This window comes from Bidens hawaiensis, unplaced genomic scaffold (genome assembly GCF_021521415.1).
Source record: "Bidens hawaiensis isolate Kalapana, Puna unplaced genomic scaffold, B.hawaiensis_p1.1 tig00030763_1, whole genome shotgun sequence".
NCBI lineage: Eukaryota > Viridiplantae > Streptophyta > Magnoliopsida > Asterales > Asteraceae > Bidens > Bidens hawaiensis.
The window spans coordinates 130,239-202,327 of NW_027495132.1; the positions used below are offsets into that span (position 1 = coordinate 130,239).

Genomic DNA, 72,089 nt, shown 5'->3' on the forward strand with positions numbered 1-72,089 from the left:
TCGAGCTGCTTTGTCGTGAAAACGACAAGTTGAAAGCAGCTCGCGCCAAGGAAGTATCTCAAGCGCGGGCTCTTCGGGAGGAGAACCAACAGTTGGCCGCAGCTACTGCGGAGAAGGAGAAGGCCTTCAAGGCCCTCGAGGTTGAGGTTCAAGCGCGACTCGAGGCCCGCTCCAAGGCTGCCCAAGCTGTTAACGAACAGCTTCGGCTGGCTAAGGAGACTGCGAGGAACGCAACCGAGAGGGCCACCAAGGCTGAAGCCGTTGCTGAGCCTTTTCGCGTGGAGAACGAGGAGCTCAAGGCCAAATTAGAGGCTCTCCAACGTGCTCATGATGCCTTGGCGATGGAAGATGCCAAGAAGCTCCAAGAGATCCTGGACCAGAGGGGCGTGCTTGACCACACCGAGCGGAAGCTTAAGGGCGTTGAAGAGGCTGCTGCAAAGGAAGTGCTACTTGCCAACCTTAACAAAAGCGAAGCCGAACGCGCCCGCACCCAAGCTCAAGCCGCCCTCCAAGAAGCTCTGGTTGCCAAGGAATGGCTTCTTCGAGAAGCGTTGTCTCAGGTATGTTTAGCTTTACGTCTTCACGCTTTCCTTTGTACATAGAAAAGGTGTTTGACACTTGTATTTTCTTTGTAGGTTGTGCATCGGGTCTTCTCAGAGACTACTTACGATGATGCCATGAGCGCAGCCCTCAACGCTTCTCATGAGGATGGGGAAAAGGCCGGCTTCCTGCTTGGTCTAGGGTTCGTTGAGAAAGGCGTCCCGCCTTCCAACTTCCCTTTGTTCGATGTGGACACCGAAGCTGCATATGACCAAGCGGTGAACCAATATGCCGCCTTCCCGCATCCGGTGGTGGAGAAGGTGAAGGAAGTCGCTGCTGCTGATGATGGACTTGCTATCCTCAAGGCTTTCCTTGAACCGCCACGCTCTACTGATGGGGCGGGTCCAAGTGGAAGTGGTCCTGAAGCTTGATTCTGAAGATCCCTTCCCGCTGCTAGGATAGACTAGATTTTGTTTTGTAGGCGGGTAGTTACCCGGCCATTCTTGTAATATATCTTTTGTGAAATACAAATCTTTTTGTGGATAAGACTGTTATTTCCTTTGGGTTCATTGCTTTATAAACCTTATATGACTTGCATACTTAGTTTAAATTAGCGATTTCCCAAGTGTTTAGAATAAGTTAACCTTGAATGTGGTTGACAGTAGGTTGAAGTTTTGCTTCCCCCTTTGTGAGTGTGCGGATAGGACCGGCACTTGCACTTGGTAGGATGGCTAAACTTTACCTATGTCTGACCTGCGCGTAGGTTTTTCCTTATCCTTTCAGAATGACTTTTAACCGTTCGACGCGCGGTTGTTAATGAGTTAGTGTTCAGCTTCCGCTACCAGGATTCATGCGGGTATACCGGCACTTTCACATAGTGGGATGGCTGAACTCTTCCCCTTTAACTGTCCTGCATGAAGGTCTTGTCATTTTCTGGGTTTATGCGGGTTTTGCCGCCTTCCCCACGCAATGACTCTTCTTGATGCGATGACTACCGGCATTAGTGTTCGAATCGACCGTTCAACGCGTGGTTGTTAATAGGTTAGTGTTCAGCTTCCTCTACCAGGATTCATGCGGATATACCGGCACTTTCACATAGTGGGATGGCTGAACCTTTCCCCTTTAACTGACCTGCGTGAAGGTTTGATGCTTTTGGGTTTGTGCGGGTTTTGCCGCCTTCCCTGCGCAACGATTCTTCACTTGATGCGGCGGATACCGGCATCTCCATGTGCAAAGTTCATAAAATATAAGTGTAAAATCATCAGCTTCAATTTGAAGGAGAATCGTTTCCATTAGAAGTGGCTCTAGGCCTTTTCTTTACAAATTTGGAATTGATCTACATACAAACTGTGTAATTGAGCTCCCATTAGGCGTGGCTTGGATGGGAGCACCATCGAGCCGACATGTATCTTGTTCGGGATCTCGTTGTTTACGCAGTATGTAGTCTCCGTTGAAGCTGCGATTTTTATTCATGCGTTTCCCCAGCTGGGGTTCACGCATCAGCCTGCTCGACGCTCACTTCGCCACAAGGTGCGCGAGTGTCCCATCCTTGACAAATGCTTCGACCAAGTCCTTTACGTCTAAGCATTCTTCAGTGTTGTGGCCTTTGGTTTTGTGAAAATCACAATACTTTCTCCGATCAGCGTTGTGGCGATGCCGGATAAACGGAGCCTTTGGCCACGGGAGCTCCTCCGTGGCGAATATCTCGGTCACACTCTTTGTGAGTGGCGTCCACCTGGAGTTCTTCTCCGGTTTCACGTTATCTCTTCCGCCCAACCGATGTTGGAAACCGGACTGGGTGTCAAAGTTTACCCTTGACTGCCAAATGCCCAGCTTCCGCTTTTTGTTTAATCGGGCGGTAAGGACGTTGTTTTCCCTCGTCTTCTGGGTGTAGAGGTTCGTGCTCTGTGGAAGATCTCTACCCAGTTGCCTCTCGGTTTCCGCAAAGCGTTTAGCTGCGGTCATGATGGCATCCCATGTGGATGGCATGCCATCTTTGCCCGTCAGGGTGCGGATGAGTTCCGGGTCGTTTGCGCCCTGGATGAAAGCGGCGCGAACGAGATCTTCGCTAACGTTGCCCAGGCTTAGCTTCTTCGAGTTGAAGCGAGTGATGAAGTCAGGCAAAGATTCTTCCTCCTCTCGGACGCACTTGAGGATTGTCCACTGCTCCTCAGTGTACTTTCTTTGCTGACTAAAGTGTTGGCTGAACTTCTGTTGGAAGTCTGCCCAATCGTAGATGTGGTGGACCGGCAGACGGTCGAACCACGCTCTAGCTGCCCCGACCAGCGTCATTTGGAACATATAACACCACGTGGGTTCCGTCCAGTTACTGACGGTCGCCCCCGCGATGAATCTGTTCAAGTGATCGTCAGGGTCAGAAATACCATCGTACGTGCCTATGTTGGACATTTGTTTGGCACTTCTTGGGGCGATTGCTTCCGCAATGTCCCTTGCGAATTTGACGTTCCCCGCCCTTGCCGCAGTTGGCGTGAATGTTTTGGAGAAGTCCCGTGGGCTGTTGCCCACGTTTATTGGACTGAATGCTTCTCCAAAACGCCTTCTCGGTTGGGAATCCGTTTCTTTACGCTTCCCTTTCGCCCTATGACGAGGGTTCGCGTCTTCCTCAGATTCCTCCGAATCATCGTCGTATTCGAATTCTTCCACTTGTTGGAGTGAACGTAAACGTTCATCCAACTCAGCTTGGAACTCTTTTTGACGTGCTTCGGCCCACGCTTTAACCTCATCGAGTGTTTGGCAGGGGAGCCTCGTCTGTTGATTTTCTAACTGGGTATCGGTGAATCCCAGTGTCTGATTATTTACTTCACTTGCCCCGGCTTGGGTGGCTGGGGTAGTGTTCGTAAAGTTTGTGTACTCGGTATTCCCCCTTATAGTCGGGGTCATAATTACCGGAGTCTCTTGGTTACTCGGTTTTGGGACCGGATTATCCTTAACCATCTTTCCAGAAATTTTGAAAAAACTGGAGAAAAATAAAGTTCTAGCTTTATGCACGGATGGCGCCAATGAAGAAACACCAGTCGAACCCCGACAGATTACGAGTAACCTGAGGGTTAGATAGATGTTTCCCACGAGGGGTTAATTCCGGAAAGATGGTTCTTCCGATAACCTGCAAAACAGACACCGTGAGCTCGTCACTAAGAAAGGGGGGGGTTCCTCCTTGTGACCACCCTCCGGCGTGAGAATCAGTCTATATTACTCTTTGAATATAAAAGTATATTATTAATACTAGAGCAGTTATCAGGTAAATTATACAAGATATTAGATGATGAAATGATAATACCATTTGATGTATTTTATAGCCGAAGGTGGGTTTCCAAGGAGGTTTAGCCGGCCTACTACTCTGCCAACTGTGGCTTACACACGTGCTCTGCTGGTAATTGGTGGATAGGCAGCGGCTGACAGTGACCAGGCGTGCTGTTCACTTTTCCTTTTCCACCAACTACAGGCTAGGCACGTGGTATGGCAGGAGTTGGTGAGCAGGCGGCGGCTATTGGTCACAGTGCTGTGGCGTGTTGTCTGCCATGCTGCTGTCAGTGAGCTGTCGTATCGTTGGTCAGATCTTTTGTCCATACCTCGTCAGGTATCACACAAAAGATCCTCCATTATTATACGGACTGGCTCATTTAGGCGGGAATTTTCCCCCTCCCGCCTTTATGCTGGAATGTTCCCGGCTTTGCTCATTCCTTCTTCAGGTGACTACTGAATTATTACGAGTCTGAGCCTTATGCGTGTAGCCATGCTGCGCGGGTGGCCAGTCCCTAATGGCGGGTATCCGCACCTGCGGGAACAGGCGGATACTTGGAAACCATAGGGAGGCATTTCCTGCGAGACCAGCTTGCGTACCGCATGTGAGGTCGTCACAACTCTGAGCGTGGTGGGTCCTGCGGGTTTGGTAGGTCGCGGCGCAGACGTCCCTATGGTGAAGTCTGCGGGTTCAACTGCGCAGACGTCCGTTTAAGGAGTCTTGCGTGTTCAACTGCGCAGACGTCTCCTTTTAAGGAAGTCTTGCGGGTCCTAACCACCTCTGCTGGGACCTACCTCTTCAGAATTCTATTTCCCGGTATTCCCTTTGGATCATGAATTGGCTTAATAAATAGGCATTAACTTTGGCTAAGAAAGAAATTGTGGCTGCAATTATTTTTGTTGTGTGGTGGACTATTTGGAAACTTCAAAATTATACGTTTTCTGGAAGAACATGTTTAAGACATAACTTTTTTTTGATGATGTTTATTTTTTGTTTTTGTGATACTCGAGTAGGAAGAAAAACTGTAAAATTTCTTAGATAGAGTGGTTGAAAAACACTCTTCTGAATTTATTTGTTTTTCGCCCGACTAGTAGCTTGCTAGTCGGTGTCTTTTATTGCAATACCGCTATTAAAAAAACCCTGCGATAGCTGTTATGTAAGTTGGATTTTAGTTGTGGAGTATTTAATATTTATACACATGTAGATAGATATCAATTAGTTTGGGAGTGACAAAAGAAAACAAGTTTAAAGTATAGAGTGATGGTGGTTAACTAGTTAGTTGAGAGTGAGAGCGGCTATCATGTGATAGTTGGGATTATTAAAACTCAATACCCTGTTCTTTTATTATATTTAACCGGGTTTTCTGGTCGTAATTATATGTATATGACATGACGATTAATGATGGTTAGTAGTTGTAGCTGCTTTTAGTGAATAATTAGATGAAGAAGGTCGATGGCGTTTTGGCGTAGTAACATACTTACATATGATGGTCAATCTCATCAAATTGATACGAGTCCAAAAAATATTAATCTACTCTTATAATAAACAAAAACCATTGTTGTATCACATGGCCCCTATTTGTTCCTTTTTTTTGCCAAGTGACATCATTATTGTTTAATTTTGAAAATCATAACTATCTAATTAAAACAACTAATAAATATTTAAATATTTCATATTAATGATATATCTATAATTTTTTAATAGCAAATAAAGTAAAAAAATAAAAATAAAAGAACACATGTAGAACTTTTGAAACTCATTTTAGTGTGTGCAAATTTATGTTATATATTTTTAGTTTATTAGTGACCGGTTCAGAAGGTGCCATGATTCGTCTTTACTCTGAGCAATACGAAAATGGTTTATCTCAGTTGATTATTTTTTACTATTAATTATATATAATAAACTTTTTTATATATATTGATAACTTTTGCTAAAGTGACATGATTTAGCACTCACGAAGAATAGCAGTGTCACACCCCGACTAGCACAATACGGAAGCATAAAACGGGAATGTAACAGACACCTCTGATATCAACACATTGTTTATAAAGAAACATTACAAACTAATTTACAATATATTACATTTCTTTGTTCTATCATTGTTTAACAGTCTAGGCGATACAAACAAAACTAGTTCGTTAATTATACACTCTTACTACTATCGCCCTTGCTTCTATTCACGTAGCATCAACCACACACTTCAGGCAAGTAACAGGTCACCAAATCATTCCAATTTAGGTACACCTGAAAAGCAGTTTAAGACGTGTCAACTACTAGAGTTGGTGAGTTTCACGAGTTTCAAGAAATCAGTAATGAGTATTCACAAGTCAACACTTGTAATCATGAAACAGGTATGTATGTATGTATGTATGTAAATGATGTATGTGATGTAATTATGCTAAGCTACAGTGAAGCCTGGACTGTTCGTGCTGCGTGCCTCCATTTCCCACGCTCAATCAACCACTGTGGCTCCCCTTCCGCCCACAACATGCCCCGGTAGCTATGTCTAACACTACATAGCCTGTTTGTTTAAATATGGTCATGTGCAAACGGCGCTATGTGACACGGCAACCAGGCCGATTCCGTTTGGGTTTGTCAAACCAATAGTACTATTCACAAGCCACCGGCTCGAAGTTAATCACTGTGATTGTGGGGACTTTCGTGTGTTAGCACTTAGATAATTCACATCATCACATGTTTCAGATAAGTATATAGATATAAGCAAACATGCTTTTCACCCCAAAAGTTCGTAAAACAGTTTAAAAATGGGGTCATGAAACTCACGGTTTTGTAGATATTCCGTACTGTATCAACTCGTGGTTTGTTCAGTCCGCTATCAGTAGTTCCTATAATCAATATTATAATAATATTAATATTTTAATATTATTATAATCTCAATACTAAACTGGGCTGTATAACTAATCTGGGTGTAGCTGGAACGCCCAGAAAGTGGCAATAGGCTTAGGTTGTGATGTTCTTCAATGTCTAATACTTAAAATCGAACTTGGCTCAGACTCCCGTTTTCCCAGCTGGGCCAAGTTGCTCGTTTACGCGTTCAGAAAACAGTTATGGAAAAATAATCTTGGGTAAATGTATTGGTTAACAAAATGATTAAGTTATAAAGAAAGATCACATATTGGGGTCCCAGATTAGCCACGGGGCCCGTTTCCGTTTATTCAGTTTGATTTGAGAAGAAACGCGCACAATCCACCCGGATTGTCCAGGTTTCTCATAGAAAAGTTCGTTTTTACTTAATTAGTCCAAAAATATGATTTTTTATCACTCTATGTGTTTTGATATTCCCGCAGATTCACTAGTCGCGGACTTGCCGGTTTTTATAAAAACTGAATTTGTTTAATATTCAGATTAGCATAATTAATTAACCGTTAATCATTAAATTATGAAAATTTAACCACTTATCAATTAAAATATTTATATTTTTATAAAAATATTTCTGGAATTTATTTACTGATTTATTAATTTATGAAAATTCATTTTATCAGCTATATTTCGCCTGAAAATCGTCCGTTTACCCCAACCAATTTTCAAAAATTCCAAAAAATTTCCTGAATACTCAACTCATGTCCCAAAACAACCTGTATCAATTCCAGAATGTAAAGAGCTCGTGCGATATTCTTTTCGGCCCAAATTCGGCTGTAAAAATTCACACGAACGAAAATAAACAAAACACCCTTAAACTTCTCCAAATGATCCCAAAATTCATATGTGATCAAAATATATTAAATCTAAGTTCCCAGAAAAATTTCATAATTTTTGAAGTATTTTAGCTATTTTTCCCAAATAAACGTCCCAATTCGGTAATAAATTCGTCAAATATTCTCGAATTGTCGAAAAATTACCAAATTTAAACAGGGACTCACTGACATGATCCTTGATGTCCCTGAAAAATTTCAAGTCCTAACAATATGCACATCACAACCTTAACCTAAATAGCCCGTAAGCGAGTGTTTCGGCATTACCTTAGCGGGTTTGGCTCGTTTTCGATCTTTTAATCAAGTTTTCAGGTTCTTGTGCTTCTAAGAAAGCTATGTACAAGTCCTATATCACAAACCAAGCAATATTTCATCAACATAACAGCCCTTAAGTTAGGGTTTCGGCTAGTGCACAAAAACGAACTTTTAAACCGTAAAAACGTCGTTTCAACCCTTTAATCCGTGTTTATGGCCAAAAAAATTATCAAAAAAGGTTCCTTACCATGTGTATTATCAAAATATGTTTATGGACCATTTTTAGGATTTTTACACGGTTAGGAATGATTTTTAGTAACCAAGACATGTTTTTATGGTATTAAACAAGTTTAAACAAGTTCAAAAGCTACTTATTTAAGCTCTTACCTTAGGGTTTTGGAAGTTTTCTGGCTGAAACAGAAGTGGTGTCCAGAGTTTTCCAAGAAATGATGTTAAAAATGGCTTGAACCTAGTTTAAATGTGAAAGAATAAACAGGGGGGGTGGCGGCTGCGATCGGACCATCATGGGCCCCCTTTGGGCCCATTTTGGCCCAAGTTTCTGATTTCTCAAGCCCAAATACGAAAAGCCCGGTCCAAATTTAGTTCGGGTTCGGTTTTTGGCGCGAAAAACTTATCGGGTGCGTTAAACAACGCGAAAACGAGTGTTTTTCGGCTAGTTTTGTGTAAAATTATAAAAACATACTATATGTTTGTAAAAATCAAAAATATTTTCACGGATCGCTTAAAACATTTCAAATAAGTGTTTGGTAAGTCTTTATCGGCTTAACGGATGATACAATGCTTGGTTTGTAACTATCTTTCGCGTTTAAATCTATAGCGGGTAGTTAAACGAGCATGTTTTCGTTTAACTTGTTTGCTATCAAACTAAGGCCATATTTCTAATATTTTAGCTTATATAGATCGTATATCACTTATAAATGCCTCCCCGAGATATCTGGGTCATAACCCGACCCGTTCGGTTAATCGTTCGTTTGTTACGCAAAAGGCGTTTATTTACTTAAACGATAAATACGAGCTGAGGTGTACCTCGTTTTGACTCAAATGTCACAAGCAGATTGATGATGGTGCATAGAAGTACACTTTCTTTCAGATCTAATAATTATGTGCATTTTTTTGTCACATGTTATCTGATAGTGAAATTAATTGTGCTTATTCATTGTCACAAACTTGCATCACCTAGAGTTTCGGGCCAAGCTGATATAGAAAATGAGTTGTTTTGATTCTTAAAATAGAGTGGTGTCATGGTGAGTTTTGTTTCCTTGATAGTATGTTTGTATCCATTAGTTTTCATAAAGCAAGACATTGTGTTGTCAGGTATAGGCAGAACACACACACATATATATATTTTTTTTGTTTCAAATCTTGCAAGTTGAAGCCATAAAATATAATTGGCTATTATAAATGATAGGAAAATGGTTTTAATTATGGGTGTTCCAAACCGATTTTATACAAAATCATTGTAAGAAGTAAGATAATGAGCAGAGTGTTCAAAGTACTAATTTGTTTCTTTTAAGTTGGTTGTTTATGATTGTGATTTATTTGTGTTCTATCTTCTATACAAGATTCTCAAAATTATTTGATATATGGGAGGAATGATGGTTTGGTTTTCAGTGGGATACTTATTTGTCGTAAATAAAATATTTCCGACAGCTTTTTACTCTGATTTCCCACCAAGTTCCACTTGAAGCAAGCCCAATTTTAGTATGACTTGGAACATTTCGGGCAAGTTCAACTTGTATTCGACTCTTTAAGTAAGCAGGTCAAATTTGCTACTTGTGTTCTCTTATAACTGACAAAGCGGATGGGCCGTGTCAATCGTCGCAACTCATGAGAACTAGTTTGGTCGATACAAGTTAGGGTCAAAATTGGCTATTTTAAAAAAAATATTACATTTGGTTCGGAACATGTTTTTTTTACACTTTTTTGTTTTTACGTTTACACACAAATATTAAACTCACTATAATAGTTTCGTTTCTTGTATGTTGGAGTTGAGTAAAATGTGTCAAGATCGTATAAAATTAAAAGTTTGGTAATATGGTATGTTTGAAGAAAAAAAATGTGATAAAATGCCTATAACTTTATTAGTATTGCACTTTCTTTACCGATATTACCAAATATGCAATTGTCCCTGCTTCTAATTTTATAACATAAGGTGTGAATTAGAAAAAAAAATGCATGAACTAAGTCACACAAGTTTATTTTTTATTGGTTACGGATGGCTAATAATTTAATATCATTAAACCCTTAATAATTTGAATCCTTTGGTAAATTTTCTTGGGATTTTTACATATATCCTCTCATTAAGCCCTCTTAATTACATATTTCCCAAATGTTAAAATCTTAATTACATATTTCCCCCTTTAACATGCAATTACCTTTTTACCCTTATTATGTGACAAAATTTGTTCATATGCCACCCATGTTATAAATATTTAACTTATTAACTATGTAAAATTTTTTTTTCAAATTTGCTAACGATTAAAAAATTGACTCCAATAATGTGTTAATAATAATAATATTATAAAGAGATTAAAAGTTTTATAAAGGTTTACAAACATTCTAGATGACTTTTAACTTGTATCATTTAAGATTTCAGTGCATCGAATAATGTTTCAGAAATAATATCCATAAACTTAAATTATTATGTCTAGACATATGTCCTTAAGCCTCGTAATAGATTCGATATATTTCTCTTAGCACGGACTCACTTTGGGTTAAATTGGGGATATATGTAATTATTGTCGTTAGAAACGTGATATATGTAAATAAGCCTTTAACTAGTTATTAAGGGTAAAATAGTAATTTTTTTAGTTAATTTTAATGAAATGGGGAAATATGTAATATATGTGGTTTAGGGAGGGGAAATATGTCGATGATTTTTAAGGATTGAGTAAATATGTAATAAGGGAACTTAGGGAGAGGATATATGTAAATGTCCCAATTTTCTTTTTAGCGATAGAAACTCTTGCAATTGTTAGTTCAATAGTAAGACATGTTGAAACTAACACAACAATATACTTAGAACCATTTTTTTTACATTTTTCAGCTCTTGTGATTTTTCAAGAGTTTTGTTATGTGTTTTGTATATGATTATTGCTACTTAAAGAATCAAAATTTTCATATAATAAGATAATAAATGAGATTTAATTTTTCAAACCCGTGTAATATACGGGTTTATAGCCTAGTTAGGTGATATATGCATTTTAAAAGTATGTTTTAAGGGTGTGTTCATTAGAGGTGCACAAACCGGTTTTTTTAAAAAAACCGGTTTAATTATTAACCGGACCGGTTTTTTTTGGCCCGGAAAAAAACCGGTTCGGTTAATAACCGGTTTTTTGCTGTCAAAACCCTAACCGGTCTAACCGGTTAGGACCGGTTTAGAAACCGGTTAGAACCGGTTAATAAACCGGTTTTTTTATTAACCGGTTTTTTTTATTAACCGGTTTTTTTTTTTTTTTTTTTTTTTAATTTCGCGGTTTCAAATACGAATATTTGTTTTTTATATTTTGTACTTAATGAAGACCATTATTTTTTCACAGTATAAACAAACCGGTAACTACAAGGCAAAACGGTAACTACAAGGCAAAACGGACTAACCGAAGCCATTCTTTGCTTTCGTTGTTAGGGTTCTTTGCTTGGAAGATGAGTATGAGTGTGTGTTGGTGAATGCGTTTTCAACAAACCAAAGATTAAAAACACATAACTTTCATTTATAGTTTTTACATTAAAAATACAAACATTAAATCGTTATCGCATATTCGTAACTCAAAAATACAAACATTAAATCATTAACACTGAAGAAATCTCTGCCAAGAACTGTTGTTCATGATTTAACTCAAAAATACAAACATTAAATCGTGAACTAGCAGATGCTCCTGTTGTTCCCAATCGCAGTTTGTTCATGATTTGCCTCCATGTTTGCTGTTTCTTTAACTAAATTAGAAAAATCCAAATCAACAAGTAAATAAGAGCACATATTAGGAAAAAGAATGCTTAGACACGATTACATGAACAACTTGCTGTTTCTTACTCATGATTTGCCTCCATGTTTGCTGTTTCTTTAACTAATTTTCTTCGCTACCCGATCCCGAGCTATTTCTTAGGTAATCGTCGTACGCGGCTTCTTCATCGGTCATTGGTTGAGTGTGTCCTTCATTGACCTCGTCTTCATACAAGCCCGCTTCATACTCCATTTCCCCCTCGAGTGAGCGTTGATGTTGTGCCCTATCTAAAGAGTCCAAGTAATCCTTGTAGCAAATCGCGTATGAAATAAACGTTTAGAGCGTTTGGAGTTGTATAATCGAGTGTGATCTAACCAATACCCAACCTAAACTATATATAGATGTTTGTGGGGGTAAAATGGTAAAAAAAAAAAAAAACGGTCCAAAAACAAAAAAAACGGGCATATAGCCGTTATAAACCGGTTTTTTTATAAACCGGTTAACCGGTTTTTCCATAACCGGTTAATAAAAAAACCGGTTTTTCCATTAACTGGTTCGTTAACCGGTTTTGGATCTAGAACTTGTAACCGAAAGACGAACCGGCGGTTTCTAAACCGGTTAAACCGGTTTTTAAAAAACCGGTTTTCGTAAAAACCGGTAAACCGGTTCCCCAACCGGTTTTTTTGGCCATCTCTAGTGTTCATCATTGAAAAATAAAATAAAATAAGAAGAAAAAATTATGTATGATTTAGGATTGACTTTTTTTACTAATAGAATATTGGCTAGTTAATAGAATAATATTGGAAGAGGGATATCTTTATTTGTAATCATGTGATTATTTAAAGAGTACATCTAGAAGCTGAAACTATCCAAATACCTTTGGCAATTCAATGGTTTTATAATTTACTAGTTAATTATTGGCACTTGCGCCTGAAATTTGGTAATCAGGATCGATAAATCCAAAAAATATTTTAGATCATAAACTCGATCATTGTAATTGTCATTAACTCGAAAATTATAATACCCAATTCTTCTTATTCTTAATGATATAACCCACAAGCTCGGGTATATGTACTAGTTTAAATTTGAAAACCCACCTAGACTAGAATACAAATACCATAATCATATTCAAATACTAATTGGTAAGAGCAAATCTAAAAAATAATTAATAAATAAATTCCTTGTTGTCCAAGTCATTTATTCCATGTAAACCAAGTCACGTACTCAACTTGATAAACAAGACACCAACTCATCATAGTCTTGATGAGTCGGCCCAACCCGCCTCATTGACTCGAGGATGGGAATTAAGTCCAAGAACACAGCCAGCATGTTAAAATCTGTAAAGCTTAAATTCGACAACCTGTATATTAGTATTCATCAAGTGAAAAAATTTACGTCAAAACATTGACACAAAAAAAAAAAAGAAAAGCTAAGTCGAATAGGCAAATTCAGAAAATCTTTAAAGATTGAAGATAAAACTAAAGAACTATAAGAAAAATGAAACGTTAAAACAGTTTCGACGTCTTGTAATTTTACATTTAAAAAGGGGAATTCTAGGGACGCTAACACCTTTTTACTAAAAAAAACCACTCAATACGCCTCGTATAGGGCTGTACGAGGCTTATAGGGCCCTGTATAGTCCTATACTGGGGCGTATAGGGCCCTGTATAGCCTCCCGTAAAACTCTATACGAGACGTATAAGAGGGTGTCTGAGTGTTCTTAGTATGACCCTTTAAAAAAACACAACTTGATTTTGAACTAAATATATATCAGCATGTAGATAATTTTAGATGGGAAAGAAACAAATAAATGTGATTGATGTATTAGGATTGACTTTTTCTTGCTAATAGAATATGGCTAAATATATAGATGAATACTACTAGAGGAATATCTTTACATGTAATCAGTGATTATTAAAAGAGGATATCTACAAGCTATATTGTTATAGCATCGTCATCTATCCAAATATTTTTAGCAGGTCAATGGTTTTATAACTAACTTGTTATCCGCAGGCTGAGGTGGTGTATTAAAGTATGTATATTCACACGGGAAAAATGTGATTATGAAACACTGTTAAAAATACGCAAGTGGAAACTATAAATCCGGATATAGCAAGAAATGTTGTCAAGAGAGCCTTCAGTATCTTATACGAGGTTCAACAAGAGCTCGGAGGTTTAACTTAGGAAGCGACATAAGGCATACATGCATGCATATATATGCAGGTATGCACGTTATGCCATATCTAATTGGTCGACAACTGGTGAACACGTTTAGAAGTGTATGTAGTCAAGAAGTTTATCAAGCACTTCAAAGCGATTTAGTGGAAAATCTCTAGCCGTATAAATAACTAGTTATACTTATGTTTTGTTTTCTATTTAGTGTTTAATTTCTTTTAGTTGTCAAATATATTTTGATCTTTAAAGAGCATATATCTAGAGCCGGCCCAACTATATACCGAGTTAAACTACTGTCTAGCTCTGGAAAGTTGGCCTAAAGTTCCTTATTTTCCTCCTCATTCTAGCCAAACTTTCATCGCTATGTTTTCTTTGATAAGTGCCTCGAATTCTTGTATATGAAGTTTTGATCGTGATTTTGGGAGTCCAGTTTGTACAAAGTGATTTTTTGTTGTATATTTTAACTTTGAAAAATATAAACATTTTAGGTTATTATTGGCGGTCTTAACCATGGATATATAAAATAACACGGTTCGTAACAATGAATTTTGAAGGACCCTTGATTTTTACTTTGTTTTCGGCTCAAAAACTGTTGAGTGGCCGATATGTGCAGTAGCTGACGAAGTCATGCTATATTGTTATATCAACTTGATTCGTGGTTTGAAAATTATGTAGGCCAACTCATTATTTTAAAATGTTTGGATATGCATGTACCTAGCAAAATGGGCTGGTTGGGTCTGGTTGGGCCGAGTAACGAGTCAAAACATGTTTGGTTAAGAATAGGTCATCTTAAAAATGGTTATTTTGGTTCGGGCGAAGACAAGCATGGTAAGAACAAGCTGTCTTAAAAATTGGACATTTTGTTTCTGGTCAGAATGGGTTTTGACAAAAAACAGGTATGGGTCAGAACGGGTTTTTGACCATCGTTTTGTAAGCCCCCGCATCACCAGTATCAAATCCGGAGTTTGTAAAACTCCAAGTCTAAAGTTCATCATCAATTTAACCATAAATTCATTTAAATACACAAAAAAATCATATGTAGAATTGGGCATTCAAACTCAACAAAATCTAATATGAAACAAATGGTAAATTCAAAAAACCTAAAGGCTTGAATCAATATTCTATGACTTGCTGCAAACATCAGTTTACAATCAATTAAGTTAACCAAGATTATCAGACTATCAATAAGAAACAAACAAATAAAAAATTAAAAGCTACAGTAATCTACATTGAAAAGATGCATGTAACAACAAACCAAGGCTTAATCAATAAAGCAACATTCTGGAAGATAGAAATTTCACATCCGTATATTAAAATGCTACTAGACCATCGAAAAGTAACATATTCGGATATCATAGTTTCAAAAACGACGAACATTGACTTGGAAGTCAACCCGTAGGACTTTCAACAAGACATGTTGTTTAGAAAAACTGCAATGTAGCTTTATAAAGTTCAAAAAGGTAACACTTTATTAAATTAAAAACACTTGTCTACATACTGACCCATTACAAACTCAATGAACATGATATTTAGAGTAGAACATATTTGACCACAAAATGAGAATACAGGAAAGTAATCTAAACGCTGATGAACACTAGCTCGATCACGAATCTGCGTATGGCTTGACTGCGTCTGCTAGTCTCTGGTTTAGTATAGTAACTCCCATGTACCTGTATTAAATGACCATAATGGAGTAGTTAGTAACAAACAATGACAACCAATACACTATAGTATATTAAAATAACATATGTTGATATTTTAAAACTTAAGCACCTTCCAAGCATCAAAACACTAGCTGCCGGATTAGGTCCGGGAGAGTTGAGTAAAGTTGAACCATCAATGACTCGAAGAGCATCTACACCGATAACCTTGTAATCGTCATCAACCACCTGCCCGATATGGCATCCACCATGGTAATGCCACATAGACCTTACGGTGTCCCTGCAATGTTGTTCTAAGGTGATACTTGTATTACCGTGTTGAATCAAGTTATAAGGTAGTTTCATGTTGAGATCAAGAATATCTTGGTTTGTCATATTGGATAATTTGTGGTCTGAAAATGCTTCTGTATTAATTGCATCAAGAATGGTTTGAAGCCCCCTAACACATTTCTCTAAATCTTCGGTTTCATTAAAGTAGTTAAATGTTAGTGAGGGGTTGTCGGCTGGATCCCGATTTACAATCTTTAGTTCGCCCTTAGATACCGGACCGTTAATCTTTTCTATGATAAATCCTCCCCTCTGCAAGAGAAAAAAAACACATCCTCAAAGGGTCCGGGTTTTCCTACACCCATAGGGGTAAAATACAAATAAATATTACATAGTGAACTGTCGTTTACTATTGTGTAAACTACATTGTACAGTAAAAAAGAGGGTGTAGGATTACTAAACAGGGTGCATGTTAAAAGGCCCTTTCATCAAATCTATCTGCTCAATTTGTATGTTTAAAAGTTGAAGTTATGTTTGGATTTCAATACCTCATAGTGATAGCCCTGATAGTCTGAAAGATCCGCGAAGATAAAATTAAAGCCACTGCCTGCCTCGATATAGCTACCAAACGAAGTAATACCAACAACTTGGAGTATAGATTGCTCAACCTTATCGGGAGAAGGGACAAATAGTACATTTTGCGCGTTATCCGCCATGTCTTTACCAACATAAGGTTGGTCAAGCACAACTCTAATATTAAGGGCATTAAGTTGGTCTTTTGGACCTATGCCACTTAGCATTAAAAGTTGTGGGCTTCCAATTGCACCAGCAGCCAGAACGATTTCATCATTCTTTTTACCTTTAAGATATGCCACATGTTTTTTCCCTAATGAATCTTGAAAGACTACTCCATAAGCCTTTGGCTTTGATTTTCCTATAATAAGAATGTAGCAATCAAACATGCATGTCAAATGACAAAATATTTGTTCTGTTACTAGTGACACTTTCTTTGTCACGTGATATTTTTGTTGAATTTTTTAGCTTATTATTACAATAATTAATAAAATTAAAAGAATTTATAAGAAATTGATTTCTCTATCGTTAACCGCCGGTGTACACGTTTAATATTTTCTCAAATTTCTAAGTGCAAACACTTTTCTAAAATTGGTTACAAATATATATATATATATATACGTAAAGGATAAAATACAATAATCCTTTATCGTACATTACGTACGCGACACTTCCAACCATTAGATTTTCAAAACCCAAAATCACAATTACAATCATATGATCGTCTCTCTCCCTCATTCCATCTCCACCACCAGTCACCGACATCAGCACACCTCCTTCACCTCCGCTCGCCGGCGCCATCAACACTCTTCGTCACCATCATCGTCGACAACGAACTCATCGGAAAAACGCAAAACTCGTCATAGGTTTGTTTAGTTGATTTGAAATTGAAGCCAATTGATCGGTTAATCTTTGAAATCGATTCAATTAATCATCAATTTGAAGCTTCAATCGATCAATTTTGAGTTATGGATGATGGGTGTTTTACATTGAACGTTTAAAGCTAAAAACGTTTTAGCAGAACGTTTAAAGGTTTAAAGCGTATTAACAGAAAGCATTAGAAATTGGATGTACTGATCGGCTTCTGATATGGGTTTGAGAAGTAGAAGTATAAGTATAAGGAGTTAATGGAAGAAGTTGAGATGAATTATTGATCAGAAATGACAAAAGATAGTGAATTATTGCATGGTCAAACATCTACAGCTCATTGTTTTAATATATCAAAACGTTTTAGCAAACATCTACCCTTAAACGTTTTATGAAAATTGACTATATATATTAAAACGTATTCCTCCAATTGAATATATTAAACGTATTTTATAAAAACGTTTTATCAAAATTCGTTATATCACAATTGATTCCTCCAATTGAATATGTTAAAACGTATTATATATATATCAAAACGTATTATCTAAACGTCAGAACGTATTATAATATCAAAACGTTTTATCAAAATTGATTTATATCAAAACGTTTTAATACGTTTTTGGTTTAATATGTTCTGTTTTAATACACAGTTATATCAAAACGTTCTATTAATACATTCTAGTCTGTTTTATTTGCAGGTAACGAACATTTTTAGGGTTAGATAATTAACTCAATTAGTTTGATATCGATCTGCAAATTAGTAGGTTTTGATTGCCGTTCGGAACGGGGGTTTAGGTTTTGATTGCCGGATTTCGGGGAATTTTGAAGAACAACGATTTGGGGAATTGAAAGACTATATTTGGGGGAGTATACTTGTACATTCTGGACGGAATTACCCTTTTGATAACCGCCGTATAGTATCGTATTAATGTATCTAATAATTAAATCGTGTTGAATTGTACGTTCTGGATTATCACGTACCTAATGTACGATAAGGTATTAGTGTACGTTAACCGCCCCTATATATATATATATATATATATATATATATATATATATATATGTGGAGGGTTCAAATGAAAACCACTCCCTAATTTAAAAACTATGAAAATCACCTTTAACCAATCACATAATTTACACACTGTTTTTTATTTATTTAATTCAAAGGGTGTTTTCGTACATTTGTACACAAATAATTTATGGTATTTAAATACTTTTGACTAAATCCCAATTCATATCTTTGTGATCTTAATTTTTGTTTATCCAATTTTTCAATCCATTAAATTCTTCAAAACTGGAACTTGATTTTAGTCTACGTTCTTCGTCTTTTCTTTTTTTTTTAAGCCTAAAACTATGATTTATCTCTAATCTTAAATATTAAAATATGTAATGCAATTTGGTGTCCTATGAAAAATCAAGATTTGTGAGTTGTTTTTTTGGGCTGGAACAACTCTGGATTCGCAAGCCATTATGCCCGACACATCTTCATTGTTCTCAATTATTGGTTTTAGATTCAATGCCATATTAATAGTCATTGGTTAATTAATTGGTGGATAGTTTAATGTTTTGCATTGAGAAGCAATATGTCAAGAATGGTAAGTATTATTTAATCTGTTTAGTGAATTCGAATAGCGAGTTGTAAATGAAGAAAATCAGTAGAATTTCTACATATCAAGTGGGTACATGTGTATTTTAGTAATATGTACGAATAGTGTGATTCAATTGTTTTTATTTCCATTTTTTATGGATCCTGAAGCATATGGGCAAAACACATATGTGTATCTTGGTAAAATACATATATGTATCCTCGTAAGATACATATATGTAGCCCATTAAATACATATATGTATCGTCGAATTTACAATAACAACAATAAATATTTTGGTTATATATAATGTAAAATATATAATTTCTTTAATTTTAATTTCAAATCAGTGAATTACTCATTTGTTGTGTTCATTAACGTGTTCCGTATTAACAATTGAAATAAAGAGAGGGAGGAGAAATTTTAGGGATTAGTTAATTAGGGTAGTTTCCAAATCAGTTCCCGTTTTACCCTTATTTTTTTATAAAAACTCATAATCTTTGCTTTAATTACAAAAATGTCATGTTTAATATCCACCTTTGAATAACTAAGATCAAGGGTCATGATGGGTTATATTGGTTTTCAAGAAAACCGTGGTTCTCAATAGAACCCTCCCCATATATATATATATATATATATATATATAATAAGTGTAATCTCTTGAAAAGGTTGATATTATTCTTTTGGATCTTGGTTTTCATACACCCTTATAGAAAAAGACAAAATAAAATAAAACTTCATAATAAGTATGTAAAAGGGCCCCTTATTCATAAACTGCATAAAAGAATGTTAAAATTGCAAATATCATAAGTGCAATATAATCTATACGAATTTTTTTGAAAGGGGGTCAAGTTACAAGGGTTAATCATAAGAGGGGCTGGAATTTTTTTTTAAAAAAAGAGGGGTTACCTTTCTTTGTAATGGCGGGGAGTTTTATATGTAATAGGGGTGTCAGTCGATTTCAGGGTACGAGGTTCTCCCCTCTCTAATAAATGGCAGTGGGTTTGAAAAAGTGGTCTCCCCTCCATTCTCAATGGCGTGGATTGCAAAATGATACTACCCTCCCTTTGTAATGGCGGGGAGTCTGAAAAAGGTATCACCCTCCCTTCGTAATGGTGGTTATGTGCATGTTAAGTTTCCAACGTTTTATCTTTTTCGGACTCCCCTCCGTTACAAACGTAGGGGAGATACCTTTTTCAGACTCCCCGTCATTACAAAAGGAGGGGAGTATCATTTTGCAGTCCACGCCATTGAGAATGGAGGGGAGACCACTTTTACAAACCCACCGCCATTTATAAGAGAGGGGAGAACCTCGTACCCTGACATCGACTGACACCCCTATTACATATAAAACTCCCCGCCATTACAAAGGGAGGTAACCCCTCTTTTAAAAAAAAAAAAAATTTCAGCCCCCCTTATGATTAACCCTTATAACTTAGCCCCCATTCAAAAAAAATTCAATCTATACTAATTATATATTATACTAACATTCTTTGAGTGATGGCATGCTGTACAAACCTTTGAGTCTAAATAAGATCTTATTAGCAGTTGCATGCAGATAGAGTGACAACCCTTCCGGATTAGCATACTGAAGCAGATCGGCAGCCGAATGTCGGATCCCATTTTTATCGAAAAGGGTACCACCCACTTTAGTACCAGTGAGATGATCTAAAGTGTACCCGTTGTTGGGTGCAACCCCAGCTTCGACTAGTCCATTTGCAAGTGCCGTTTGCCAAGCTTGCACCTGCGGCTCAAAAACAATCACTTTTTCAGCCCATTCATAAGAATCTTGGATCAAATCATAATCCGTTAGTTTCGCCTCCTCGTTAAACTGTTCTTCACCGCGAGAGTGAAACCCCGCATTGATTGATGTACCACCACCTAATACCTTAGGCCGTGAGTTCACAACATTTTCGACAATAAATTGCTGAGAGGGTGAGTCTGGTGACGGGTCAAAGAAGTAGCGCCCGAAGTTGCTCACAATAGTGATATTCGCATCGTCATAAGGCGACTTTCCACGCTCAAGTAATAAAACCGAGTAGTTGGCGGATAGGGTCGCTGCCAACGGGATTCCAGCGGTACCTCCTCCTATGATGATGTAGTCATAGAATGAAACTCTAGGGGCTTTTGTTGCTTCATGCATGAAACTATAGTTTGGAGCTATAGATAAAAAAAAAAAAAAAAGAGTTAGATAATAGTGCATACGAAATTCGGCTTAATAAAAATGATTAAGATCGCGTAAAATATAGTGCGCACGTAATTCGGCTGAGGCAAAATTGAGTAAGAAAAGACCGGTGGTAACGAGAGTAGACAAGGTCATTGTCCATAATCTATAAGCCATGGTGTTAAGGATGTTTTGTCAACAACTTGAGAATGCTTCAAATTGTTTTGGTCATGTGTGGAATGTTTGATATTGAAAAGAGGTTAACTCAAAGCATTATATTTATACATATAACATGGATGCCTAGCTAATAAGTGTGTTCGGTGAATATGAAAGATTAATGTGACACCATTATTGACTAGCCAGTCTGTGGGTGCAATTACTTTAGATAAATAAATTAATAAAAAATGAGGCTCCATTCCCTAGTTTCGTTTTTTGCATTACCAAACCATACATTATTTAATTAAGCCGCCATCAAGTTGCTATAATTTATACATAGGCTTATCAATGAGGAATTGCGATAGTAGGATTGCTTTAAAATATACTAATATGGAAAGCATTGGTGTAACATCCGGTTTTACTTCCTCGATCTATCTGTTCTAATAAAGTAAAATAACTGAAGATACGTCACTTGATGATTCATTTTTAGTCAAAATTTTTCACAGAAATTATTTTCCTATTTTTAATAAAAACTTATTTATGTCATATCAATCCATCATTTAATCAAATAACTAACTACCTAAATTATAAAGATTAAACATATGCGGTTATTTATGTCAGTATAACAAAGATATTTATATCTTTAATGAAATCACATCCACCTTTTTTTTATTAAATCAATTTATAAATACTTTAGTGTAGGAGATGAATGCGATAAAAATTAATGAACGATATTTATAAGAATAAGAAGATAAAAATAAGAAGAAATTATGAATGAATAACAATTTTACTCTCACGTATCCATTCAACCTCCATGGATCCATGGAGTTTTCATCCATCCCTTACAAATTTGTAATACAAAAAACATGTTTTAAACATGCTAATTTTATATAAGATGTTCTCTCTTTATGTCATTTATAATAAAACATCTTATAATCTTTTGTTAGAATTCGTTATTTCATTAAAAAAAATATAATTACAACTTATAAAATCACTAGGTGTATCTTTTTCGTGCTTATGAAGAAATTGCGTGAGAATACTGTGACATCTGCCCCGATCCGACCCGACCCAGGTACCCGTTTCTCTGATCCGATCTCTTTCTTTTTTTGATTTAATATTTATTTATACTTATATTTTACTTTTAATAATAATAATGTTTTCCTTCCCGCCTCTTTCTCTCTCTTTCTTTCCGCCGTCCCGTCCCTCTCCTTCTCTCTTTCCGCCTTCTTTTCCCTCTTGTCGCCGTCCCGCCCTTACGCCTTGTTTCCCTCTTTTTCTTCTAACTCTTTGCTTGTCCTTTGTTCCTTCCCGCCTAAGGTTGTCTGCGCAGCTCCACGCGCCAGACCCCTTACAAGGAAGCCTGCGTGAAGACCACCTGTTACTGCGATACGCGAGACGAACTGTCCCCGCAGCGCGCTAAGGATTTTAGTTCTTCCCGCGGCGCGCTATGGATACTGTTCTTCCCGCGACGCGCTAAGGAATATAGTTCTTCTCGCGACGCGCTTAGAATTGAAGTTCTTCCCGCGGCGCGCTTAGAAATGTGATTCTTCCCGCGACGCGTTAAGGTTGGTTCTGTCTGCCTTCGCGCTCGAGCTTTCTCGCGCTAAACCCTTTGAGTTTTCTTCTGTTTAATCTAGCCGTTGCTTTTGAGTTGTCTTATCTTTTGAGCTGTTGACCTAATCTGCTTTATGTCTGAAAAGTTACTTTCGGCGCAGCATGCGCACCAACCCCATTGGTTGACAGATAAAGTGACTGGCATAATCTTTTGAGATCTGCTTTTTCCATGCTTGACCTGTACCTTTATCTACCCGCCCATGCTTTTTACTGTTCCCTGACAGCTTTATCTTGCCTCTGCAGCTGCCATATCTTCCCATATCTTTTGCTTTTGGATCCTTATGCTTTTTGATATCTTTTGCTTGATCCTGTTAAAGATCCTTTCCCCTTTTCTAGGGATTATGTCTCCTAGGGTTTTCCTATAAATAATAATATTTTCATAACACTACACACACAAAACACTTAATCTCTCCTGTTCTCTTGCTCCTTGCTCTCTCTGCCGCCTCCCTCTCTGCCTCCGTCTTCCTCCCTGTTCTGCCCTGCTTTTCCGGTAATATATATATATTATATATAATAATTTACTTATTAATTATGCTATGTTATAATCAAGACTTAAAACAAATCATTAAAACAATAATCTTATTTATAGGTTAACTTGTGCTTGTTTAAAGTTGATTCTTGCTTTATCTTACACCGCATCGTTTATCAAGTGAGTAATCTCGTACCTAATCCCTTTTTGCTTTTAATGTTTTGGGATGTTCATGTGTTCATACAAACTTAGAGTCTTAAACTGTTTATGAACTTTAGTCGCGCAGTATCCCATGTGTTGAGGACGTAGACTTGGCTGTTTATTTGTATGTGTGGATCATTAACCGTCTTGTCGGTCTATTCCGCAGTTTTCATGGTACCATTAGATGAACACGGGAGAACTATCGTTTATGATTTTCTCTTTTATTTACACATGCACAGTTAGTCTTGTTTGTGAGCTCAATTGTGAGCACTGGCAGTCTTATGAATCTTAGAGTTGGTCCCGATCAGATTACACCCTTGTTGAAAACCAGACATACACATGTTGCGCGCAGATTTATTGTTATCTATGTATTGTATTAAACTTGATTCCTCACCAACACGCAAGTGTTTGACGTTTATTTTAACACATGTTCAGGTTTGCAGTAGCTGTTTTGGAGCTTGTGGACACATAGGAAGTTTCTTTATTTTGGACCTAGATTAAAATGTATCAAGACAAGTTTTTGCTGTTCGAATATTTTGATTTATAATATATTGATTTATGATGATTTATGTTATCTTGTGTTTACCCTGCGCGTGCGCGAATGAATGTATTTATTAAATATTGACACCCAATAGTGTCACGAGTAATGAAACAATATGTGGCGCCCCGATGTATAATCCGCCTTTGGTCGGGGTGTTACAGATGGATCATTAACCGTCTTGTCGGTCTATTCCGCAGTTTTCATGGTACCATTAGATGAACACGGGAGAACTATCGTTTATGATTTTCTCTTTTATTTACACATGCACAGTTAGTCTTGTTTGTGAGCTCAATTGTGAGCACTGGCAGTCTTATGAATCTTAGAGTTGGTCCCGATCAGATTACACCCTTGTTGAAAACCAGACATACACATGTTGCGCGCAGATTTATTGTTATCTATGTATTGTATTAAACTTGATTCCTCACCAACACGCAAGTGTTTGACGTTTATTTTAACACGTGTTCAGGTTTGCAGTAGCTGTTTTGGAGCTTGTGGACACATAGGAAGTTTCTTTATTTTGGACCTAGATTAAAATGTATCAAGACAAGTTTTTGCTGTTCGAATATTTTGATTTATAATATATTGATTTATGATGATTTATGTTATCTTGTGTTTACCCTGCGCGTGCGCGAATGAATGTATTTATTAAATATTGACACCCAATAGTGTCACGAGTAATGAAACAATATGTGGCGCCCCGATGTATAATCCGCCTTTGGTCGGGGTGTTACAGATTGGTATCAGAGCTCGTTGACTTTAGGATAGGTGGTTAGACGTAACGGCCTAGAATACCTAAGAGTCCCTTCTCGCGCATGAGAGAAATCTCATGTTTGCACGCTTATTGTTAATTACTCGTTATTTATGAATATGCTCGCGCTTGCGCAGTATATGATTTTATGTTTTATTCCGCGATATTTCGATTTTTGTTGAATTTCGATTTTTATTGATTTTACTTACATATTCGTTTGTTGGATTTGAAAATCCGAAAAGTCATGGTGATACATGAATAGTTGATTTTCAATTTCCATTTACGATTATGTTCTGAGGTTGGAGACTTGAAAAGTCATGGTGATACATGAATCGTCAATCTCCAATACTTGTTTGCTCGTATATTTTAAATTGGGAATTCGGAAAGTCATGGTGATACATGAATTGTCGATTCTTGATTCGAATTCGTTACCTTTATTAAGTCTGCATTTAGGGTCATTTAATCTACTTTAACTTTTGATAGTATCTAACTCCGTGAAACCAAGCTTTATAAGATTAAAACTTTGCGCTAAAACCAAGATATTAACTAAAATTAAAACTTTTATAGAATGCCTCCGCTATCTCGCCGATTTCAGAGAAGAGAAGCCTCGCGCATGCGTAGACAGCAACGTTCCCAGGAAATGGCCGCCGCAATAGCCCAAGCTTTGAGCCAAAACAATACCAATACCTCCAGTTACAACATTAAGTCCTTTAATGCGGGTAACCCTCCATAGTTCACAGGTCTTGAAGGAGCCACCGTGATGCTCCAGTGGCTTGAGAAAATAGAAAACGCTTTCCTCCACACCCAATGCCCCTCAGACAGACGAACCCTATATGCTTCCAGTGTCCTGGAATCTTGAGCGCTTACATGGTGGAATGGAATAGCTCATGCGCGTGGCGCAGAGGCTGCTTCTAGCATGACATGGGAGGAATTCAAGGAAATTCTTACGCGAGAATTCTGCCCTCCCAACGAAGTTAAGCGCCTGGAGGAAGAATTCTGGAACTTGAAGCAATACAGCGGTGAAGCGCGCGAGTACGCGACGCGCTTCCACGAGCTAAGCTTACTGGTCCCTCACCTTGTTACCCCTTCACGCCGAGCAATCGAGAAATTCCTTGGGGGTCTCCCCATGGAAATTCAAGATTCTGTATGGGCCAGAAACCCAGCAACCCTCTCTGACGCCATCGAGTTGGCCGCTGTGCTCAGCGACAACCATGTCAGAGCAGGAACCCTGTTCCTGCGGGGAACTGAGAAGACCAAACCCACCAAAACTGTCCATGAACCCGCAGAAACCAAATCTGAACCCTCAAACCATAACCAGAAACGTAGGCGCAGACAAGCTTACGCGCTTACCAACCCGCCCATTGTCCAGCAACCCATTTATCAACCCCCAGTTTACGCCCCTCAACCCCTGTCAGCCTACCCAACACCTCCTGTAGTCCACAACTATGCCTTAACCAATCCCGCACTCCCTGCCCCGCCAACTAAGAAACCTTACACAGGAAACCATCCCTTTTGCCCAACCTGTAGATTTCACCACCCAACCCAAACCCCGTGTCGACTTTGTAACCGATGTGGCCGTACTGGTCACACTGCTGAAAACTGTAGAGTCCTTCCCGCCAATCCAATTGCGCCAACACCACCAGTCTACCCGCAGAACCCACAACCAACCTACCAAAACCCACGACCCAGATCGTGCTATAACTGCGGTGATCCCAGTCATTTCCGGAACGCGTGCCCGAGACTACAAGTTCAGATCACACAAGCGAATCCGGTGAACCAGATTTCAAACCAAGTAACGCGTGGACGAGCTTTTAATATAGCCGCGCACCAAGCGCAAGCGAATAATGACGTAGTTAATGGTACATTTTTGCTTAACGGATTTTATGCTTCTGTACTTTTTGATACTGGCGCCGATCGAAGTTTTATCTCTCGCGCCTTCGAGCAGAAGCTTGCGCGACCGCGCAACGATTTAAAAGAAGATTTTTCAGTTGAATTGGCTAATGGCGAAACTGTTTTAATTAACTCGGTGATTAAGGATTGTACGCTTAACCTTAACGAAAACGATTTTCTAATCGACCTCATCCCCATGCCTCTTGGAAGCTTTGATGTTATTATTGGTATGGACTGGCTTACGCATAATCGCGCCGAAGTTATTTGCGCCAAGAAGATGATTCGCATACCTCGAGAAAATGGTGATCTTCACATCTACGGCGAAAAACCCTCCCGCGGTCTTAAGCTTATGTCTTGCGCCGAAGCCCAAAGGCTCATGCGGAAGAAGTGTATTGCATTCTTAGCCCATGTGGTTAAACCCGATGAAGGAAAGAAGAAGCTTCGCGATATCCCTGTTGTGCGTGATTTTCCTGAAGTTTTTCCTGATGATCTTCCTGGTATCCCTCCCGCTCGTGAAGTCGAGTTTCGTGTTGATCTTGTCCCTGGTGCTTCCCCCGTAGCTAAATCTCCTTACCGTCTTGCACCCGCTGAAATGCAAGAATTGGCCAGCCAACTTCAAGAGTTGACTGCTAAAGGATTCATTCGCCCTAGCTCTTCGCCCTGGGGTGCTCCGGTGTTGTTCGTTAAAAAGAAAGATGGATCGTTTCGCATGTGTATTGATTACCGCGAGTTGAACAAACTCACCATTAAAAACCGGTATCCCTTACCGCGTATTGACGACCTCTTTGATCAACTCCAACGTGCCTCTTGTTTTTCCAAGATCGATCTCCGCTCTGGCTATCACCAGTTGCGCATCCGCGATGAAGATGTTCCGAAGACTGCTTTTCGAACTCGTTATGGCCATTTTGAATTCTTGGTCATGTCCTTCGGTTTAACCAACGCACCCGCCGTTTTCATGGATCTAGTGAATCGGGTGTGTAGGCCTTTCTTGGATAAATTCGTGATTGTGTTTATCGATGATGTTCTGGTGTATTCTAAGACCAAGGCCGAGCATGAGCAACATCTTCGGTTGGTGTTGCAAAAACTTCGAACTGAGCAGCTCTATGCTAAGCTTTCCAAGTGTGAATTCTGGTCTGATGAAGTACAGTTTCTTGGCCATGTTGTCAACAAGATGGGTATCCATGTCGACCCATCCAAAATTGAAGCAATCAAGAACTGGATTACGCCATCCTCTCCTTCTGAGATCCGTTCCTTTCTGGGCTTAGCTGGTTATTACCGGCGCTTTATTTCGAACTTCTCAAAGATCGCTTTGCCTTTAACAGCTCTGACGCACAAAGGTAAACCGTATATTTGGGGCTCGAAGCAAGAAGAAGCCTTTCTAACGCTCAAGCGTTTGTTGTGTGAAGCTCCTGTTCTTGCGCTACCTGAGGGTAATGATGATTTTGTCGTGTATTGCGATGCATCCAACCAAGGTCTCGGTTGTGTTCTTATGCAACGAGGCAAGGTTATCGCTTACGCATCAAGGCAACTTAAGGTTCATGAAAAGAATTATACAACTCACGACCTCGAACTTGGTGCAGTTGTTTTTGCCTTGAAGATCTGGAGACACTACCTTTATGGTACTAAGTGTATCCTCTACACTGACCATAAAAGCCTTCAGCATATCTTTGATCAAAAGGAACTCAACATGAGGCAACGCCAATGGAACGAACTCATCAGCGATTACGATTGTGAGATCCGGTATCATCCTGGTAAGGCTAATGTGGTAGCCGATGCGCTCAGCCGAAAACCCTGCCAACTTAACTGTATCTTGCCGCGCACCCAGCTTCACTTCGCGCCGATTCAAAGCAACCTTGAATCGCGTATTCGTGACGCGCAGCGCGCATCCATCAGTAATGGTAACCTTCGCGCCGAGTTAGCGTGTGGCGCGGAAGCGCTCTTTGTCCCTAATCTGAGTGGAATTCTCTGCTATCTCAATCGCATCTGGATTCCCTTTGATGAGAATCTTCGCGCTGATATCCTGAGTGAAGCGCACAAATCTCGATATTCTATTCATCCCGGCGCTGATAAGATGTACAAGGATTTGCGCATAACTTATTGGTGGCCCGGTATGAAGAAGGATATTGCTGTGTTCGTAGCTAAATGTCTGACTTGTTCTAAAGTAAAAGCTGAACACCAACGCCCATCTGGTTTGCTCGAACAACCTGAAATTCCTACGTGGAAATGGGAATGTGTAGCAATGGACTTTATTACCAAGTTACCTTTGACAGCAAGCAAACATGATAGCATTTGGGTAATAGTGGATCGATTGACTAAGTCTGCTCACTTCCTACCCATTCGTGAAAACTACCGTGTTGAGCAACTCGCGCAGCTTTATGTCAAGGAAATTGTCTGCCGCCATGGTACTCCTTTGAGCATCATATCCGATCGCGATGGCCGTTTTATATCTCGCTTTTGGAAATCTCTCCAATCTGCGCTAGGAACTCGCTTGGACATGAGTACGGCATATCATCCTCAGACTGACGGTCAGTCTGAGCGAACTATTCAAACTCTTGAGGATATGCTCCGATCTTGTGTTCTTGATTTTGGAGGTAATTGGGATTCACACCTGCCTTTGATCGAGTTCTCTTATAATAACAGCTATCATTCCAGTATTGGTATGGCCCCATTTGAAGCACTTTACGGTCGTAAGTGCCGCTCCCCGATTTGTTGGAACGAAGTGGGTGAAACCCAAATCACAGGACCCGAACTTGTTCAAGAGACAACCGATAAAATCGCCAAGATCCGTGATCATCTGCTGACTGCCAGAAGCCGACAGAAGAGTTACGCAGATCGCAGGCGAAAGCCTCTCGAATTTCAAGTTGGTGATCTTGTTCTCCTCAAAGTGTCGCCCTGGAAGGGTGTTGTCCGCTTTGGGAAGAAAGGTAAGCTTGCTCCTCGATATGTTGGTCCATTCAAGATTCTCGCGCGTGTGGGAAAAGTTGCCTACAGACTTGACCTGCCGCCCGCGCTCAGTAATGTGCATCCAACGTTCCATGTATCCAATCTCAAGAAGTGTTTAGCTGACGAGAACCTTCACATTCCACTTGATGAAGTTCAAGTTGATGAAACTATGCATTTCGTTGAGAAGCCTGTTGAGATTATGGATCGCGAGGTTAAGCAAACCAAGCGCAGTCATATCCCTATTGTTAAAGTTCGCTGGGAGTCCAAGCGCGGAGCCGAGTTTACATGGGAAAGGGAAGATCAAATGAAGATCAAGTACCCGCACCTGTTCTCTGCGCAACCTACTTCGAGATAAATTTCGGGACGAAATTTCTTAAAGTAGGGGAGACTGTGACATCTGCCCCGATCCGACCCGACCCAGGTACCCGTTTCTCTGATCCGATCTCTTTCTTTTTTTGATTTAATATTTATTTATACTTATATTTTACTTTTAATAATAATAATGTTTTCCTTCCCGCCTCTTTCTCTCTCTTTCTTTCCGCCGTCCCGTCCCTCTCCTTCTCTCTTTCCGCCTTCTTTTCCCTCTTGTCGCCGTCCCGCCCTTACGCCTTGTTTCCCTCTTTTTCTTCTAACTCTTTACTTGTCCTTTGTTCCTTCCCGCCTAAGGTTGTCTGCGCAGCTCCACGCGCCAGACCCCTTACAAGGAAGCCTGCGTGAAGACCACCTGTTACTGCGATACGCGAGACGAACTGTCCCCGCAGCGCGCTAAGGATTTTAGTTCTTCCCGCGGCGCGCTATGGATACTGTTCTTCCCGCGACGCACTAAGGAATATAGTTCTTCTCGCGACGCGCTTAGAATTGAAGTTCTTCCCGCGGCGCGCTTAGAAATGTGATTCTTCCCGCGACGCGTTAAGGTTGGTTCTGTCTGCCTTCGCGCTCGAGCTTTCTCGCGCTAAACCCTTTGAGTTTTCTTCTGTTTAATCTAGCCGTTGCTTTTGAGTTGTCTTATCTTTTGAGCTGTTGACCTAATCTGCTTTATGTCTGAAAAGTTACTTTCGGCGCAGCATGCGCACCAACCCCATTGGTTGACAGATAAAGTGACTGGCATAATCTTTTGAGATCTGCTTTGTCCATGCTTGACCTGTACCTTTATCTACCCGCCCATGCTTTTTACTGTTCCCTGACAGCTTTATCTTGCCTCTGCAGCTGCCATATCTTCCCATATCTTTTGCTTTTGGATCCTTATGCTTTTTGATATCTTTTGCTTGATCCTGTTAAAGATCCTTTCCCCTTTTCTAGGGATTATGTCTCCTAGGGTTTTCCTATAAATAATAATATTTTCATAACACTACACACACAAAACACTTAATCTCTCCTGTTCTCTTGCTCCTTGCTCTCTCTGCCGCCTCCCTCTCTGCCTCCGTCTTCCTCCCTGTTCTGCCCTGCTTTTCCGGTAATATATATATATTATATATAATAATTTACTTATTAATTATGCTAACTTATAATCAAGACTTAAAACAAATCATTAAAACAATAATCTTATTTATAGGTTAACTTGTGCTTGTTTAAAGTTGATTCTTGCTTTATCTTACACCGCATCGTTTATCAAGTGAGTAATCTCGTACCTAATCCCTTTTTGCTTTTAATGTTTTGGGATGTTCATGTGTTCATACAAACTTAGAGTCTTAAACTGTTTATGAACTTTAGTCGCGCAGTATCCCATGTGTTGAGGACGTAGACTTGGCTGTTTATTTGTATGTGTGGATCATTAACCGTCTTGTCGGTCTATTCCGCAGTTTTCATGGTACCATTAGATGAACACGGGAGAACTATCGTTTATGATTTTCTCTTTTATTTACACATGCACAGTTAGTCTTGTTTGTGAGCTCAATTGTGAGCACTGGCAGTCTTATGAATCTTAGAGTTGGTCCCGATCAGATTACACCCTTGTTGAAAACCAGACATACACATGTTGCGCGCAGATTTATTGTTATCTATGTATTGTATTAAACTTGATTCCTCATCAACACGCAAGTGTTTGACGTTTATTTTAACACATGTTCAGGTTTGCAGTAGCTGTTTTGGAGCTTGTGGACACATAGGAAGTTTCTTTATTTTGGACCTAGATTAAAATGTATCAAGACAAGTTTTTGCTGTTCGAATATTTTGATTTATAATATATTGATTTATGATGATTTATGTTATCTTGTGTTTACCCTGCGCGTGCGCGAATGAATGTATTTATTAAATATTGACACCCAATAGTGTCACGAGTAATGAAACAATATGTGGCGCCCCGATGTATAATCCGCCTTTGGTCGGGGTGTTACAAATACACTATGCATTCGTATGAATATTCCGTTAGAATATATAATTTTAACTTATTGAACTATTTAATTTGCTAAAATATAAGGTTTTTTTTAATTTAATTATTTAATTTCTATAGTTTAATTGTAATTCTTTTAAGATTTCTGTGCATCACACGGGTTCTAAAGTTAGTCTTACAATACTAATAAAAGAAAATGTTGAACTTTAGGTGTCAAGCTTACATTTCTCCTAATTTCAAATCTCTCATCTCATTCATTCTAGCTATCCATGGGTCATGGGTCAAAATCATTTTGTCAAGCGAGTTATAACATAGTGTGGAATTTATAACATAGTGTCATTTCATACCTGAAGTTTGACCAACTACGCAACTTTAGCACATATTTTAAACTTCTTGCAAATCCACACCCGACGTTTCCAAAACCATGCTATTTTAGTAATTTTCGTTAACCTGTTTGTTTTTCCTTTAAGTCTACATTAAATTAATTCGTAAGTATTTTGACAATCACAATTGAAATAAAGGACTTTTTTATTTTTATCGTTTGATAAATCCCGTGTAATAGATGGGTTCAAAAGCTAGTAATGTAATATGACAATAAAAATTGTTAGATCGAGCTTTCTACGTATTGTTGTGTTTTTATGTTAAAAGAATTGTTCTTTTTGCATCTACTTGTGTTTTTACGTGTAAAATTGGTTCTTCATGATCTACTTGTGCTTCGGTTCAAACAGTGGTTCTTCTTGATCTGATTACATGCATAATTTAAAAAAAAAAAAATACTAATAAGGAAAGCATTTATGTAGCCTTCAGAAATTAATTATGTTCGGCAAACTGTTTAGACACAAATTAAAAGAACGTTTTTTTTTATTATTGTTTTCCTTTGCCCTTTATTAATTAGTTATGAGAGTCAGTACCATGTGCCTTTGCCCTTTATTAATAAGTTAATTGGACTCTCTTTGAGACGTTGATTCTTCTTGACCTACTCGTGTTTTTACAGTTAAAGAATGGTTCTTCTTGATCTACCGATGTTTTTTTTTTATTTCAACAGTGATTCTTCTTGATCTACTTACGTGCCATATTTAGACAACAAACCATGTTAATTCTGCATCCTTAAATCCGGTTTTAAATCTACTCTTTATATGCATCTCCATATACGTACAATCTATAACAAAATCTAAAGAGTATTGATGTCGGGAAAGTTTTTGATAAAAAATTATATTTTTTACCTTTGTTAAATTGCCTTGAAATATATTAAAAGTTAATTTTTGTTGTTTTTCTTTTGTATTTAGTGAGTTCATCGTTTTAAGAGTCGGTACTTAATACCTTTGTCCTTTATAAATTATATTTAATTGGACTCTCATTGGAGATGCTAGTTCTTCTTGATCTACTGATCATGTTTTTACACTTTTTATGGTTAAAAAATGGTTCTTCTTGATCTAGTTGTGCTTTTACGGTTCAAAAATGATTCTTCTTGATCTACTCTTTTTTGAAAGGCAAACTTTTAATTAAATGAAAACCATTCTGGTTAGAAATTCCTAACCAGAAACATGACAAAATTACATACTAAGTGACGAGTTTTTAAGCCACGCCACCCAGTTCGTATGATGCTTAATGTTACGAGATGAGTACCATAAAAAGGAAACCGAAACAATGAAGTCAAAGAGACTTTCTCTATTCTTGATACTCGAACCAAAAATCACTTCATTCCGGGCATTCCAAATAATCCACCAAGTGGTAAAAATAATCGTCTTGGCAACATTTTTTCTCTTTTTCACCCAATTATTAGAATCCGACCAATCAATAATACTTTTAGGGCCTTTATTAACCGGAAAATCCAAATCCAAATCCAACCAACGAGCAATAGAATTCCAAATTTTGAAAGCAATAACACAACCTCCAAAGACATGATCGACCACCTCCACCGAATTCAAACACACCAGGCAATAAATAGAAGGAATATCTAAACCTTTTAAACTTAAATTATACCTCCAAAGACATGATCCAATAGCAATCTCCAAACCAAAATATTAACCTTTCTAGGAGTACACTTGTTCCATATCGTTGGAGAATCACCACTCGGAGCCTCCCACCGATCAAGATACGATCTAATTCCTTTTACTGAGAAACGATCATCCGAATCCAGCTCCCACGTCCACTTATCATCATAATTAGACAAGGAAAAAGAAGAGAGAGTGGATATCATCTCTATACTTTGAGCATCCTCCACCCCGCCCCCTCAATTGCCTTCTCCAATTCCACACCCAACGGTCAACCAACTTCTTATTAAGGAAGCAATCTTTGTTATCTCTAGATTGAATAATCTAGGGAACTTCAAACACAATGGACTATCTTCAATCCACACGTGTTTCCAAAACAAAGTATTATTCTGATTCCCAACTTTTTTTTAATAACTGGCAGCGGAATTATGTCTTCCTCGTTAAGTTCACTGATCGACTTTACAATCCTTGCCCAAATCTCATTCCCTTTAGTGTTTTGGACCAATCCATGTGGATCAATGTTATTCCGGTAAATGGACTTAAGCACCTTTGCCCACAAGGAGTTAGGATTGTTAACAAATCTCAATCTCCATCTCCATGTATATAACAAAGCCAAATTATAATTCTTCAAGCTACCTATACCCAAGCCCCATTTTTCTTTATTAGCAACCACGAGCTTCCACTTAACCCATGGAATTTTATGATTGTCGCCTCCCAAAAAAAACCTACTCCATAAAGCTTCTAACTTGTTTATAACTCCCACGAGCATTAAAAAAAATCAAAGGAAGTATACCCCCGATGAACCAAGCACTGAAGATATTTGCTTTCCATTTAGAAAGCTTATTGAACATTCCAACTCGTATTTGCTTTCCATTTAGAAAGCTTATTGAACATTCCAACTCGTAATGTTTCCTATTCTCGCACCCACCAGGATCCCCAAATAATTAAAAGGTGATTTTTCGGTTTACATCCTACAACATCTGTCAAATAACCAACCTCTCTTTGATCCGCACCCACTCCAAAAATATTAGACTTGCGTATATTTAGCCTCAAACCCGAAGCCAAGTAAAAACAATTTAATGCCATGAGTATGTTCTCAATATATCTCAATAACCATTCTCCAAGAATTATAACATCGTTAGCATAAAAGAGATGAGACAAAAATAACGAAGCTCCACCAATCTTAGCCCCTATAAAGAGACCCGCTTGAATAATATCTTCAATCGCCACGTGCAATCCTTCTATAGCAATGATAAATAAGAAATGAGAAAGGGGATCTCCTTGTCGTAACCCCCTCTTGATTTGAAATTCCTCAGTCAGACTACCATTAATTAGTACAGACACTCTGGCAGATAATAAACAAGTCCTTATCCATGACAGTCACTTATCTCCAAATCCTAGAAAATACATGATAGTATATAAATAATCCCAATTAAGAGAATCAAAAGCTTTAGCAAAATCAAACTTTAATAACCATGGCTTCCCATTTCTACGATTGTAATCATCCACGATTTCATTAACCATAAGAGGACTATCCAGAATTTGTCTCCCTTTGATAAACGCAGGTTGTTCAGGACTAACCACCGAATTAATGACCATTGCCAACCTATTAGCCAATAACTTAGCATTAATTTTGTATTGCAAATTTATCAGACCAATAGGTCTAAAATCCTCCCCACAAGCTAAACAACTTGGGAATTAGAGTGATAAACGATGAATTACACCCAATCGGAATATTACCCGTGCCAAAGAAAATGAAAACAAACTTACAAATGTCGTCTTTAATTACTTCCCGATACCATTTAAAGAACCCAAATGAGAAGCCATTCGGTCCTAGCGACTTCTGACTACCACATGACCACACCGCTTCTTTAATTTCAGATATGGAGATTCTGTTCCGAAACTTCATGACTCATCTTCGGATAGACATTTAAAAAACTGACTTCTCGACCTAACCTTAATCCCCTCCACTCATTTAAATTTACTTTTATAGTACTCATTGGTTTAAAAAAGCGCGCCTGAGGCGAGCCAAGGCGAGAGGCGACCTAAGGCGAGGGCCTCTTCGCTTTAGGCTAGTCAAGGCTAGCAATGTTCAAAAGGTGAGCCTGAGGCGAACTTTTTAGGCAAAAAGCGACCTAAAGCGAAGGTGAGGCGCTCGCCTTTCGTACGCAAGTGGTTTTTAAGCATCCAAATGTTGTACAATATGCTTTTTAGGTCGTATGTGTAGGTAGTTTATATATTAAATCATATACAATGCTTAAATATAGCTACATTATTAGTCAAGATGCTAAAAACCCATGTTATATACATATATAAAAATTATATAAACCCCGTCGCTTTTGCGCCTAGCGCTTCACGCTTCTGTTTTAAACCCCGTCGCTTTTCTTCGCCTCTCACTTTTTAAAACCAAGAGTACTCTAGAAAAACATATTTATACCATCCGGATTTTCAATCCATAATCCATCTTTTTTTGTATCACGAATCGAAAGTTACCTTCTTTTTTTATTTTCAACCATATGGAAAAATTTTGAGTTTTCGTCCCCCTCCATACGCCATTTTACTTTTGCCTTTTGAATATCATCCAACACTTTGCCTTCATGAATCTTTTTCAAATCTTTCAAAATCGTCTTTATTTCATTAACTAGATCTTCCGAACCTGCCCCCATATCTACTCATTTATCGATTTCAGTTAAACGAGCCGAAAGTAACATATAGTTGGCCTCTTCTTGCATCGCGTAACCTAACAACATGTCTTAATCAAATTTTTAAGCTTCTTGAGTTTTTCTTTAGAAATAATAAAGCCATTAGAAGAACACGAACAACATGTTTTATATTCCAATCTTCAAAAACCATCTTTCCAAAACCATCCTTCTCCAACCAGGAATTAAATAAAAGGGATTGGGCCACATTTAACCTTATTTTGACTGAATAGAATCGGACGATGATCCGTGATAGATAAATCCAATACAACAACTTCAATGTCTAGATTTTGAGAAAATAACTCCCTCGACAGTAAAAAGTGACACTTACGCAACAAAACCATTTTCATTATTCATCCTTAAATCCGGTGTTAAATAATACTCTCTATGTACATCTATATATGCAATCTATAACTACAAAACAAATTACTGCCGCAATTAGTAAAGTTTTTGATAAAAATTGATTTCCTTTTACCTTTGGTAAATTGTACTCACAAAAATTAAAAGTTAATTTTTATTGTTTTTCTTTTGTATTTAGTGAGATCATGAGAGTCGGTACTCGATACTTTTGTCCGTTACTAATTATTAAATTGGACTCTACTTGGAGACGTTGGTTCTTCTTGACCTACTCGTGTATTTAAGGTTAAAGAATGGTTCTTTTTATCTACTTGTGTTTTTACGGTTCAACAACAATGGTTCTTCTTGATCTACCTATGTGCAATGTTTCGGCTACAAAACCACTTCAATTATCCATTCTTAAATCCTGTTTTAAAATATACTCTTTATGTGCATCTCCCATATGTAACCAATAACTATAAAACTAACGAGTATTATCGTTCGTCGATAAAGTTTTTGATAAAAGTTAAACTTTTATTTTAAGTTAATTTTTTATGGATCCATGTTATTGGTATGTTTGAACAAAATGATAACTAAGATTAGATAAATTATAAGGTGAAATGAATTGGTTATAGAAAGTTCGCATAAAATTCAAAATATGAAATAATTTTTAACTATATATTTTAAGAATCGGATAAAAATATGTTGAAGCGCTTATGTAGTGCTGAGTGACGGCAAGAAATATGAGAATTTTACTATTTATGACTTATATTCCCTCGTTGTTTGGTTTTATTGAATATGCAATTATAAAAAGTTATAATTTCTTTTAATTAATGAACTTATAAAACATACTACATACATAGGCATGCGCTACTCGTATAGGCGTAAACGACTTCGTATGGTCCACAAAATCGTCAAGTCTAACATCTCTACGGACTTGTTGAGTTGATAAGTCCTATACGAGTCATAGACCTATACAACTAGTTAGGTGACAACATGCTAGTTTATGGGGCGGTAAAAACGTCTTGTTGAGGCTGCTCTACGAAGTTTCTTGCCGGCACTTAGATCCTAGATGGCTATAAATTTTAAACTTGAGTTGTTGATTTGGTGAGAGTGAAATGTTTTCACATGCTTCACCAAAAAATGTTAAGGGGTCAAACTTGTCAACGGGATATGATAATTGTGTATTTAAAATAATATTTGGCATCTTGATCATTTCAAAAGTAATCATGAATTCGGGCAACTTGTTTACTAGTGCACAAAGACGTGTGATATGTTTGAAGAGATATGTTCCAAAAAATGCCGTCCAAATTGGGTTAATCAGAAATCATATATTACAAAAATAATCAAAATAGTTTAATAAAATGAATTAGGAGATTTTTTTTATTTGTATGCATGTAACACGTTCTCCCTTTAGCAAAATATATATAAAACCAAATTTGTTAATTGGAATTTTGTAATAAGAGATAAAGAAAACATAGTAAATTAAATGACACTAGTAATAAAAAGGTTTAGATTTGAGACGGGGTGATTACTTGAGTAAATTTTCACTAAGTTATTACACATTACTCATATTCGCAAAGTTTTTAACCCAAAATACGACATGATTAGTGAGTCCGGCATGACGTGACTCGATTAAATAGGTCGATCATGTTGAGATTTAACAATTTAACTTGCCAACCCAATACTAATACGCGATTGACAATCCTAGTCATGCCATCATTAGAGTGGGCCATTGATCAAAGTTGTTGGGTGTAAAATGTTTTACTTCTAGAAAACCATTTTTTCTTAAACTTTTAGTAGATGTGTAAATATATTGATATGATAGATATATGTTCAGAGTGGTTTAAAAGAAAATTACAACATAACCGAAATGTGCTTTCATTGCTACTATGGGGGTGTTTGGCCTAACTTTTTTTATAAAATAAGCTTAACTTGGTGTTTGGTTTAGCTTTTTAAACTTATGCTTAGTAGCTTATATAAGCTAATTGAAGAGGTTTTTTAGCTTATTTGAATAAGTTTGTTTGTGTAAGAGTGTAAGTTACCCATTTGCCCTCAAATGGTGGTAAATTAATAATTATTGAAGCAACTTATTAATGTAACAAATTAAAGAATGGTGAATTTAACAACTTATTAAGACGCTAAATTCGATAAAGCTATAAGCTAATCCAAACACTTAAAAAATAGCTTATCAAATAATAGAAAATAAGATATAAGTTATATTAAAATATAAAATATAAGTATAAGCCACAAAATAAAAGCTAGGCCAAACACCCCTTATATACGGACTTAATGATTACAAATAGTATGTTTACACAAGTGGGTTTATAATGGTGGATGGAGTGGTTTTTCCGTCCCAAAACTCATTCTCGGTACTACATTTGTGGGAATGGTATTCCCCTTCATCGCATCCCAAGATTCCTTCCCACCGATTTTCATTTCATTTTTGTTCTTTCGAGATATCAACGTAGTGAAGTCGAGGAGGTGTTTTGTTCGGTACCAACAACCACGGGGTGGTGAACCCACCACCGCCAGTACCGATTGGTATCGGCTTCCATCTTTGATCCACTCTGTCCACCTTAATGTGAAAGTCTAGAACAATCTTTTCAAATGATTACAATTGGATTTGGAGGATAATCTTCAAAAGCAGAATAAAAACATATTAAATAACTAATACATAAATATATTATATTTTATATTTTATATTTTATATTTATATACTCTAATAAAAATCTTTATCACTTGTCATTCTCACATAAATCATCATAATTTTAAACCAACCAAATCTCTGAAATCATCATCATTTATTTGTTAGTTAATAACTATTAAATACTAAAATAACTAAATTGTTTTAAACATCTTGTACAACTTCATCTCATAACAATGTATGATAAGTTTATTGTATTTTCATTAATTATTAAATATCATTTTTTATCGATTATCCGTATAGTAGACGGATCTCAATGTATTATTATATTATTTAAATATAAATGAGTAAAATAATATCTCCACTAAAAGAATATAAATGACCATTATATTGAATGGGCTGCATGTAATAGGGGCCTTAACACTGTGGGCCTATTTATTTACTTCACAAATGATGGGCTCCCATGAGCAAGCCCTAAGCAACGGCCTAGTTTACCACTTCTACTGTTTTCATTGCGACCCTTTTTCAACTTCAACAAAAATGAGACCACTCTATGCATCTTTGACTCACTTTGACCCTTCATGTGCTCATGGCCTTCACCTTTTCCCCTTCCTCCTAACCATGTACCTTTAGTTGTGGTTCGAACCATCGGCTTCGGTTTGGCGACATGGTCACTTGGAACAACCCGCCTTGAGTATACCGACTCTCTGTGTTCTATCATCTTCGCCAGTGTTGGTCCTTGCGGTTTTATATGTTCATTAGGCTTCGTACGCCAACCAACATGTCCACAGCCTGAACAATAAAAATTTATAAAAGTGTAAATCTTCAATGGAATTAATCGACACTTATGAATGTTTACAATCTGATCGACATATAAATAGCCGATGAACAGACACATCGATTCCCTTGATCGACCCGACCATATATACATAAATGACACAAACTAGAATTTACACTTATTACATAAATATTGACTCTAAAACTTAAATTGTATCAAACAATATCATCTAAAGATTATAAAGATAATTACAATAAGTTCTAACTATAATATACTAATTTCGTTACGTAATCAAATATTGTTTCTTCTAATTCAGATTTTGTAGTTAATAGATGTGTATAAAAGTTAGTGCAAAAACATAATTTAAAAAAATAAAATAAATGAGATATATAACATAATGCATACCTTGATCGAAAATCTTGGATATGTTATTGCTCTTGGGATTTAACTTTTCTTGTTTCTCATGGTCTTTGTCCCGGTCTACCGAGCCATCAAGCCAATGTGCGACACCGCTGGTTCTATATCCGGAGTATGATTGGGACCGTCGATGGAAACTCATCCTAGCCCTTGTTTCATCGCTAACTTTCTCCAAAGCAAATTGAAAAGGATCAAAATCGTCATTCCAAGCACACGGTTTAGATAGCCGCAACCTTGACAGCGAGTTTGGTCCGTTAGGAGACCTTGGTGACGAAGAAACCGAAGTCTGGAGCCGTGGAGGCGGTTTTAAAGGCAAAACTTGTCCACTACAAAATGATTTGGCTCGAGCCGGTAACCTGTAGTTTTCATTTTCATTCTTGTTTCTTTTTGTCCACCAAAAAGACGGATACGTTGGTTGAAACTGACAAAGGCTTGTAAGCGTCTGGGTAGTGACCTCGAACTCGAACTCATGGTCATTATAGTCCAAGCCCATGTCCAACGAGACAGGGCTTGACGGTGCGGTGTAGAATTGCATGTTTTGAGGACTGCAGCCTGTGTGAAAATCCATTTTTGATGGAGAGTTGGTTTGTAAAAGGGGTTTTAATAGTTGGGGGGCAAATGGTTGCCTTAAGCTATGGATGTGCCTATTTGCAAGTATTGGTGTCACTTTGCTTGTTGTTTTGGGAATGTCCATTTATAATTTTAAGCAAAAGTGGTATATTTTGACATGTATGATACAAGTAATTATGTTGCATTTGCATTGAAAATATAAAGGGCTTTTCTGTCAAATCTTTTTTATGCAACTTCCCTTTATCACTTTATATTGTACCTTTTCTTTTTGGCAAGGTTTAATATGAACGAATATTCTTTAGATAATATTGGCAAATAGAAAATTAATTTATTGATCAAAATATTTTTAATTGGTTAATAAAGATCTTTCTAAAATTTTTTTAGAGCATATTGATTATGTTATTATTATTGCAATAACTATTTTAAATAAGCATTTTATAGGGGGGGAAATAAAACAAAAAAAAATTGACAAATTTGTGAACATTTGGTTCGATAAAGACATGTTTAAGAAGCACCTGATGGGACTTAGGAGTTGAACATGAGAAATATGTATTCATCGTCACATGCGAAATGTACTAGACTTTGACATTATATAAATTATTATTGCTTATGTTAAATATCATTAAATGGTGCCTCGCTCTATGCCAATGTGGTTTATTTATTACCTCTAATGTTATCACCAACCGACCCACTGTTATTTGTGGTTTTCTTGTTACGTTACTTAGTTTTTTGGTTAGAAAACATGGAATAATTTATATGCTACGGATTGTAAAAAGGTGAGACACGAAAAAAGAACAAAAGGCTGGTTTTGGATTGACTAGCAGGACCTGTTTAACTCGTTTAGGTATTTTTTTCAAAAAAAATATATATATATTATAATTACATTTTTGCTGTTGGTTATTTCGTTTTCTATTTTTCAGAATACACTTTTGCAATTTCCATTCAAATTTCAAAATTTTAAATATTTCTATAAATAATTAAAATTTGCTCTAGTGGCTCTAAATTATTTTCATTTTGTTTTTTTAAAAAATCATTTAATTTTTTTGATAAATGGGTAAACGGATTGTTTTCTTTTATGGTTAAAATCTTTGACACGAATAATAATATGTGTTGGGTTCTGGTTGCATAATTTAACCCGTTAATCAGTCAACCTAACACGATTAACACTCCTACTTTAGGAGTTCGTTAAGCTAGTCGTATCCATTTTGTTACTCAGTTTTAAGTTGATGCAATAGTTTTGCTTTTATACCAGTGGCAGACTCACTCATATGAGAGGGGTGTCCACCGACTCCTATGAAAAAAAATTAGTGTTAATATATCGAAACCGATCCCTGTAAAATTTTGACCCCGACCCCTGTGAGATTTTGAAACCGACTTTTGTGTAATTTTGAGACAACCCCCATGAAAACCGTTCCTTATAAAAATATAAAATGGAAAGTTTACAAATATAAATTATATACCTATTAGTCCAAAAGTCCAATACCCAACTCAATTTTTAATCCCAAAACCCAATTCAAACCTTACCACTTTTTAGCCCAATACCCAATCCAATTCTAAATATATTTTCTTTGATTTGAAGCAGCAAACCTTGTTCAAACAAAGAAACATCATTCCTTTGCATTGGTGTATCGTTTACTAAAGTTAGATCTTGTATTACTGCTCGCAACCACAAGCGTTGAAAGATGTTTTTCGACGATGAAATACATGAAGTCTGATTTACGTAATTGGATGGGTGAAGAAAATTTAAGCGATAGTTGTATTTGTTACATTGAGAAAGGCTTGCTTATCAATATTGAAGTAGATGATTTTATGGTTAGATTTGAAAACTCGTAAAAAACAATTTTAAATATATTAGTTATCTTATATTTTGTTTGGTTATCTTTTTTTTTCCTATGACCTGACCAGAACGGTCAAATTAGACGAATAAAAAGTTATATACAGATTTGACCCGACCCAAACAACCGAACCGGACCAATTTTTTTTTTATATATAACTGAATACCAACCTAAAAATTTCTAACCCCAGTGTGAAAAAATCTTGGGTCCGCCATTGTTTTATACTAGCTAAGTTGACCACAAATAAAGTTATTTAGCCATAGTCTACAAATATCGGGTATAATCACTCATTGTTATTTATCTGTATCAAATACAAAATTGTTACAATTATAATTGTATAACATGAATACTATTAAAACACACCATTATTATGAACAAGCAGGAGATTAAAAACACTGAATGAAGCGATTTCAAATCATAACGACACACGTTGATACAATTTAAATTAATAAGCAGCTTTGGGATTGGCAGCAGCGTAAGCCTCAATAGCGCTATTGAGGCTTACGCTGCTGCCAATCCCAAAGCTGCTTATTAATTTAAATTGTATCAACGTGTGTCGTTATGATTTGAAATCGCTTCATTCAGTGTTTTTAATCTCCTGCTTGTTCATAATAATGGTGTGTTTTAATAGTATTCATGTTATACAACTTGTAGGTATTCACATATAGTTCCTTTTCAAAGTTAAGAACCTCAGCAGATGGCTTCTCGTCACCTTTGCAGTTATAAATAACAGCCTGCTTGAACACACATCCTCCATCAGCAGAATGTACAATCTTAACATGATGATTTATGGAGTCTAATATACCCAATAAGCAATCGCCTTCTAAAAATGTAAAGTTGAAGGTAAAGGTATTCACGTCAATGACATCGTGCTTAAATTTTCCACTTGTGAATGGAACATCTGTGTTGAGCAATTTATGTTTAGAAAATATAAGGAATGAAATTGATAATAATAATAATAATAATAATAATAATAATAATAAACTCCATCATTACAAATTATATGAATGATGATGTAATTTCATACCATTGCCGAATGTGAACAACCTTATCGATCCAACACCTCCATCACCCTCGACTAACTCAATGGACTTGAATACTTGAGGATTGACCTTGGGTGCAAGATCAGGGAAGTTCTTGAAAACTTTAAAAACCGACTCAGCGGGGAATTTGGAAGGGATCTCAAATTCGATGCTAGCGGTAGTCATGATTTGTTTGTTTGATGGATAGATAGAATGTAAGAAAACAATAAGACTTTGTTTGGATGATTTGCCAGTAAAGCTTCTTGTATTTATAGGATGAAAGAATTGGAAAAAATGAAACATTTAAATGTTTGATTCATGTAAGCACATCAACTTTGACTGCTCTTGGGGAATAATATAGCGTACTATATGTGCTCAAACTTCAAAGGAGTAGATAGTTGGAAAAGCAATGAAGGCATTCAAAGGTGAAGAATGCAAATTAAGATAGTTCTAGAACATGGGGTAATGAATAGTAGGCAACTATGTAGTATGGATGTGAATTATAAAGTTTTGGCTTTCATCGTATGTTTGTTATTTATATATATGTACGAATATGGACTTGTGCATGGATCGGTTTGGGTTGGTCGTTTGAACAAAAACTGTAACAACAACCGAAGTTTTGGTTAACCGTTGAACGAAAACCGATTGCTTTTGGTTAATTAGTCGATTATAGTTGATCGGTTATTGGCTAATGGCAGCTTTTTGGTTCAGTTAACTGTTAAAACTGAAACTTTTGCTATGAGTTGAAATTTTTTTAACCTTTTTTTAGAGTTTTGACTTCAAATCAAACTCAATATACATATACTAGCTTTGGAAACCCGTGTATTACACGGCATATGTTAATGTATAAATTACAATGAATAATTTAATACAAATAAAATAAAAGATAATTAAGTCTATTGATATTATGTAAAAAACGTATCGCAAATATAGTCGTTTTATATCATCAAATGTATTTGAATTTTAAATCAATAGAGAATGGGTTGTTCTACTATCGGTATACAATAATGAAGCAATGCCACTGGAAGCAACATTTAAAACAATGAGGCCTTTAGATCTGAAAGATGTAATTAAAGTCTATCACAAAAATGTTTTTCACTCTATATCCTAACTAAACCCTAAACTATAAACTAGAAAAGACACAAGATTTTCTTTTTCGAACAGCTTTCATGATGTCCTTATAAACACATTTTTGTTCAACTGTTACAATAGTCTTATACTAAATATAAAAAATGAAAATTTTGTCTATGATTTTACGACCTATTAAACATTGAATATTTGTAAAAAGTAAACATAATTATTATAGTTTTTTTCAATATGAAGATATCTCAAAAAATAAATGTTAGTGTACTCTTTAAACATAAACTCTTTTATATACATTTTAAGCTAGCTTTTGAACCCGTGTATTACACGGGTTTTGTCAAATGATAAAGATAAATAATGTCTGTTATTTCAGTTGTGATTCTTAAAATACTTGTGAATTAATTTAATGACTTAATGGAAAAAACAAACAGGGTTAACGAAAAGTACTAAAATAGCATGATTTTGGAAACACCAGGTGTTGATTTGCAAGAAATTTAAAAAAAAGTACTAAAGTTGTGTAGTTGGTATGAAAACGTGGAAGCTTTAGGTGTCAAGCCCACATTTCACCTAATTCCTAATCTCTCATCTAATTCATTCTACCCTTAGGTATGAAAATGACACTTGATTCAATAATGAATATAATCCACACTATGTTATAACCCATTTGACAAAATGGTTTTGACCCATAACCCATGACCCATGAATAGCTAGAATGAATTAGATGAGAGATTAGGAATTTGGTGAAATATGGGCTTGACACCTAAGCTTCCACATTTTTTTATTAGTATTGTAAGATAAAATTTAAATAAAATATCTTTATGACACGTAATCTACCTATTCTAATAAAGTAAAATAAATGTGGATACTTGTCATGTTTTGGTTAATTCTCACAATTTTTTCCCTCCAAAACTAATATACCCTAATACATGTAATAAATCAATAACGATTCACTTTCCTTTTACACTATATTTATATAATATCTATATATTTTTATAAATATAAATACTAACATATTATTTTACTATATATTTCAAAATACTTGGTGAATTTCAAAAATCAACAACAAATCATGTTTATGAAATGAAAATTGTTTCGTGTTTTTTGTGGAACTTAAATTTGATTTTATGGGTCAAAAGTTGGTAAATTGATTATTTGATGCAAGTTAACTGCATTTAGGTTAAAAATTGTAACGGGTCAAAAATGAAAATTTTGAGTATTTTTAAAAGTTTGAGAATGCAAAATAGATTTATCATCAAAGTTGTTATGGGTTCAAACTGTTGACTTTAAAATGTCAAAAGTATAAAAGTTAGAAGTTCAAACATGATTCGGGTTTCAAAAGCATATCATGCAAAACTATGCTCAAATGAATATTCACAAAATTGAATGAGTTAACATGTTATTTTTTATATTGTCATTATGACAAAGTCAAGAAGCCCTCTGAAACTTATCAAAAAAAATTTCATGGTGTAGCTCAGAAAAACATAGCTCTTGAGGAACATCCATTGTTACAATTTAATGTTCCACTTTCCTTTTATGGGTGGTAAATTGATAAATATATCAATAAAGGTAACGCTCCTTTTGTATTTAGGCTGAGTGGTTAGAACTGCTATCGTATAAGAAGCTTAATTTCCGAAATTGGTTCATAACCAAAAGTCTTTCAATTATACATATATGGCACCAAGAATGAATTTTTCAATAGAAAGAAGCCTTCTCGGGTACGTTTTTACACGGACATTTTTTTATTAAGTTCATTTAAAAAGAATCATTTTGTGATATAAATAAAATCAATTTATGTACACATTATATAGATACAAACATAGATGTAATACATTTTTTCATATACGCTATGTAATTATTTTTTTATTTATAATTTTATAATTTGAATTATCCCGTGTGTGACACGGGCTCTAAAACTAGTTATTATATATATTAATATTTTTTGTATTAAGTATGTTTGCGATATAATTTATAGCATTAATAATTCAATCAATGGAGATTGACCAATTAATATGGTATGTTAAATTTATAATCAATAATATATTTAGAACAAAGATATTTTTTTCTCTTTTCCATCAATAGAAGAGAAGTGATTTATGCGGGAATTTAATAGTAAGAATTAATCTACATATGTCCAGAATTATTTTCTTTTATTAGTATAGGTAGATATCTAAATGTGTTAAAATCCATGTACTAGTGGACCGTGGTATACTAGTTTCATATGGTGTAGGCTCTTTCACAAGTGTGTTATTGGGTTCATATCCCTTTTTTTTAACTACCAACAAAGAAAGTATATTAATAACTAGCAAGAAACTAGAAAAGATACTAGCACCAAATAACACACTTGTTTGATGGATTAAAATGGGAAAAAAAAATCGCTTGGAAAAAAAAAGCTACATATATATACTAAAAACTGCACACATTTTTTGAAATTTAATGTATTAGAATCCTAACAATAATTCTTAAGTCTTGTTTTGATATATAAAGAGAAAACAACCTCATATTTATAACTAAGAGAGACCATGTGCGCTAACCCTCAAAATATATGAAAACAAGAGTTAAATGTCATTTTAGTACCTGTGGTTTGTCCAATTACACGATTTTAGTACCGTTTTTGAATTTATTGCAAATAGCTACCTCACTTTTCTAAAACTTGCAATTTTAGTATTTTTTTTTCTAACCCCGTCTATATTGTCCGTTAAGTCATTATTTGTTTTCTATTATAGCTAAGTGCCATTTTCATACCTGTGGTTTGTTCAATTACACAACTTTAGTACTTTTTTTTCCAATTTATTGCAACTATATACTTTGATTAGTTTTGGATAAACAGGCAAACCAAGAGAGACATTATATATTACAATTAAAATATCATCTCTAACCCTAAATTAACAGATCAACCCCCCTCCTCGCGCTCGATCCTTCAAACCCTAACCATTGTTCATCTTCAATTTCAATGAATTACGATATATTATTTTGTTCATGTGATTCGTCAACCGTCATTCATCTACAATTTCAGTTGATGTTATACTAAAAGGTGCGAAGTTGTGTGATTGTTATTTGGCTTGATCCTTCGATGTGTTAAAGAGCTACTATTATCATACTCGAACTTTTAAAAAAAAATCTATGCACATAAAGAAAATGCAAGAAAAATGGCTAAGATGAACTCGGATCTTGAGCTCCTAGAAGTAAATTGGCAATCAAGAACAAAATGCTAAAAATATGTTAGACATTTCAAGGCTGTTTTTCATCTTCTATCATGTATTTAGTTGTCTTTTAATTGTAACATGTAATATGTAATGTCTCTTTTTGTTTGTCTATCTATCATTCTATCCAAAACTAATCAAAGTATAAAGTTGCAATAAATTCAAAAAAAAAGGTACTAAAGGTGCATAACTGAACAAACCACAGGTATGAAAATAACACTTAGCTAAAAAGAGAAAATAAATAAAATAATCAAAATTACTAATTTACCCTTGACTTAACGGAAAAAATAGACGGGGTGAAAAAAGTACTAAAATTGCAAGTTTTATAAAATTGAGGTAGTCATTTGCAAAAAATTCAAAGACGGTACTAAAGTTGCGTAATTGAACAAACCACAGATATTAAAATGACACTTAACTCTGAAAACAATAATTAGTAACTCAACTCCTTCGGGATTTTTTACTACATTCACACTGAAGCCTTTAAATTTATTTTTTCTTCATGATATAGAATGTGAAATGAATTGAAATTACCTAAAACCAATTTACAATGGAATCTCAATAAAAAGTTTAATTTGACAGATACAATAGGTCAATATGATCATCTAAATGTTTAGAGTGTAACTATTCGTCAATTTATATAAACTTGTGAGTATATAAATATAAGAAATAAAAATAATAAAATAAGTGTTTGTGAGTAAGATAGAGATACTAATGTGATATCAAATGTGATGTTTTTAATATATAAGGTTCATAAAAAATTTGTAGTTTAGTTAAATTTTTTATAGATGGAGATAAAGATGCAAGAGAAAGGATATCTCCATGATTTCTATTACCCATAAAGTCTTCTTAAATAATACAAATTCAATAGATAAAAGAGGTGTACTTTACCAACTACAACAAACTATCTAATCCTATTTTAAGCACATGATCATTACAAATAATACAAAATGACAATTCCAATAATATCAAGATATTATCGGTTAACACTCCCTCGCAGTCTGAGCCGTGGTGGATCGAAGGCACAAACTGGATCGAAAGCGAGTGAAGAGGTGCTTCGGTAGGCACTTAATGATAATATCTTGATATCTTGTCTCGATTCTAACCTTGTCTCGGACAAAATGGATATCGAGTTCAACGTTTTTAGTCCTTTGGTGTTGTACCGGATTTTCGGTTAGGTACACTACCGATGTATTATTACAATATACAATAGTGGCATCGCGTACAGGAGTGTGTAGCTCGAGAAGAAGATTTTGGACCAATTTGTTTCCCCTACTGAGTTAGCCACTCCTTTATATTCTGCCTTTGCACTAGAGCGCGAGATGGTTGGTTGGCGCTTGGAGGACCAAGATATCAGGTTGTTACCAAGAAAAACACAGTAGCCGGATGTCGACCGACGCGAGTCAGGACAACCACCCCAATCCGCATCAAAGTAGGCGGTAACTTCATGGATTTGGATGGTGATTTTTGAAGACCGAGATGTAGCGTACCTGAAGAGGTAGGTCCCAGCAGAGCCCAGTTGGACCCGCAAGACTCACCTTGAAGAGGAACGTCTGCGCAGAAACTAACTGGATCCGCAGGACCAACCATGCTCAGAGACGTGACGTCCTTACGCGCAGTACGCAAGCTGTTCCCGCAGGAAATGCCTCCCAATGGTGAAGGACTCCGCCTGTCCCCGCAGCCTCGGATACAAGCCATCAGGGAAGGCCACCCGCGCAGCAAGGCTACACGCACAAGGCACTTAGCTCTCAATCACTCAGTGTCACCTGAAGGAATGAGCGAAGCCGGGAACTATCCCGCACAAGGGCGGGAGGGGGAATACTCCCGCCCAAATAAGCCAGTCCGTACGATACAGGAAGATCTTCTGTACTGTACCTGACGAGGTATGGGAAAAAGATCTGACTAAAGATACGACAGCTTATTGACCACAGTATGGCGAGCAGCATGCTCCTGTACTGTGTCACTATTAGCCGCTGCCTACTCACCAACTACTGCCATACCACGTGCGTAGCCGGCAGTTGGTGGAAAAGGAATAGTACACAGCAGGCCTGGTCACTATCAGCCGCTGCCTACCCACCAACTACCAGCAGGGCACGTGCGTAGGCCACTGTTGGTGGAACAGGAACACTGTTGCAGCCGGCCACACCTCCTTGGAAACCTACCTTCGGCTATAAATACCACAAATGGTATGACCAACATATCTTATCTGATATTATCATATTATACCTGATATCTGCTCTAGCAATCTCTTAATATACACTTATATTTAAAGAGCAATCTAGTCTGATTCTCACGCCGGAGGGTGGTCACAAGGAGGAACCCCCCCCCCCTTCTCAGTGACAAGCTCACGGTGTCTGTTTTGCAGGTTATCAGAAGAACCATCTTCTCAGGGTCTAACCCCTCGTGGGAAACATCTATCTAACCCCCAGGTTACCAGTAATCTGCCAGGGGTCCGGTTAGTGTTTCTTCATTGGCGCCATCCGTGCATAAAGCTAGAACTCCATTTTTCTCCAGTTTTTTCAAACTTCTAAGATGGTTAAAGAAACTCCGGTAACCACAACCCCAGCTACTGGGGGGAATACCGGCAACACAGTTTTTACAAACACTACCCCGGCTACCCAAGCCGGGGCAAGTGAAGTAAATTTTACGAACACTACCCCAGTTACCCAAGCTGGGGCAAGTGCAGTAAATAATCGCTCACTGGGAATCACCGATACCCAGTTAGAGAAACGAACAAGACTCCCCCGCCAAACACTCGATGAAGTTAAGGCATGGGCGGAGGCACGTCAGAGGGAATTCCAAGCTGAGTTGGACGAACGCTTGCGTTCCGTCCAACAGGCTGACGAATTCGAAGATTACTTGGATGACTCGGAGGAATCCGACTCCGACGCGAACCCTCGCCATAGGGCAAAAGGGAAGCGTAAGGAAACGGATTCACAACCGAGAAGGCATTTTGGACAAGCCTTCAAACCAAAAAGCACAGGTGGAAGTCCACGAGACTTCTCCAAAACATTCAGACCAAACGTTGCAAATGCAGGAACGTCCAAATTTGCAAGGGACATTGCAGAAGCAATCGCCCCAAGAAGTGCCAAACAAATGTCCAGCATAGGCACATATGATGGTATATCCGACCCAGATGATCATTTGAACAGATTCATAGCGGGGGCAACCGTCAGTAGTTGGACGGAACCTACATGGTGTTACATGTTCCAAATGACACTGGTCGGGGCTGCTAGAGCGTGGTTCGATCGTCTACCGGTCAACCACATCTACGACTGGGCTGACTTCCAACAGAAGTTTAGCCAACACTTCAGCCAGCAAAGAAAGTATACCGAGGAGCAATGGACAATCCTCAAGTGCATTCGAGAAAAAGATGAATCTTTGCTAGACTTCATAACTCGCTTCAATTCGAAGAAGCTAAGTCTGGGTAACATTAGCGAAGATCTTGTTCGCGCTGCCTTTATTCAGGGCGCGAACGACCCAGAGCTCATCCGCACCTTAACGGGTAAAGATGGCATGCCATCCACATGGGATGCCATCATAACAGCAGCAAAACGCTTTGCGGAAACGGAGAAGCAACTGGGCAGAGATCTCCCACAGAGCACAAACCTCTATACCCAGAAAACAAGGGAAGACAACGTCCTTACCGCCCGATTAAACAAAAAGCGAAAGCTAGGCATTTGGCAGTCAAGGGTAAACTTTGACACCTCATCCGGCTTGCAGCATCGGTTAGGCGGAAGGGATAACGAACAGTCAAACAGGAACTCCAGATGGACGCCGCTCACCAAAAGCGTCACCGAGATATTCGCCACCGAGGAGCTCCCATGGCCAAAGCCTCAAATAATCTGACATCGTCACAATGCTGATCGGAGCAAATACTGTGACTTTCACAGGACAAAAGGCCACAACACCGAAGAATGCATAGACGTAAAGGACATGGTCGAAGCATTTGTCAGAGATGGGACGCTTGCGCACCTCGTGGCGCAATAAACGCTGAGCAGACTGATGCGTGTAGAACCCCAGCTGGGGAAAACACGAATAAAATTCCAGCTTCAATGTGGAGACTACATGCTGCGTAAAGAACGAGATCCCGAACCAGGTGCGTATCGGCTCGATGGCACTCCCATCCCAACAACATGGAAGGGAGCTCATTTACACAGTTTGCATGTAAATCAATTCCAAATTTGTAAAGAAAAGGCCAAGAGCCACTTCTAATGGAAACGATTCTCCTTAAAACATTGACGCTGATGATTTTACATTTTTATGAACTATCAACACTAATGCCGGTTTTCACCGCATACATAAGTGTGAGTCGTTGCGTGGGGAAGGCGGCAAAACCCGCATAAACCCAAAAAACGACAAACCTTCACGCAGGTCAGTTGAAGGGGAAAAGTTCAGTCCCATTAAATGAAAGTGCCGGTCTATCCGCATGAATCATGAAAAAGGGAACTGAACACTAACGTATTGACAACCGCGCGTCGAACGGTTAATTTATTCAACACGGATATGCCGGTTTTCACCGCATAAATACGTGGAAAGTCGTTGCGTGGGGAAGGCGGCAAAACCCGCATAAACCCAAAAAACGACAAACCTTCACGCAGGTCAGTCGAAGGGGAAAAGTTCAGTCCTCCCATTAAATGAAAGTGCCGGTCTATCCGCATGAATCATGAAAAAGGGAACTGAACACTAACCTATTGACAACCGCGCGTCGAACGGTTCAAAACAGAATTTCTAACAAAAGGATGAGGAAAACCTACACGCAGGTCAGATAAAGGTAAAGTTTAGCCATCCTACTACGTGTAAGTGACGGTCCTACCCGCACAATCACGAAAGAGGAAGCAAAACTTCACACCTATTATCTACCACGTTCGAAGGTTAACTTATCCTCAAAAGGATGAGGAAAACCTACACGCAGGTCAGATAAAGGTAAAGTTTAGCCATCCTACTACGTGCAAGTGACGGTCCTACCCGCACAATCACGAAAGAGGAAGCAAAACTTCACACCTATTATCTACCACGTTCAAAGGTTAACTTATCCTCAAAAGGATGAGGAAAACCTACACGCAGGTCAGATAAGGGTAAAGTTTAGTCATCCTACTAAGTGCAAGTGACGGTCCTACCCGCACAATCACGAAAGAGGAAGCAAAACTTCACCCCTATTATCTACCACGTTCAAAGGTTAACTTATCCTCAAAAGATGAGGAAAACCTACACGCAGGTCAGATGGTAAAGTTTAGCCATCCTACTACGTGCAAGTGACGGTCCTACCCGCACAATCACGGAAGAGGAAGCAAAACTTCACACCTATCTACCACGTTCAAAGGTTAACTTATTCTAAACACTTGGAAAATTGCTAATTTAAACTAAAGTATGCAAGTCATACAACGTTTACAAAGCAAGGAACCCAACAAAAGAAGCGGTCTTACCCGCACAAAAATTTATATTTCATAAATATTCATTACAAGAATGGCCGGGTAACTACCCGCCTACAAGAAGATAAATCTATACAAGCTAAGTCTATCCTAGCAGTGGGAAGGGATCTTCAGGATCAGGCTTCAGGGCCACTTCCACTTGGACCAGCACCATCAGTAGATCGTGGCAGTTCAAGGAAAGCTTTAAGGATAGCTAACCCATCATCAGCAACAGCAACTTGATTCACCTTCTCCACCACCGGATGCGGGAAGGCGGCGTACTGATTCACTGCTTGGTCGTAAACAGCTTCAGTATCAACATTGTACAAAGGGAAGTTGGAAGGCGGGATGCCTTTCTCAACGAACCCTAGACCAAGCAGGAAGCCGACCTTTTCCCCATCCTCGTGAGAAGCGTTGAGGGCTGCGCTCATAGCATCATCGTAAGAGGTCTCAGCAAAGACCCGATGCACAACCTACAAGAAAATATACAAGTGTCAAAACCTTTTCTGTTTACAAAGAAAAGCGTAAAGACATGAAAAACATACCTGAGACAACGCTTCTCGAAGAAGCCATTCCTTGGCAACCAGGGCTTCTTGGAGGGCAGCTTGAGCTTCGTTACGGGCGCGATCGGCTTCACTCTTGTTGAGGTTGGCAAGCAACACTTCTTTAGCCGCAGCCTCTTCGACGCCCTTCAGCTTACGCTCAGCATGGTCAAGCACCCCCCTCTGGTCCAGGATTTCTTGGAGCTTTTTGGCGTCTTCCATCGCCAAGGCATCATGAGCCTGCTGGAGAGCCTCTAATTTGGCTTTAAGTTCTTCATTCTCCACGCGCAGAGGCTCAGCAACAGCTTCAGCCTTGGTGGCCCTCTCAGTTGCGTTCCTTGCAGTATCCTTAGCCAGCCGAAGCTGTTCATTAACAGCTTGGGCAGCCTTGGAACGGGCCTCAAGTCGAGCCTGAACTTCAACCTCGAGGGCCTTGAAGGCCTTCTCCTTCTCCGCAGCCACTGCGGTAAGTTTTTGGTTCTCCTCCCGGACAGCCCGCGCCTGAGCTACTTCCTTAACGCGAGCTGCTTTTAACTTGTCGTTTTCACGACAAAGCAGCTCGACGCGCGGCTGCATCCGGGCCAGGAGAACCCGAAGCTCATTGCTAAGCCTACCCTCCTGGTAGCTAGCCATGGCTTCCCCCAACGCACCACTGGGAGCAGCGTGACGAGCCCACTCCACGCACTCCACAGGGGTACGAAGGGTTGTTCCTCGGCGAATGTTCCATCGTGGAACATACACTTCATTGGAATCCGACACTGCAAAAACACAAAGCAGTTAGGAAAAGATGATAAAGAAAAAATATATATAAATGGGCCAAAAGAACCCTACGCACCTGTAGGGTCAATTACAGGCCGATAGCCGCCGAACCCATCACCTGAACCCAACGGAAATCCATCCAAGAGGTCAGGCAGATGGGAAGGTGGCAGAGATTGGCGAGAAGCCCCATGCGTACCTGATGGATCGGCCGTCGTTGCCGATGGCGGGGGCATGGTAGCAGCCGCCGCGGTCGCCGCCGCGGAATCCGCAGCAAAAGTTACCGCCGGCTCGGTGAAAGATGCTGTAAAAATAGCACTCACAGCCGGCGGTGACGTCATCACAACTGGAACAGTCGGCTCAACGGAGTGAGCAACTGAACCAGTGGAAGCAGGCGCAGGCGCAGCCGCCTGGGTCGTCGCCTCAGGTAGGCTGACCGGGCCTACCGTCATTGGCGGGGAGGTACTCCTCTGCGCTCCATCCTGGAATGCGTCAACATCCACGCCTGCACAAAGAAAATGATATTAAGCTATGAAGATAAAAGCTAAAGGAAATTTGTACTTACGGGTTTTCTCGAGCCTGAAAGTACGGACGGGCGGGGATGAACCCGATGGAGCCGGCCTCTTCACGCCGGTCACCGTTGTCATCCTGGGCTCTTCGGTGACAGTTGTCACAGCCTCCGGAATGGTGATCTTGTCACCACCGGGATTCCCCGCCACCTCTTCGCTCTCGGTCTCCGAGTCAGACCGAGGCGCTGGATCGGCTGTGGAGGCCACCTTCTCCTTCCCCTTCCCCCCGGCAGCCTTCTTCTTCCGCACCAACGGAGGACCATCTGCGGATTCCTCATCAGAACATACGATTAGAGGAATTCCAGCAGAGGTTTCAACATTGAGGGGTCGAGGGTCGAAGAGCGCCTTACCTGGCCGACGGGCGCTAAGGATCTCATGGCCTAGCGGATAGACCTCCACGAACCGATCCGCCGTTTGTTCTAGGATGGGCAACTCGTTCTCGTCTAGAGCGCGAGTACCCATCCGAGCGGGACCGTCAGTCTCCCGCGGGTTCAGGAGCGACTGCAAGTCGTTCCCCTCTGAAATAAACAGGAAAAAAGTTAGAAGAAATTCTAAATCAACAAAAAGAAACAAAGCATACCGTAAGGAACAGAGTTCGAACCGTATTCGAGGACGATTGGGATCTTTTGCGCATCGGCAGCCTTCCACACCCGGCTCATCCCCAGCATCACCATCCCGGACTCCGCAAACCGGTAAACCGGAGATTGGACCCGAGATATCTTCGAAAACCATTCCGCCTCCTGGTAGCTGGAGGCGTGAAGGCTTGGGAGAGCTTACCCGTTCTTGAATTTCATGGCAATGGGGATGGCGCGAGCGGATATGAAGAAGAACTCCCGCTTCCACGAGCGAAGACTGCGCTCGGTCGCGCAGATCTTTAAACCCTTAATCCGGGTTGTCAATGTGTACCACCCCTGGATGCACCTCCAAGTATAGAAGGTCATCAGGCGGTCAACATAGGGCTCAATGCCCAAAATCCGGCACACCCACTCGAAGTAGCGTATCTTGGCAATGGGTGCAACTCGGTCAAATGAACGCCGTGCCTCTCAAGGACACGGTAAACAAACTTTGTCAATGGGAACCTAAGATTCCCATAGACAAAGAATGCAGCATAAACCCCGATCTTGCCTCTGGGGGCATCGTACACCGTCTGGTGGGGTTCAGGAAACTCAGGCTCGAGAGACTCGAGCATGAACTTCCTGACGACGTACCGATACAGATCGCCAGGCAGAGCACACTGGCACTCGCCAGCAGTACTCTTATCATCGACTGCAGATTCGAGATCACGAGACATCTTGTAAAAGAAGAAAACGATTTCGGGAGAATGCTTGCCTGAAAAGGTGAGTATTCGCCGGAAATCGCAAAGAAGATGAAGAGAAGAGTGAAAGTGTGAATTACAAAGAACCCTCTACCCCTTTATATACTAATCGCAATTAATGCGATGAAATTAATGCGGAAGAGAGAGAAAACGAAGGTGCAATGAAACTATGACACGTGGCAAAAAGCAAGCTGGCAACAGCTGTTGACAGGACGCATACCATTAATTTCGCGGCCACGCGCCCGAAAAATCGCGCCCACGCGCCTGAAAAAGCGTCTGGAATGACCATGTACTGTCACGTCACCATAACTTCCTGCACGATCTGACACAGTCAGAAGAAACCGTCGCACGACGTTTCAGAGTTTTGGACTGTTCTTTCCACCAACTCTTCGAATTTCAAAATTCAAAATTCAAAAAGATTAAAAAGTAAGCGGGAAAATACCCCTTACCTTGGCGAACAAGTAACCGTAAGACGGATGCGGGTACAGTGTAAAGGAAAAACCCTTCACATACCTAGCACCCGCAGGGAATTGAAGCCAAGTAAACCTTGGCGAACAAGTAACCGTAAGACGGATGCGGGTACAGTGTTAAGGCAAAACCCTTCACATACCTAGCACCCGCAGGGAATTGAAGCCAAGTAAACCTTGGCGAACAAGTAACCGTAAAACGGATGCGGGTACAGTGTTAAGGCAAAACCCTTCACATACCTAGCACCCGCAGGGAATTGAAGCCAAGTAAATCTTGGCGAACAAGTAACCGTAAGACGGATGCGGGTACAGTGTTAAGGCAAAACCCTTCACATACCTAGCACCCGCAGGGAATTGAAGCCAAGTATACCTCGGCAACCAAGTAACTATAAGCCGGGTGCGGGTACAGTGTAAAGGCAAAACCCTTCACATACCTAGCACCCGCAGGGAATTGACGCCAGGAATACCTTGGAAGTAAAGTAACCGTAAGACGAGCGCGGGTACAGTGTTAAGGCAAAACCCTTCACATACCTAGCGCTCCGCTGGGAATTGAAACCAAGAAGGATCTTCTGGGCAATGCTTGCGGAAACGGAAATAACATCCCCGCATAGCGGGAACGTCGAGAACTACGTTGTTTGAAGCTCTAGGAAGGAATTGGTGGTTTTAACATAATTGATCACTATGTTCAAAACAACCAAAACCTCATGGAGAATCCACACAAGGGGGACTCAACGCTCCTGACTTGCGAGGAGGTTACAGACCTACCCGCTTCATACCCAAAGACCAAGCAGGAAACTCGGGAATTTCTGCAAGTGACAAGGACTTCCGCGGGAGGAATCCCCATGGAAAACCTTAAAAAACCCCTTTTCAAAACCCTTTGCTTAAGTCCAAAAGTTCACCTCACTTTATTAAACACTCATGAGAAGAACATTGGACTGGGGGGACTTGAAGAGGTAGGTCCCAGCAGAGCCCAGTTGGACCCGCAAGACTCACCTTGAAGAGGAACGTCTGCGCAGAAACTAACTGGATCCGCAGGACCAACCATGCTCAGAGACGTGACGTCCTTACGCGCAGTACGCAAGCTGTTCCCGCAGGAAATGCCTCCCAATGGTGAAGGACTCCGCCTGTCCCCGCAGCCTCGGATACAAGCCATCAGGGAAGGCCACCCGCGCAGCAAGGCTACACGCACAAGGCACTTAGCTCTCAATCACTCAGTGTCACCTGAAGGAATGAGCGAAGCCGGGAACTATCCCGCACAAGGGCGGGAGGGGGAATACTCCCGCCCAAATAAGCCAGTCCGTACGATACAGGAAGATCTTCTGTACTGTACCTGACGAGGTATGGGAAAAAGATCTGACTAAAGATACGACAGCTTATTGACCACAGTATGGCGAGCAGCATGCTCCTGTACTGTGTCACTATTAGCCGCTGCCTACTTACCAACTACTGCCATACCACGTGCGTAGCCGGCAGTTGGTGGAAAAGGAATAGTACACAGCAGGCCTGGTCACTATCAGCCGCTGCCTACCCACCAACTACCAGCAGGGCACGTGCGTAGGCCACTGTTGGTGGAACAGGAACACTGTTGCAGCCGGCCACACCTCCTTGGAAACCTACCTTCGGCTATAAATACCACAAATGGTATGACCAACATATCTTATCTGATATTATCATATTATACCTGATATCTGCTCTAGCAATCTCTTAATATACACTTATATTTAAAGAGCAATCTAGTCTGATTCTCACGCCGGAGGGTGGTCACAAGGAGGAACCCCCCCCTTCTCAGTGACAAGCTCACGTTGTCTGTTTTGCAGGTTATCAGAAGAACCATCTTCTCAGGGTCTAACCCCTCGTGGGAAACATCTATCTAACCCCCAGGTTACCAGTAATCTGCCAGGGGTCCGGTTAGTGTTTCTTCAGTACCTTTTAGATAGTGAAGAATACGTTTAAGTAAGTTGAGATGCGGCTCCCTACAGTCATGTATGAATAAACATATTTGTTGTACGGCGTAAGCGAGATCAGGTCGAGTGAAGGTGAGGTATTGCAATGCCCTGGCGAGACTCCGATACAAGGAAGCATCGGCAACTGGAGACCCAATAGTAGCGCTGAGCTTGGAACCGATTTCGACAGGGGTGTTAATGGGTTTACAATTTGTCATTTCAGCCCTTGCTAATATATCCATAGCATATGAAGTTTGGGATAAAAATAGACCATTCTTTTTCCTTTCAACAATGATTCCAAGAAAATGATGTAGCGAACCGAGATCATTTATTTTAAACTCGGATGATAGGGACTTAATGACCCGGTTTAGAAGCACGTCATTTTATGCGGTTAATATTACATCGTCCATATACAACATGAGATGTGTCATTTGAGTGTCTTGTTTGTAGTGTCGCAAACGCTACTTTTGAAACCACACTTTGTGGTTTTCTTGTTACGTTGCTTAGTTCGTTGGCTAGAGAACCTGGAATAATTTACATGCTACGGATTGTAAAAAGGTGAAACACGAAAAAATAAGAAAAATCAAAAAAGCAGCTTTGGAATTGACTAGCACGACCTGTTTAAGGTTTTTTTTTTTTTTTGAAAAAAAGAATTTAATTACATTTCTACTTTCGGTTATTCCGTTTTCTATTTTTAGAATACACTTTTGCAATTTCCATTCAAATTTCAAGATTTTAATTATTTCTATAAATAATTAAAATTTGCTCTAGTGGCTCTAAATTATTTTCATTTTGTTTTTTTAAATCATTTTATTTATTTTTTTTATAAATGAGTTAAACGGGATGTTTTCTGTTATGGTTGAAATCTTTGATAAAGATAATAATATGCGTCGGATTCTGGTTGCATAATTTAACCTGTTAACCGGCCAATCTAACACGATTGACACCTACTTTAGGAGTTCAATAAGTCGTATCCATTTTGTTACACAATTTTAAGTTGATACAATAATTTTTCTTTTATACTAGCTAAGTTGACCAAAAATAAAGTTACTTAGCCCTAGTCTACAAATATTGGGTATAATCACTCATTATTATTCATCTGTATCAAATAGAAACTTGATACAATTATAATTGTATAACATGAATACTATAACACACCATTATTATGAATACGCAGAAGATTTAAAAACACGGAATAATGATTTCAAACCATAGCGACACAAGTTGACACAATATAAATTAATAAGCAGCTTCGGGATTGGCGGCTGCATAAGCCTCAATAGCGTTGTAGGTTTTCACATATAGTTCCTTTTCAAAGTTAAGAACCTCAGCAGACGGCTTCTCGTCACCTTTGCAGTTATAAATAACACTCTGCTTGAACACGCATCCTCCATCAGCAGAAAGTACAATCTTAACATGATGATTTATGGAGTCTAATATACCCATTAAGCAATCGCCTTCGAAAAATGTAAAGTTGAAGGTAAAGGTGCTCGCATCAATGACATCGTGCTTAAATTTTCCACTTGTGAATGGAACATCTGTGTTGAGCAATTGATGTTTAGAAAATATAAGAAATGAAATTGATAATAATAATAATAATAATAATAACGACAACGACGACAACAATATTAATAATAAACTCCATCAATACAAATTATATGAAAGATGATGGTAAGAACATTTCTTACCATCGCCGAATGTGAACAACCTTATCGATCCAACACCTCCATCACCCTCGACTAACTCAATGGACTTGAATACTTGAGGATTGACCTTGGGTGCGAGATCAGGGAAGTTCTTGAAAACTTTAAAAACCGACCCAGCTGGGAATTTGGAAGGGATCTCAAATTCGATACTAGCGGTAGTCATAATTAGTTTGTTTGATGGATAGATAGAATGTAAGAAAACAGTAAGATTTTGTTTGGGTGATTTGCAAGTGAAGCTTGGGCTATTTATAAGACAAAAGAATTGGAAAACTTGAGGCATTCAAGTGTTTGATTCATGTAAGCACATCAACTTTGACCGCTCTTGTGGAATAATATAGCGAAATATATGTGTTCAAATTTCAAAAGAGTAGAAAGTTGGAAAAGCAATGAAAGCATTCAAAGGTGAAGAATGCAAATTAAGATAGTTCTAGAACATCACGTAATAAAATAGTAGGCAGTTGGGTAGAATGGCTGTGAATAAAAGACTTTTTTAACATATGTTAGTTACTCATCTATATGTATATGTATGAATACATCCGTTTGCGGTGTTGTAAAAATCCCGACTATGCGTTGATTAATACCCGATTTCTCGCTAGTCCTCACTTCACTGGTTAATTTTGGGCTAATCGGCCAATTTAATCGGTCAATGGTCAAATCCGTTAAAAATCGGCGGTTTCTAGCGATATGCTAACAAAAATCAGCGGTTTACAGCGACATTTCAACCACAATAAGCAGTTTTCCAGCGAGATTCTAGCAAAAACCGGCGATTTTTAGCGAGATTCCAGCCAATTTCCGTCGAAAATGTGTTTGCGTATGTATAAAACTGAAAATTGCATTTAAAAATGTGTGTATATATAAAACTAAAAATTACACATTAAAATCCGATACGATTAATCCCGATTGATCACGATTAAATTAATCCGGATTAATCGCTAGTCCCCACCCCACCGTCCGACTAGCAACTAGCGATTTTTACAACACTGAACATTTGCATGGATAAGTTTGGGTTGATCGGGTTTGAACTTTAACAACAACCACAGTTTTGATTGGCCGTTGAATAATAACTTATTAGTTTTGGTTAAGTCTCTTCGAGATTTTTTACTACATTCACACCGAAGCCTTTAAACTTATATTTTCTTCATAACATAGAATGTGAAATGAATTGAAATCACCTAAAACCAATTTACAATGAAATCTCTTTAAAGTTAAATTTGATAGAAGCAATAGGTCAATAGATTTGTGAGTATATAAATTCAAGAAATAAAACCAATAAAATAAGTGTTTGCGAGTAAGATGGAGACACTGATGGCGAATGTTTCGAATATACAAATTAGTTCATACAAAATTTTGTATTTTAGATAATTTATATAGACGGAGGTGAAAACTCATATGAGAATGCAATTTCTGGCAATCTGGTAAAAAGTAATCTTCTCCTGGTAGTGAGGTTATTGAAACACACAGCTATGTTGAAGGTTTTCCTATTCAACTAACATAACTTCGGATTTAAATGTTTCATGCCGGTGAACTATATGGAGATCATAAACTTTGAGGGAACAATATTTGTTTGTTGCATAACTTATTAATAAGCAACATACATAATGCTAAAATTCTAATGGAGAACTAGCAAATAAAATGGAAAAAAAATTATCTTTAACAGATAATTCTAGGAGAAGCATGGGTAATATTTTTAGTTTATTTCTAAATTGATTGCATCCGGTTCATCTGGTTTGGTTAATTTGGTTATGACGATCATAACCAAAACTAACCCACATTTTTTATTAATCAGGCTATGGTATTACCTAACCACCGGTTAATTGTGCAGTTTGGTTAAGTCTGTAAATTTGGTTACGAGAGTTTATTTCATAACACTTCAATAATACAAGAGCATGATGAGCACATTTTAGCCACTTCAATTCTATAACATCAAAAGGCTATAAATCATCAAAAAGCTAGCAAAAAGTCCACAATCTACAAAATATCAGTTATAATCACTCATTATTATTTATCGTTATTAACTGAAGCTTGTTACACTAATTTATTCAAACCATTATTACGAATAAGCAGGAGATTAAAAACACAGGAATGAAACGATTTCAATCCATATAACGACACACATTGATGCAATATAAATTAATAAGCTTCCGGATGAGCAGCGGCGTAAGCCTCAATAGCATTGTAGGTTTTCACGTATAGTTCCTTTTCAAAGTTAAGAACCTCAGCAGACGGCTTCTCGTCACCTTTGCAGTTATATATAACTGTCTGCTTGAACACACATCCTCCGTCAGCAGATGGTACAATCTTAACATGATGATTTATGGAGTCTAATATACCCATTAAGCAATCGCCTTCAAAAAATGTAAAGTTGAAGGTAAAGGTGCTCGCATCAATGACATCGTGCTTAAATTTTCCACTTGTGAATGGAACATCTGCGTTGAGCAATTGATGTTTAGAAAATATAAGGAATGAAATTGATAATAATAACAACGACAACAACAATGTTAATAATAACAACAATAATAATAAACTCCATCGTTACAAATTATATGAATGATGATGTAATTTCTTACCATCGCCGAATGTGAACAACCTTATCGATCCAACACTCCCATCACCCTCGACTAAATCAATGGACTTGAATACTTGAGGGTTGACCTTGGGTGCAAGATCAGGGAAGTTCTTGAAAACTTTAAAAACCGACTCAGCGGGGAATTTGGAAGGGATCTCAAATTCGATACTAGCGGTACTCATGATTAGTTTGTTTGATAGATAGAATGTAAGAAAATAATAAGATTTTGTTTGGATGATTTGCAAGTAAAGCTTGGGCTATTTATAAGACAAAAGAGTTGGACAACTTCAGGCATTCAAATGTTTGATTCATGAAAACACATCAATTTTGACTACTCTTGTGGAATAATATAGTGTACTATATGTGCTCAAATTTCAAAAAAGTAGAAAGTTGGAAAAGCAATGAAAGCATTCAAAGGTGAAGAATGTAAATTAAGATAGTTCTAGAACATCACGTAATAAAAAGTAGACAGTTATGTAGAATGGCTGTGAATTATAAAGTTAAGACTTTTTAACATATGTTAGTGAAGAGGTAGGTCCCAGCAGAGACCAGTTGGTCCCGCAAGACTCACCTTGAACAGGGTTGTCTGCGCAAAGGCCATCTGCTCCCGCAGGACCCACCATGCTCATAGAATCTTACGCGCAGTACGCAAGCTGTACACGCAGGGAAAGCCTCCCAATGGTGAAGTACCCCGCCTGTTCCCGCAGTTGCGGATACAAGCCATCAGGGAAGGCTACCCGCAGACAGCAGGGCTACACGTACAAGACTAGCTACTTCAGCAGTCACGTGAAGGCATGAGCAAGGCGGGAACAATCCCGCCCAAATGAGCCAGTCTGATTCTGAAAGATCTTTTGTACCATACCTACCAAGGTATGGATAGGACAGACGATCTGACCAGAACAGCCCATGAGCCAATCACAGGGTGACAGCTCACCGACAACAGTGCGAGGAGGAGCACCCTCTAGTACTGTTTGTCACTATTAGCCGCTGCCTACTCACCAACCCTCACTGTGGAGCAGGCGCAGCCTACAGTTGGTGGAATAGTATTACTGTTGGCCGTAACCTATTCACCAACCAGCATGGCCTGCGTACAATCCACAGTCAGTGGGACGTGCATGGTCTACAGTTGGTGGAATAGTGCAGCCGACTTTATTACTGTTGGCTGTAACCTACCCACCAACCAGTATGGCCTGTGCGTAATCCACTGTTGGTTGAACAGGAATACTATTCAGCCGGCTGTACCTTCTAGAAAACCTACCTTCGGCTATAAATACTCCAATATCTTGGAATGGTAAGATCATCTACAATCTCGTATAACTTACTTGATAACTGCTCTTATAGTATTCATATACTTTTATATTCAAAGAGCAATATAGACTGATTCTCACGCCGGAGGGTGGTCACAAGGAGGAACCCCCCCTTCTCAGTGACGAGCTTACGGTGTCTGTTTTGCAGGTTCCCTGAAGTACAACTTACTCTGCTGGACCTAACCTTCGTGGGAAACATTACCTGGCCCCCAGATTACCTATAATCTGCCCGGGGTTACTTAGTGTTTCTTCATTGGCGCCATCCGTGCATAAAGCTAGAACTACATCCTTCTCCAGTTTTTCAAAACTTCCAAGATGACTAGAGAAATTCCGGTAACCACAACCCCAGCCACTGGGGTAAACACCGGCAACACAATGTTTACAAACACTACCCCAGCCACCCAAGCTGGGGCAAGTGAAATACATTTTACGAACACTACCCCAGTCACTCATGTAGGGGCAAGTGGAGTAAATATTCCACTGGGATTCACTGATGCCCAGCTGGAAAAACGACCTCGAGCCCCTCGCCAAACACTTGATCAAGTGAAGGCATGGGCCGAGGCACGTCAAAGAGAATTTCAGGCTGAGTTGGACGAACGCTTGCGTTCAGTCCAACAAGCTGAGGAATTCGGTAGTACTCGCCAGCACCTCAACATGAGTAGTGAGTACGAGTACTCAGACGGCGAGGGGGAAGACTCCGACACCGACGCGAACCCTCGCCATAGGACGAAAGGGAAGCGTAAGGAAACGGATCCCCAGCCAAAAAGGAATTTTGGGGAAGCATTCCAACCAGTCACAGAAAAAAGCGAGCGTGACTTCTCCAAGGCCTTTAGACCTACTGCTACAAACGCAGGAAGGTCAAAATTTGCAAGGGACATTGCAGAAGCAATCGCCCCGAGGAGTGCCAAACAAATGTCCAATATTGGCACATACGATGGTCTATCCGACCCAGATGACCATCTGAACAGGTTCATTGCGGGGGCAACCGTCAGTAACTGGACGGAACCCACGTGGTGCTACATGTTCCAGATGACTCTGGTAGGAGCAGCCAGAGCATGGTTCGACCGTTTACCGGTCCACCACATTTATGACTGGGCAGACTTCCAGAACAAGTTCAGTCAACAGTTTAGTCAACAGAGGAAACACACTGAGGAGCAGTGGACGATCCTCAACTGTGTCAGAGAAGAGGATGAATCCTTACTGGACTTCATCACCCGCTTCAACTCCAAGAAGGTGAGTCTGGGCAACATCAGTGAAGACCTCGTTCGCGCCGCTTTCATTCAGGGCGCTGAATACCCAGAACTCATCCGCACTCTGACGGGTAAAGACGGTATGCCATCCACGTGGGATGCCATAATGACGGCAACCAAGCGCTTTGCCGAAACAGAGAAACAGCTGGGAAGAGATCTCCCCCACAATACAAACCTCTACACGCAGAGGACAAGGGAGAATAATGTAAGAACCGCCCGGCTAAACAAAAAGAGGCGGCAAGGTATTTGGCAGTCAAGGATAAACTTTGACGCCCCCTCAAGCTCTCGCCCTCTGGTTGGCGGAAGGGACAAAACGCACCCTTTGAACCGGAAAAACCGCTGGACGCCACTCACCAAGAGCGTCACGGAGATATTTGCCACGGAAAAACTGCCATGGCCAAAAGCTCCAGTGATCCGACAGAAACCCAATGCGGATCAAAGCAAGTCTTGTGACTTCCATGGGACAAAGGGCCATAGCACTGAGGAGTGCACATCCTTGAGGGACATCGTCGAGACATTCGTCAAGGATGGGAGGCTCGCACACCTCGTGGCATCTATCAAGAAGGGAGGAAGGAACGACAACAGGTACAGGGGTAACGGACGGAAGCCCGTCGACATTAGCATCAACATGGTCCATGGTAAGGTCAGAGGAAGAAAGAGACCAATGACCGAACCATGCGCATGGAAGGAAGCAGAAGTGCGCTTCCCGCGAGTGCCGGGAGGCCCAAACAAAGAAGGCCCCATTGTCATTAAAAGCCAGCTGGGGCACTACATCACCTCCCGCACCCTCGTTGACAATGGCGCATCGTCGACAGTGATGTACAGGCAGTTCTTCGACAAGCTCGATGATGAAGACAAGGAACGCCTGGAGACGGTCTACGCTTCAATGGAAGGGTTTGACGGCAGCATGAACACTCCCTTGGGCATCCTATCTTTCCCCGTCACTCTCACTGATGGGAATTATTCACGCACGGAGGATGTGGATTTTGTTGTGATGAAAAAACCACATCATACGTATGACATCCTATTCGGGAGAGACGGGATGGCAAGATTCAACGCTGTGGTATCCTCAGTCCACGGCATGATGGGATGGCCAACAACTGAAGGCGTAGCGATGATCACGGGCATTCCCCAGGTATGCATCGCATCTGTCTCCTCTAAACCCAAACCGAAGATGGCCAAACAAACCATCACTGAGCCTGAACAGTGGGCATTCAATGGGAAATATCCCGATCAGGCCGTTACCATTGGCCCGACAATTGTTGATCCAACACGCACCTTACTCAAGCGCTTACTGCAGCGAAACGCAGACATCTTCGCGTGGACACCAGCCGACATGACTGGTGTACCCCGGGGAAAGGCAGAGCATAAGCTCAAATGCGATCCGGCCGTAACGCCGATCGTACAAAAGCGCAGAGTAATGGGGCCCGAGCAAACCAACGCGTGCAGAACCCAAGTCAAGGAACTCCTTGATGCGGGCATCGTGCGCGTTAGCAAATATCAAACATGGGTTGCAAATCCCGTAATGGTACCGAAGAATAACAAACAATGGCGCATGTGCATAGATTTCAAAGATTTGAATAAAGCATGCCCCAAAGATTGTTATCCGTTGCCAGAAATTGATCTCAAGGTGGATTCGGTGGCACCATTTCGCCTTAAATGCTTCTTGGATGCGTATAAGGGGTACCATCAAATCCACATGGCTGTGGATGACCAGGACAAAACCGCCTTTCGGACGCCCGATGGCACATTTTGTTATAAAATGATGCCGTTCGGACTTAAGAACGCGGGGTCCACGTACCAACGACTAATGGACAAAGAGTTTCACGCCCAAATTGGGAGAAACTTGGAAGTCTATATGGATGATTTGGTCATCAAAAGCCCCGAGCCAGAGACGATGTTGAAAGACATTGAGGAAACTTTCAACACGCTCAGAAAGATAAACATGAAGCTCAACCCGAGCAAGTGTTCATTTGGGGTGGAAGAAGGGAAGTTCTTAGGGGTCATTATTACTAAAGATGGCTTCAGAGCGAACCCTGAAAAGGTCGAAGCCATTGTCAAAATGGAATCACCTACCACCATAAAACAGGCTCAAACACTTAATGGACGACTAGTCGCGCTTAACCGCTTTTTGGCAAACCATGCGGATAGGTCGTTCCCTTTTGTGTCAACACTAAGAAATTGTTTAAAGAAAACGCACTTCCGCTGGACACCAGAAGCGGAAGCAGCTTTCCAGGAGATTCGATCACGCCTGATCGAACTCCCAACACTCACAGCACCACAAGCGGGAGAGGAGTTAATCCTATACCTCTCCGCAACAGATAGAGCAACCGGGGCAGTCCTGCTTGTAGAACGAAAAGGCATCCAGATGCCAATCTATTATGTTAGCCGCGTGCTGGCAGACGCGGAAACCCGGTACTCTACCCTGGAAAAACTGGTCTTGGCACTTATACACGCTTCACGCAGGTTGAGACGATATTTCCAGGGTCACCCAATCACTATTCTCACCAACTTCAAACTCTCAAATGTTCTAGGCAAACCCGAGTTATCGGGACGCCTAGCCAAATGGGCAATTGAATTGGGAGAATATGCGATTCAATACAAGCCGAGACCAGCCATTAAAGGCCAGGTCCTGGCTGATTTTATTGCCGAAGTCCCCGCTGCGCGGGAGAAAGAGTGCCAGGAGGAGGTTCAACCCTCCCCAGCACACGAAATCGATGAGGTCTGGCGACTCTATACTGATGGAGCAGCTAGTAACGAGGGTTCAGGCGCAGGGTTAAAATTAACAAACCCAGCAGGCCAGGAATATACTTATGCTATTCGGCTGGATTTCCCAAGTACGAATAACGAAGCTGAATATGAAGCATTCCTGGCCGGATTGAGGATTGCGCGTAAAATGGGTGTAAAAAATTTGGAAGCCCATGTAGATTCCATGCTAGTGGCAAACCAAATAAACGGGACGTACACGGCTGTAAATGACACAATGGCCCTGTACCTTGCCCAGGCCAAAGCCATCATGCGCGATTTTAATGATTGTAAAGTGATACATGTCAAGCGCAGCGAAAACAAATCTGCGGATGCGTTAAGCAAGCTTGCATCACTGGCCTTCACCCACTTGGGTAAGGACATCCGCGTGGAACTCCTCGAAACACCATCAGTCCCGCACAAGGAAATTTGTGTCATCCAAACCGGTACAGAAACATGGATGACCCCAATAATAAAATACCTTGAAGCAGGAACGTTACCAGAGTCGAAGTCACAGGCAAGAAAACTACGCTGTAAAGCACTGAATTATCAGCTGGTCAATGACACCCTTTACAGACGTAACTTTCTTGGCCCATTGTTAAGATGCGTGGACAACCAAGATGCTGACTACCTCCTAAGGGAGGTTCACGAAGGCATCTGTGGAGTACACGCAGGCCCCCGCGCTGTGGTAGCCAAGCTAAACAACGCGGGATACTTCTGGCCGGGTATGCATATGGACGCGTTGGCATACATCAGAAAATGCAGATCTTGTCAGCTTTACGCACCCAACACGCATCGCCCGAAAAATGAACTTGTTCCTGTCACTTCCTCATGGCCATTTCAGAAGTGGGCCATTGACGTGACAGGCCCATTTCCAACAGCAGCTGGGAATGTTCAGTTCCTAGTGGTGGCCATTGACTACTTCACCAAATGGATAGAAGCGAAACCTTTAGCCCAAACAACCGCAAAGCATATCAAAAAATTTATTTGGGAATTTATTATTTGTCGTTTTGGACTTCCACAGAATTTGGTAAGCGACAATGGCACCAACTTTGCTGACAAGAAGCTACAGCAGTGGCTGAAAGAACTTCAAATCACCCACACCTTTACCTCAGTGGCACACCCGCAAGGTAACGGTGAGGTAGAAAGAGCAAACAAGAGCATCGTCGAAGGCATCAAGAAAAGACTCTTGGAACACAGATCCGGCTGGGTGGACGAGCTTCCGCACGTCCTTTGGGCAAACAGAACGCTGAAGAAGACCAGTACGGGAGAAACCCCGTTCAGTCTCACTTATGGCACTGAAGCCATGATCCCAGTCGAAATCGGTTTACCCTCACCAAGGGTCTTAATCCAACCAGAAGACAATGATGCGGAAAGACGGTTAGACCTTATGCTAACCGAAGAGCGCAGAGACTTAGCCGCCGTGCGTGAAGAAAACTACAAACGACAAATGCAAAAGTACTACAACACGCGGGTAAAACTCTGCAACTTCAAGGAAGGAGACTACATACTGCGTAACAACGAGGCTTCGAACCAACAACGCCCAGGAAAGTTGGCCCCGATTTGGGAAGGGCCATACATCATCAAAGAAGTTCTGGGAAAGGGCGCGTACCGGCTCGAAAGGCTCGATGGCACTCCCATCCCTAGAACATGGAATGGAGCTCAATTACGCAAATGTTATATGTAGATCAATTCCAACTTGTAAAGAAAAGGCCTAGAGCCACTTCTAATGGAAATGATTCTCCTTTCATGATGTATTGATAGCTTGTAACCTATGAACTTCCCTTACGGGAAGAAGTAGTTGCGTGTGGAAGGCGGCAATACCCGCATAAACACAACGCCAAAATGTTAAAAAGTTCTAAGGAAAACCTACACGCAGGTCAGATGAAGGTAAAGTTTAGACATCCTTGTAAGTGCAAGTGACGGTCTTACCCGCACAATCACGAACAAGGAAGCCAAACTTAACTTACCATCTACCACGTTAAAAGGTTAACTTATGAACACTTAAAAAAGAAGAAAAACCTACACGCAGGTCAGATATAGGTCTGAAGTTAAAGCCATCCTACTAAGTGCAAGTGACGGTTACACCCGCACAATCACGAAAGAGGAAGCGAAAACTTTAGTCCATTATCAACCACGTTCAAAGGTTTAACTTAATGCCTTAGAAATTTCGAAAAGGAAACCTACACGCAGGTCAGATAGAGGGTAAAGATTAGCCATCCTACCAAGTGCAAGTGACGGTTTTACCCGCACAATCACGAGGGAGGAGGCGAAACTTTAACCCATCATCAACCACGTTCAAAGGTTCTTATTCTAAACACTTGGAAAATTGCTAAATCAAACTAAGTATGCAAGTCATAAGTTTATAAAGCAAGGAACCCAAGGAAGGAAATAACAATCTTATACGCAAAGAGATTAATATTTCACAATCAATTACAAGAATGGCTGGGTAACTACCCGCCTAAAAGAAATCTATACAAAGCTAAGTCTATCCTAGCAGCGGGAAGGGATCTTCAGGATCAGGCTTCAGGGCCACCTCCGCTTGGGCCAGCACCATCAGAGCGCGGCTGCCCAAGGAAAGCCTTAAGGATGTTTAGCCCATCATCAGCAGCAGCGACTTCATTCACCTTCTCCACCACTGGATGCGGGAAGGCAGCGTACTGATTCACAGCTTGGTCATAAGCAGCTTCAGTATTAACATTGAATAAAGGGAAGTTGGAGGGCGGAAAGCCTCTCTCAGCAAACCCTAGACCAAGCAGGAAGCCAGTCTTCTGCCCATCCTCATGAGAAGCGTTGAGGGCTGCGCTCATTGCATCGTCGTAAGAGGTCTCTGAGAGGACCTGACGCACAACCTACAAAAGAATACTTAGAACATTTTCTAATTACGAGCAGAAAGCGTAAAGAAAAAGAGGATACCTGAGGCAACGCTTCTCGAAGCAACCATTGGAGGGTAGCTTGACTTTCTTTACAAGCACGTTCGGCTCCGCTTTTATCAAGGTTGGCAAGTTGAACTTCCTTG

General features: G+C 39.3%; 4 protein-coding genes across 4 annotated transcripts; all 4 read right to left on the reverse strand.

Moving 5' to 3' along the window:
* Positions 1–15,357: 15,357 nt before the first annotated feature.
* Positions 15,358–21,211, reverse strand: LOC143580908 (protein HOTHEAD-like). Its single transcript, XM_077063817.1, has 5 exons — positions 21,117–21,211; positions 20,379–21,020; positions 16,384–16,769; positions 15,681–16,147; positions 15,358–15,577 (listed from the first exon to the last, which is right to left on the reverse strand). The coding sequence occupies exons 1-5, from the start codon at positions 21,199–21,201 to the stop codon at positions 15,511–15,513; spliced, it is 1,647 nt and encodes a 548-aa protein (XP_076919932.1). The 5' UTR covers positions 21,202–21,211; the 3' UTR covers positions 15,358–15,510.
* A 22,270-nt stretch (positions 21,212–43,481) lies between these two features.
* Positions 43,482–44,458, reverse strand: LOC143580917 (root allergen protein-like). Its single transcript, XM_077063825.1, has 3 exons — positions 44,219–44,458; positions 43,840–44,092; positions 43,482–43,682 (listed from the first exon to the last, which is right to left on the reverse strand). Exons 1-3 carry the CDS (start codon positions 44,397–44,399, stop codon positions 43,637–43,639), a joined length of 480 nt encoding a protein of 159 aa, XP_076919940.1. The 5' UTR covers positions 44,400–44,458; the 3' UTR covers positions 43,482–43,636.
* Positions 44,459–60,699: 16,241 nt separating this feature from the next.
* Positions 60,700–61,397, reverse strand: LOC143580916 (root allergen protein-like). The gene is made up of 2 exons (XM_077063824.1): positions 61,185–61,397; positions 60,700–61,034 (listed from the first exon to the last, which is right to left on the reverse strand). The coding sequence occupies exons 1-2, from the start codon at positions 61,363–61,365 to the stop codon at positions 60,736–60,738; spliced, it is 480 nt and encodes a 159-aa protein (XP_076919939.1). The 5' UTR covers positions 61,366–61,397; the 3' UTR covers positions 60,700–60,735.
* A 1,836-nt stretch (positions 61,398–63,233) lies between these two features.
* On the reverse strand, positions 63,234–63,999 carry LOC143580918 (root allergen protein-like). Its single transcript, XM_077063826.1, has 2 exons — positions 63,770–63,999; positions 63,234–63,628 (listed from the first exon to the last, which is right to left on the reverse strand). The coding sequence occupies exons 1-2, from the start codon at positions 63,948–63,950 to the stop codon at positions 63,333–63,335; spliced, it is 477 nt and encodes a 158-aa protein (XP_076919941.1). The 5' UTR covers positions 63,951–63,999; the 3' UTR covers positions 63,234–63,332.
* Between the last annotated feature and the right edge of the window lie 8,090 nt (positions 64,000–72,089).

Coding starts and splice junctions, on each gene's coding strand:
- LOC143580908 (XM_077063817.1), bottom strand. CDS start 21,201: ATGGCTTATAGATTATGGACAATGACCTTGTCTACTCTCGTTACCACC. Junction 16,770..20,378: donor GATCTTATTTAGACTCAAAG/GTTTGTACAGCA, acceptor TTCTTATTATAG/GAAAATCAAAGCCAAAGGCT. Junction 15,578..15,680: donor AGTGTTTTGATGCTTGGAAG/GTGCTTAAGTTT, acceptor CATTTAATACAG/GTACATGGGAGTTACTATAC.
- LOC143580917 (XM_077063825.1), bottom strand. CDS start 44,399: ATGACTACCGCTAGCATCGAATTTGAGATCCCTTCCAAATTCCCCGCT. Junction 44,093..44,218: donor GTTGTTCACATTCGGCAATG/GTATGAAATTAC, acceptor TGCTCAACACAG/ATGTTCCATTCACAAGTGGA. Junction 43,683..43,839: donor CTATATGTGAATACCTACAA/GTTGTATAACAT, acceptor AAGCCTCAATAG/CGCTATTGAGGCTTACGCTG.
- LOC143580916 (XM_077063824.1), bottom strand. CDS start 61,365: ATGACTACCGCTAGTATCGAATTTGAGATCCCTTCCAAATTCCCAGCT. Junction 61,035..61,184: donor GTTGTTCACATTCGGCGATG/GTAAGAAATGTT, acceptor TGCTCAACACAG/ATGTTCCATTCACAAGTGGA.
- LOC143580918 (XM_077063826.1), bottom strand. CDS start 63,950: ATGAGTACCGCTAGTATCGAATTTGAGATCCCTTCCAAATTCCCCGCT. Junction 63,629..63,769: donor GTTGTTCACATTCGGCGATG/GTAAGAAATTAC, acceptor TGCTCAACGCAG/ATGTTCCATTCACAAGTGGA.